General features: G+C 53.9%; 4 protein-coding genes and 1 long non-coding RNA gene across 13 annotated transcripts in view; 3 read left to right on the top strand and 2 right to left on the bottom strand.

Annotated features, from left to right (window-relative positions):
• The window catches only part of SAE1 (SUMO1 activating enzyme subunit 1), a 67,629-nt gene extending 56,068 nt beyond the window's left edge, over nucleotides 1-11,561 (top strand). For 2 of the 3 annotated variants that reach the window (XM_087421464.1, XM_004440190.3), the window contains 2 exons: nucleotides 6,873-6,942; nucleotides 10,507-11,561. In XM_087421464.1, coding sequence (XP_087277590.1) covers nucleotides 6,873-6,942; nucleotides 10,507-10,599 — 163 coding nt within the window. In that variant the 3' untranslated portion in view covers nucleotides 10,600-11,561. Of the gene's footprint in view, nucleotides 1-6,872; nucleotides 7,044-10,506 lie in introns of all 3 variants that reach the window. The other variant, XM_087421463.1, reaches the window with a different exon arrangement.
• Nucleotides 11,562-18,397: 6,836 nt separating this feature from the next.
• BBC3 (BCL2 binding component 3) lies at nucleotides 18,398-26,893 on the bottom strand. 7 transcript variants are annotated; one of them, XR_015549466.1, is made up of 5 exons: nucleotides 26,465-26,617; nucleotides 22,376-22,664; nucleotides 20,824-21,011; nucleotides 19,687-19,842; nucleotides 19,387-19,495 (listed from the first exon to the last, which is right to left on the bottom strand). XR_015549466.1 is itself a non-coding variant. In XM_087421468.1 (4 exons), exons 2-4 carry the CDS (start codon nucleotides 22,647-22,649, stop codon nucleotides 19,379-19,381), a joined length of 579 nt encoding a protein of 192 aa, XP_087277594.1. In that variant the 5' UTR covers nucleotides 22,650-22,664; nucleotides 26,853-26,893; the 3' UTR covers nucleotides 18,398-19,378. The 7 variants fall into 7 exon arrangements, 6 of the variants coding, with proteins under 6 accessions (XP_087277594.1, XP_087277595.1, XP_087277596.1 ...); XM_087421468.1 differs by lacking the exons at nucleotides 19,687-19,842; nucleotides 26,465-26,617 and adding an exon at nucleotides 26,853-26,893 and having other exon boundaries at nucleotides 18,398-19,495; XM_087421469.1 differs by lacking the exons at nucleotides 19,687-19,842; nucleotides 26,465-26,617 and adding an exon at nucleotides 26,809-26,831 and having other exon boundaries at nucleotides 18,398-19,495.
• Nucleotides 26,894-35,208: 8,315 nt separating this feature from the next.
• On the bottom strand, nucleotides 35,209-42,644 carry LOC147912837 (uncharacterized). The gene is made up of 2 exons (XR_015549465.1): nucleotides 41,874-42,644; nucleotides 35,209-36,378 (listed from the first exon to the last, which is right to left on the bottom strand). It is a non-coding gene; the product is annotated as an uncharacterized LOC147912837 (long non-coding RNA).
• A 1,134-nt stretch (nucleotides 42,645-43,778) lies between these two features.
• On the top strand, nucleotides 43,779-64,957 carry CCDC9 (coiled-coil domain containing 9). Its single transcript, XM_014795268.2, has 15 exons — nucleotides 43,779-43,797; nucleotides 44,473-44,546; nucleotides 44,699-44,803; nucleotides 46,439-46,540; nucleotides 46,717-46,965; nucleotides 48,430-48,513; nucleotides 48,597-48,770; nucleotides 49,043-49,224; nucleotides 51,693-51,739; nucleotides 51,839-51,971; nucleotides 52,408-52,498; nucleotides 52,584-52,968; nucleotides 53,325-53,417; nucleotides 54,415-54,464; nucleotides 64,461-64,957. The coding sequence occupies exons 2-15, from the start codon at nucleotides 44,544-44,546 to the stop codon at nucleotides 64,563-64,565; spliced, it is 1,803 nt and encodes a 600-aa protein (XP_014650754.2). The 5' UTR covers nucleotides 43,779-43,797; nucleotides 44,473-44,543; the 3' UTR covers nucleotides 64,566-64,957.
• Nucleotides 54,518-58,515, top strand: INAFM1 (InaF motif containing 1). Its single transcript, XM_087421462.1, has one exon. The coding sequence runs from the start codon at nucleotides 56,101-56,103 to the stop codon at nucleotides 56,518-56,520; it is 420 nt and encodes a 139-aa protein (XP_087277588.1). The 5' UTR covers nucleotides 54,518-56,100; the 3' UTR covers nucleotides 56,521-58,515.
• Nucleotides 64,958-68,494: the final 3,537 nt, after the last annotated feature.

Below are 68,494 nucleotides of genomic sequence, written 5' to 3'. Positions count from 1 at the left end.
CCCTTCCCTCCCTAGTCCCTTCTTTCTTCACTTGTGGCTGGGAACCTCATTTAGGTACTAACAACCCTCCACCACCCAATTCAGGACCAGCAGTGAGCTTTGAACCACCTGCTGAGCCCTCAGCCAAAACTTGAGGCAGCAGTTGACAAGGTGCTTTTGTAAGTTGACACCGTGAAGTCAGGGGCTCATGACACGGCAGGCTGGGATAGGGTCCCTGTCCCAGGCTAACAGCAGGCACACATCTCTCGGTAGAGAAGGACAGCGTGTGGGAAGCCAGTGAGTCCTGCCCTGTGCTTCACGGCAGGAGGAGGGGCTGGCTCACGCAGGGCTACAGTTTCAGCAGACACAGCCAGGCAGGCTGGGCCGCCAAGCATACCTAGTGCCGGGCCGTGAGTATGCAGCCAAGTGACTAATTTGGGCATTTAGAGTGATGAACGGCCTGCCTCTGCATCTCCAGCCAGTGGCGGAGGCTCCGCTTCCCAGGAGGAGAAAGCCACAGCCTAACTGGCTGCTGTCTGGTTTCTTTCCACAGTGTTTTCCCTCCCCGCCCACTCTCTGTGCAGAAACCGCTTTCCTGTGTCTAGGGCCTCAGGGGCTCAGGTGCTCCCACTCTGTCGCCGTTTAAGTGAGAGGGGTTTGGTGGCCTCTTGAAGTCCGTCTGTGGATAGGTGGAGATGAGGCCTGAGATGGGCTAGGGATGCCAGCAAGGAAATGAGCTGCCGTCTGGCAGCTGAGCTGCCCTCGCAAATTGTCCACCACCAGCGCCGAGCAGGGTCTGCTCACTTGAGTAGAGAGAGCCATGCACAAGCCTCCCTTGCCCTCATCTGTCGGATCCGCTTGCACTGTCCTGTATGTTACGTCATTTATTCTCTTTTCAGAGAGCTTCATTGCTTTTCTGATTATGAAAATAACAGATGCCCGTTGCCAGAAATTGTAGGAGGGAAGAAGAGGATCCCCCGTAGTCTCACGTTGAGAAGTGACCACTGCCAACATTTCGGGGTTCAGCCTCACAGGCTTCCCTATGTGTATCTACTCAGTTTTCCTCTTTTTAAATATCAGGATGAGATCATACTTCCCATGAGAACCTTTTTTCAGCATATCAGGGACCTGTTTGTGCCAAAAATACAGATCCATATCCTCACTTGTACTTCATAATGTTTCACTGTCTGATGTATGGTTATTTGTTTAACCATTTCCTTATTGGTGGGTATTTAAGTTGTTTATAGTTTTTCATTATTATAAACATTTATGATGAACATTCATAATTTCTATATGTAATATAACTTTTACTGTTAAAAATTTTTTTAATATGGTAAAATATACACAACATTAAATATACCATTTTAACTATTCTTAAGTGTACAGTTTAGCGGCATTAAGTACATTCAGATTGTTGTGCAGCCGTCACTACTATCCATCTTCAGAACTTTTTCATCATCCCAAACTGAAAATCTGTACCCATTAGACACTAACTTCCATTCTGCCTTTGCCCAGCCTCTGGTGACCTCTGTTCTACTTTCTCTCTCTATGAATTTGATTATTCTAGGTATCTCATATAAGTGGACTCATACAGTGTTTGTCCTTTTGTGAACTTACTGGTTTTTGAATTACAGAAAGATACACGTGTTATGGAAAAGTCAGACAGTACAGAATAAATTCAAAGATGAAAATGAAAATCACTCAAATTCATTACCCAGAGAAAACCACTGACCATTTAGTATTATATCTTCTTGTACATTTTCTACTATAGTATATGTAAAATCAGCAACATCCTTTGTAAGTTTTTAAACAATACTCATAATATTCATTGTTAGCAAGGGTGATGGAAAAAGAAGCAACCTTTATAAGAGAGAAATTGAAAAGGCATTAAAGAGTTAATGATATAGGACAACACAGCGTTATGCACAGATTAAAAATGTTTATTATGAAACATGTCAAACATACAGAAAAATGGAAAAGCATAGTACAGTAGTGAACACCTGAATACAGCTCAGCTAGGTGCCATTGTAAATCTTTTTGCTTTTTGTTTTGCGGGGAGGGGCATACTGATGACATGATGCTTAAGAATGTATCAGAGTTCATCTGTTGCATTTGGTTCTGTGTCTGTTAATCTTGGAGTTGGCAAACTATGGCTTGCCACCTGTTTTTGTAAATAAAGTTTTATTCCACACCTACTCATTCATACATTATCTGTGACAGCTTTTGTAGCATTTTTACTGCTCTACAACAGCAGACTTGAAGAGCTGAAACAGAGACCACATGGCCTATAAAGCCAAAAAAATTTACTGTCTGCTTCGTTACAGAGAAAGTTTTCCAGCTCCTGATCTAGAACAGTTTGCCACTTTTTTTCTTTTTTCCACTTATATTGTAGACTATCCCATGTTTGGGTTTTTCTGATTGTTTCCTGAGGTGATGCTTGTTTTGTCTTGCTTAATTTTTATTATTTAGACTTAATATACAGTGAAGTTCGTTCTGCTTTCCTCATAGTGTATTTTTAAAAATTTACGTACAGTAAAATGTATTCTTTTTTGTTACACAGCTCTATGAATTGCGTGTGTGTGTTGTTCTAAAGTTCTGTGCATTTTTACAAAGGCATAGGGTTGTGTAACCATGACCACAATCAAGATAGAGAAAAGTTTCGTCATCCCCAAATCCCCTCGTGATGCCTTGTTGTAGTCAGTCCCTTCCCCACCTGCTAGTGCTGATCTATTCTCTGTCCCTGTGGTTCTGCCTTTCCTAATAATGTAGTATAAATGGAATCATAGAGTGTGTGTAGTCTTTTGAGTCTGGTTTCTTTCACTTAGCTTAATGCATTTGAGATTTATCCATGTAGTATGAATCAGGAGCTCATTTCTTTTTTTTTTTTTTTTTTTTTTAATTTTTAAAAATTTTTATTTATTTATTCCCCCAAAGCCCCAGTAGATAGTTGTATGTCATAGCTGCACATCCTTCTAGTTGCTGTATGTGGGACGCGGCCTCAGCATGGCCGGAGAAATGGTGCATCGGTGCACGCCCGGGATCCGAACCCTGGCTACCAGCAGCGGAGCGCGCACACTTAACTGCTAAGCCATGGGGCTGGCCCAGTAGCTCATTTCTTATTGCTGAGTAGTATTCCATTATATGGATATACCACAGTTTGTTTACCAGTAGAAGGACATTTGAGTTCTCAGTTTTTGGCAATTATGACTGAAGCCACTATAAATGTTCACATGTTTTTGTGTGAACGTAATTTCTCATTTCTCTTGAATGTGTATACCTAAGAGTGGAATTGATGGCTCATGTGGTAACTTTATGTTTAACATTTTGAGGAACTGCGAAACCGTCTTCCACAGCGGACACACCACTTTACCATCCCCGCAGCACTTTATGTGGGTTCCACTTTCTCCACATCCTTGCCAACAAGTGTTATTGTCTGTCTGTTTTAGGCCTTAGTGGGTAATGAGTTGTATCTCATTGCGGTTTTTATTTTTATTTCCCAAATGACTAATGATGGTAGAGCATCTTTTCATGTGCTTACTGACCATTTGTATATGTTCTTTAGAGAAATGTCTATTCAGATCATTTGCCTATTTTTTAATTGGGTTATTTTTTTATTGTTAAATCAAGAATTCCCTATATATTCTGGACACAAGTCCTTTATCACATACATGATTTGCAAAACTTTTCTCCCATTCTGTGGGTTGTCTTTTCACTTTCTTGATGGTATCCTTTGAAGTACAAGTTTTTAATTTTTTTGAAATATAATTTGTCTATTTTTTCTTTTTTCATAGGTTTTTGTTGTCACATCTAAGAAACCATTGCCTAATCTAAGGTCATGAAGAATTATTTCTCTGTGTTTTCTTCTAAGAGTGTTATAGTTTTAGCTTTTACATTTAGGTCTCTGATCCATTTTTGAGTTAACTTGTACATGGTGTGAGGTAGGGGTCCAACTTATTTCTTTTGCATGTGGAAACCCAATTGTCCTGGTACCATTTGTTAAAAAGACTTTTTCTTTTCCCATTGAATAGCCTTGGCACCTTTGTCAAAAATCAGTTGACCATATACGTATTATTCTATTTCATTGATCTATATGTCTGTTCTTATGCCAGTACTACACTATCTTGATTACTGTTGCTTTGTAGTAGTAAGTTTTGAAATTGAGTCATGTGAGTTCTCCAACTTTGTTCTTTTTCAAGATTGTTTTGGCTGTTTTGGGTCCTTGCATTCCCATGTGAATTTTAGGATGTTTTTTTCCATTTCTACAAAAAAGGCATCTGGAATTTTGATAGGGACTGTGTCAAATATATAGATTAATTTGGGGGGTATTGCTATCTTAACAATATTAAGTCTTCTGTTCCATGAACATGGGATAGTTTTCCATTTTTTTAGGTCTTTTATTTCTTTCAGCAATGTTTTATAGTTTTCAGAGTGTTAGTTTTACACATTCCTAAATATTTTATTCTTTTGGATGCTATTGTAAATGGAATTCTTAATTTCATTCTCAGAATGTTCACTGTTAATGTATAGAAACACAATTTATTTTTGTACATTAATCTTGTATCCTGAGCCTTGCTGAGTTAACTTAATAGTTCAAATTCAAATAATTTTTTTGTGGATTCCTTAATATTTTCTATATACTAGATCATGTCATCTGTGAATCTGTATTACTACTTCTTTTCTAATCTGATGTCTCTTATTTCTTTTTCCTTCCTTAATTGCCCCAGCTAGAACCTCCAGTACAGTGTTGAATAGAAGTGGTGGGAGCAGACAGCTTTGTCTTGTTCCTGATGTTAGGAGGAAAGCTTTCAGTTTTCCACCACTAAGTATGATGTTAGCTGTGGATTTTTCTTAGATGCCCTCTGTCAGGATGAAGAAATTTCCGTCTCTTCCCAGTTTGTTGAATTTTTTTGTATGTGTGTGAGGAAGATTACCCCTGAGCTAACATCCTATACCAATCCTCCTCTTTTTGCCGGGGAAGATTGGCCCTGGGCTAGCATCCATGCCCATCTTCCTCTACTTTATATGGGACGCCACCACAGCATGGCTTGACAAGCGGTGCGTTGGTGCGCTCCCGGGATCGAATCTGTGAACCCCGGGTCACCACAGTGGAGCCTGTGCACTTAACTGCTGCACCACTGGGCTGGCCCCCTGTTGAATGTTTTTATCATGCAAAGGTGCTGGGTTTTGTCACATGCTTTTTCTGTGTCTATTGAGATGATCGTCTGTTTATTGTCCTTTATTCAATTAATATGGCATACTACGTGGATTGATTTTTCAGATGTTAAACCAACCTTTCATTCCTGCCATAAATCCTACTGAGTTGTGGTGTATAATTTTTTCTATATGTTGCTGATTTGATTTGCTAGCATTTTGTTGAGATAATATGCTTTTAAGAGAAAAAAAGCAGAATATTAAATTGTATAGTATGATCACACAGAATGTAGGTGTATTTTTTTAAAAAAGGAAAAATATTCCCGCTTTTGATTATCTTCCAGTAGTGGAATTGTGGGTGACTAGTTTTTCCTTGGCATAGTTCTCTGTGTGTTCTATAGTTCTATAATGGACCTTGATAAGCAGGAGGAAAAGTTACCTCTGAGGTTGAACAGATGGGAATGCTGGTCCTGGCCAGGGCGTGAGGAGACGGGTACCGTCAAACACAGTTGGTGGGAGTTGAAATGGATATGGCCTTTCTGGAGGGCCTTTTGGCAAAATATATCAGGACCTAGCAATTCTATATTTAGGAATTTGCCATAAGGAATTACATGGACACCTATGTATGCCAAGATGTATGATCACGATGTTGAACAGCTTAAATAGCATCATTAGGTAACAGGGGAGTGAATAATAGTTGCTATTACTTGGGTTTTAAATTATATATGTTTAGATTTGTGCACTTTTTAAAATGTCTAGAAGGATGTGCACCAAACTAGGACGCTTGGAGGTGGTCTCCTGGTGATAGGGTTCCTTAGGGAAGCTTTTCCTTCTAGTTGTCTGTGTTCTGGTTTGCTTATTTAAAAAACACCTTTGTTGGGGCTGGCCCGGTGGCGTAGTGATTAAGTTCGCGCACTCCACTTTGGTGGCCCGGGGTTCGTGGGTTTGGATCCTAGGTGCAGACCTACACTGCTCATCAAACCATGCTGTGGCAGTGTCCTGAGTACAAAATAGAGGAAGGTTGGCACCGATGTTAGCTCAGGGACAGTGTTCCTCAAGCAAAAAGAGAAAGATTGGCAACAGATGTTAGCTCAGGGCCAATCTTCCTCACCAAAAAAAACCTTTGTGTTCAGTGATGGGAACTGGCAGGCCACACTTTCTCTGGGGAAGTGGTGGAAGAAAGTGTTTTGCCACCCAGGATAGGTGATTTGGAGGGGTAGGTGACAGTATTAGCTAAAATTTCTCCTCTGGGTGCCCTATCCTGGCCCAGAAGGGCTGGTATCCGTCTGCCCCCGTGCTTTAATTTCAGGCCCCAAATTTCCTGTGCCTCCTACATGTTAACACAGGCCTTCTCCCTGACATTTGTCTGGGAATAGCACATAGAACCCACTGCCCGCTGTGGGTAAGGAGAGAATTGCGAGAATGTGACCGGGGCACTGAAACATCTGATATTTGTGGGACCTTATTTTTAGGAAGCACAGATATAGTCTTTCCTTTAACTTAAAAAAAAAGTTGTGAAACAATTCCTGCCTGCCAAGGTTCAAAGGTCTTTCCCAACCACCTACTAACCCCTGAATGAGATTTGATTTTCACACCTAGATGCCAGCATTAGCATTGCTGTCTGAATTGACTCCACCCAGTAGGAGATGTTTGCATTCAGGCCAGCCCACTACTGACCTTTCCAGATGTCCTAGCAGCCTTCTTGTTCCGCAGGGCTCTGTTTCACTTATCTTCTCTTTCAGGTTCTGCTTCTCCGAGATGGCCCCCGTGTGTGCCGTGGTTGGAGGGATCTTGGCCCAGGAAATTGTGAAGGTAAAATGTCATCGCGGAGCAGAAGATAGTTGGCCCTCCTCACCAAGCCCTTATAGATGCGCCGACGCAGAGAACCCAGGACTGTTGTAGAGAGCTACCAGGTTTCTCTGGCCCTGCCCACCCTTGTTTCATGCCCTACCCTTTTCCTGCCTTCTTCTCCTTTCCCACGCCATCCCATTCTCCAGCCTACCCAGGTGGGCGTTCAGCAAATGACCTTTGAGTGCCTGCTCTGCACTAAGCCCAGAGCTGGACACAGTGCCCTTAAGGTGCGATCTGCCATCCCGTACCGTACGGAGTAGTGATCTGGTGCTTATGGTATTTGCCAGGTATTCTCCTCCTCATGGCTCTCCGAAATGGGTACTCTCATGATCCCCATTGAAGGGGAGGACACTGAGGCCCAGAGAAGGGCCTCCAAAACCTGGGCGCTTAACCTCCACTTCATACGGCTTCTCTCCATCCTTGACTGTGGCGTCAGAGCTGCCTCTTGTTAACACACACACCACAGGTATCCATAGAAAAGGAGGGAAATCGGTACCAGTGGAGCATGGGTACTATGCCAGGAGCCCCACAGGGCCCTATACAGAGTGACCGTGACTGCCTCTCAGAAGGGAAGTATTCCACCTGGGGTCACGTAACCAGTCACTAGCACAGTTTGAGTCTCTTCTGGAACATTTGGGTTGACAAAACTATAGCATCCTGCCAAACATGTTTACTTTCTTTGGGGACTTTGGTGTTTGCCCAAAGATGTTAAGTTTGCCTTGTGGCTGCTTTCATGGCCTGGCAGGGATGGTTTGTCCTCTTCTCTCACGGAGCAGAGCTGTGCCTGCTTAAATGATTTTCCAAGTCCATTTACAGGTCGGGTTCGACCTGAGGAGGACGATTTGGACACCCAGCTTCCCTACTCTGTCTTGGGGTCTGTACATTTGCCCTGGAGACATTTGGCTCAATTTGATAGTCCCACCATCTTCTCAAGGCTCTTTTGTCTCTCCTCTTTCCTGATCCTTCTCTCTGGAACGAATTCTTTCCCTAAATCTAACCTTCTAGGCCATAGGCAGTAGAGTGAGCACTGAGGATCTGGAGGGAGAAGAAGAGAAGCATGTGACGGCCGTGCCTGTTTCCGTGCTTATGCCTTTTGCTTAGCCCAGACTGACAGGAACAGTTCAGCTTCTGTGCCCAATCTGAGAAGCTGGTAGAGGTTTCCCAGAGGACCGTGTTGAGACGGATTCTGATGCTGCCTGTAGACAGACTCAGCAGGAAAGAGTACAGTGATGGAAAAATCATGAGGGAAGAATGGGAGCATACATGTTTTTGTAGCCTATAATGACGACAACAGTAATCTATAACATTTACTGAAAGCCCACCGTGTACCACAAGCAGACCATGTTCTTCACATGGATAAACTCATTTATCCTCCCAGCAGCCCTGCGAGGCAGGAACTGTTGTGATCCCTGGTGTCTGGAGGAGGAGCTGAGGTGCAGGAAGAGGTGGAGCCAGGATTTGAGCCCAGGCGGCCTGGTTTCTGGGCCCGTGCTCTTCACCACGTGGCCATCGTGCCTCAGGTGCCATCCCGGAATGGCACCCCTGTCCTTGCGCCCTCGGCCTCGCTTCTCTACATCCCACTGAGAAGCTGCTCCCTGGCTTTCTCGTGTAGGGTGGAGACTAGGGGTCAGGGCACGTGGCCTGGACCCCATTGTTCGCACTGGCTTCTCTGCGTCCCAGTGCTAACCTCTGATGCAGCCCCTCCTTCCTGCCTGCTGGGGACAGCTGTTGCCCAGCATCTTGTTTCTGTTTATCCCAGATAGCCAGAGCACTCGGCATTCTTGGTTGCTGGGTGTGTTTGGAATCTTCCTACCCCCATCTTGCTTGGGAAGCACTTTACCTTTTACCCCGTGTTCACCCCCTGCCCTGCTGTCTTGTCCCTACCTCTCCCCCTTACTTAACACGGTTCCAGTCCTCAGCCAGCTGGCAGTACGGTCCTGCAGTCTGAGGGCCACAGACCTCCCCCTTCCCTCCTGACGGACCATCTGACCGCCCATGAGAAATAAATATTAGGAGATGGAGGGCAAATGTGCAAGTCTGCTCCCTTGGAATCATCTTTTTTTGCTTCCTTCCTTGTGTCATTCCAGACACCACATGTTCTATCCATGTCCCCTGCCATGTCGTGCTTCTTGAGGTTTTAGTCACCCTTCCTTACTCTCCCTGCTGTCCACAGTAGGTCTGCCTGCCTCAGTACTAGAGGTGACAGTGACAGCAGCAGCCATACCAGGCTCATCTCCTGTAACTGGGTTCTGGGTCTAGGAGTTCCGGCTGTGGCCTCTTGGAACCTTCCTTCCACCTGGCTGAGTGCTTGGGCTCCCCAGATGCTGGTGAAGGACCCCTGGCCCCCGTTAGTGACAGCAGCACTCACTTTCTGAGAATTTACTGTGTGCCAGGCACATTACAGGCTTGGTCACATTTCCTTCTCACCAAAAACTCTAGTGGGCGGGTGCTGTTTATTTCCCGTTTCATATGTGAGCCCAGAGAGGCAAGCGTCTGTCTCCCCCAAGCCTCAGAAGCTTGAATACCTAGCACGAGACCTGGCAGAGTGGATGCTCAGTATATTTTCCTTGGACAAATGGCTGAGTAACCACTTGAAGCGGGTATAACTGTCCCCATTTTACAGATGAGGAAATGGATTGGACTGGTGCTCCATTCAAGGAGAAGTTCCGGGGGTTAGGGCCCGTTCCTAGCCCTGTGAAGGAGGTCCCGCCTGTGAATGACGAGCACAGTACTCCTGGGGACCTGTAGGCCCTGCCCTGCGGCCTGCTTAGTTGATGGCTCCTCTTGAAATGGTGACTCTTTTTGGGTTAAGAACCTCTTAGAAAGCTCACTGGACACCTTTGGACCCTTTCCCCAGTGTACACACGTACACATGTGGTTCAGCATGTAGTTTCAGGAAGTCCCACCCCATGTTTAAAAGTGCCATGTCCTTCTGTTGACCCCACAAGATAATCACCGTTTCCATGGCTGAAGAGCACCTCCCAGGCCCTCTGGATCCCAGCCCTGGCCCGTCCTGTGGAAGGCAGGCAGCACTGGCTCCTCGTGGATGAGCCGCCTCTGCATCAGTGTGTGTCCCCTCAGGTGACGAATGCTGCCGCCTGAGACGTGTCGGAATGAAGCACTGCGTTTCTCAGTGGAATAGTCGTAAATAATTATTACTGTGGTTTCCAAGCAGTGCTTCTCAGTGTTAGGCATTACTTTAGGTAGTGGGGGTACATCATCTCTTTTACTGCCAAGATGTAATACATTTATTATTTTCATTTCACATGGGGAAAGTAGGGCTCAGAGAGGCTCAATGGTCTGTCAGAGACACACAGCTGGGAAGGGACAGAGCAAAGAGACGTGACAGTCATAATCAGTAATGTCTCCAGGCATAGCCAAATAGCCCCAGGGAGCAGATCGACCTCTCCTGAGAACCACTGCCCAGACTGCTTGTAGAGCTGGTGTTGGAGGTTTTTTCCTCTTTTCTCCATTTCGTCCCTTTTGAAGCATTTGAGCTGAACCCTCTCTTGTTTCTCTCCCCAGGCCCTGTCTCAAAGGGACCCTCCTCACAACAACTTCTTCTTTTTTGATGGCATGAAGGGGAATGGGATTGTGGAGTGCCTTGGCCCCAAGTGAACCCACGACTTGGCAACCCCAGAGATGCCAACCCGCAGCATGCCCACGTGTGTCCCCTGTCCCCTTCCCCCACGAAGGCATCTCCGGGGAGGGAGAGGGGGAGTCATTGGACCAGTACAGACCGTGTCCTGCGACCACTGAGGTGGACGGATGTGCCACTTCCCAGTACCAGCAGCTGCTGAGCAGGGGGCGCGGGGTCTGGCTCTCTCCACCCCGGCACTGTCGGGACTGTACCAGCCCCCGAGTGGCCATCACCTGAAAGCCCCTCTGATGCCTCTCTGTCCTGGTGCCACCACGGCATCACCAGCCCTCTGGGGCACCGTGGGAGATGCCTGCCAGGAACCAGCGCGCCTTGTTGCCTAGGAGCCCGTACCGCCGTCTTGGACTTATTCCCCGCCTGATGTCATACAGAGAGAGCACGACTTCGGGTGGGGACCGAGGCCCAGGTCCGAGGAAACACTAGTGGAACCACGGTTCCCAGTGCCCACAGGGGCCCTTAGAGAGGAAAAAACACAGCAGGCGGAATGTATTTCCTCCAAAGTTTGAGGGCCTGAAAAACAACAGGTGGCATCTGCTGTGCTGTTCTTGAGTTTTAGTTTAGGATTAGTTGAGTTCCAGCCTGGATTTTGGAAGAGAGGAAAAGTTACCAAGTCCTCTTGGGTATTAAGGCGAGACCTTGTAAATTGAGTATTAGTGGGAAAAGTTTGTTTGAAAAGGCAGTTTCCAGGGCCCCACCCCCTGGGGATTCTGATTTATTGGGGCCGAGCTCAGACAGAGGAGCCTGCCATTTTAAAAGAACCCCCACCAGTGATGCAGCACAGACCACTCCGGAGGCTGTTGCGAATAAGGGCTGTGTCGGTCCTTTACCCCTTGAATCACAGCTGTTTGTGTTTTTTTATATTTTCTATATTTTCTTGGCTCTTTAAAAAGAAATGATAGAAATAAAGTTATTTGCTTTAGAATTTGTTTGTTTTCTTCCACATGAGAAACTTCTTCCTCTGACAGGTAGTGATCCTCCCAGTTGCCTTTTTAAACCTGAAGAAATATCACTGGGTGCTTTAACATGACTCAAAGATTGCTCCCCTCCGCCACCATTCCTGCCACTGTTTTTCTGGGGGATGCAGCAAAGGTTAGATTGCTCAAATTCCAGAGTGCGTAGAAGCTTCTGGTTCCAATTGTCTGTTGAATAATTCAGTTAAATAGTGACTGGTCTCAGTGACAAGAATTATAATAATAATGGGAAAGGAGTAAAACAGCTGGTCCTGATGCTGCCATCCTCTGTGTACTAGGCATTGTGGAGAGTGCCGGTGGGCGATGGCCTCATTTAAGGTTAAGTCATGTGGCCCAAGTCCCACAGCTAGTACAGGTCAGACCTTTCGTTGGAACACCAAGTTTGTCTGCACTCGGCAGCCTGAGTGTGTTCCAGGTTTCTTCCCCCTCACCTGGGTTTCTCCTTGAAGTAAAATTGTGTGAGGTTTGGGTCTGGCCAGTTTGAATGAAGAAATCCACTCCTTTCCTATTTCAGTCCTGCTGCAGTCAGGGAAAAAAACTAGTCTCCACTGGGAGGAGGAACTCAACTCCCCAGCCCTCACCGTCACCTCTGTTCCAGCCGAGGTGAGGCTAGGGCTGTGCTTCTGGAGGGACCCCTTTCTGGGCTCCATCAGTGTCGAGTTGGGGCCACCAAGGTCAGTGGTTTTATCCATGCAAGAATCTCACCAGATGGTTGCAAGTTGGTGCTCCTTACACCCTTTCCTCTGCAATGTGGGGCTGTGGTCACAAGGGGGAGCAGGCGGATCTGGAGGATAAAATCCATCCAGATGGATAAAAATTGTCATTGCAGAATCTTCTCTGGAGCTTTTCAAACTTTTTCACCCCTCTACCTCGAATGGCAGGGAGTGAGTCATCCAGAGAGGACCTCTTGGGAATCTGGGAGTGGTGCTGGAGGCTGCCAGCCCCAGGCAAGAAATGTCTTTATTCTCGTTTCCTCAAATTTCATACTCTCTCCTATCACATGCTGGTGTTATCTTAAAAATGGATTTCCCTAAGTCTCCAGGAAGTGCACAGTGATTATCCTGTGGATTCTGGTACCTCCAAGAGATACGGAGCCCACTTGAGAAGGAGGATCTGATCTGTGAAGGTAACAAATACCTCTGGGATGCGGGAGTTACAGGGCTGCCAGCGTTCTCCACTTCATACTCCACCTCTGTTGTCTCTGGTATGTGTAGTAGCCAAACTCTGTTAAGTGCTTAGTGTGTTGAAACCTCAGACAGAACATTCTAGTGAAACAGGTGCTACTCAGGAAAAAAAAAGTAACACATGTAAAGGTAAAAAATCACCACACAGTAAGAAGCTTTTGCTGCCATCACAGCCCCACATTCCATGATTTCCCTTTGCACTGCAGACCCTTTTGTCAGTTTCTTGCATTTTTTTGGTAAATATAAATATGTGTGTATCTACTGAGGTGTGCCCCATTTGCCCCTTGGCAGGCAGGGAAGTGGAGCCTTGGGTTGTAGTTGGCAAGTCAGAAGAGTTAATAATAATAATTGCAAACATATGCCCACACTGCCTGCGTGGCACCTTTTAGAATAACAGTGTACGAACCCTCACAGCAGCCCTGGGGGGGATGCTGTTGTGCCCACATAGCAGAGGAGGAAAGGGCCTCACCCAGCAAGTAAGGGACGGAACGGGGGCTGATGGGGAGGCTGCCACGCGGGACACTCAGTAAACAGTCATTTGGTGTCACTGCTGCTTGTGAGGACAAGGAGACTCGGGCTTTGTCTTCACAAGGTCCTGAGCCCTAGGAGTCACCACTGAGAACCATCAGTCAGGCCAGGTTCTGAGGGAGGGCTTTCAGCTGGGTCCAGAAGGGCAAGGAGATTTTGTTTTTAAGCTTGGAATAAAACATTCAAGAAATACGCAAGTATGAGAGTAAAAAGATCCTTCCCCAGTGCGTCATACGGCCTGTCAGCTCAGTGTTGGCCACAGAGCAGGAGCAGCTGACTTCACGGCTAAACTCAAAGATTTTGGAGAGAAACTCGAGATGCTTTTTGTATATATTAGCTGTATCCACTTTCGTATCTGCCTCCTAGAGTCACCCCTGGCAGCCATTGAGAGTGAAGCCTTCCAGACTGGCAGGTTCAAACCCAGACTCTGCCACTTAATTATGTGACGTTGGGCAAGTGACCTTTTTGTCCTGTTACCCCATCGGTAAAATGGGGTAATAGTAGTACATTCCTCTGATATGTGGGGATTAAATGAAGTAATACATTTCTTTGAGTAGAAATTGTTCAGCTGCTATTATGCATATTCATTAATAACTTTTTCTGTAACTTGCTTTTTCTCACTACGTCTTGGAGATCCTTGTCACTGCATCGGATTCCAAAACCACAGATGAACCATAAGCTATTTAATCAGTCTGCTGTTGAGTGACGTTGAGCTCGTTTCCTTTGTACACACTTGGGAAAGACTCCCCAGTGCCAGACACCAGAGTTACGGAGTCTATCAGTGCATTGGAGATGTGGCTTCCTTCCAGAAGGCTGTGGGGTGGTTGCATTGTACATTTCATTTGTTGTTTGGATAGATAATACCTGCGTGTGGTACAGAATTGAATGGTTTATAAAGATACACAAATTTTTTGTGTGTGTGTGTGAGGAAGATCAGCCTTGAGCTAACATCCATGCCAATCCTCTTTTTGCAGAGGAAGACTGGCCCTGAGCTAACATCCGTGCCCATCTTCCTCCACTTTATGTGGGACACCGCCACAGCATGGCCTGACAAGCGGTGCGTTGGTGCGCGCCCAGGATCCGAACCCGGGCCGCGAGCAGCGGAGCGCGCACACTTAACCACTACGCCATGGGGCCGGCCTGTCACAGTCAACTTTTTTAAGGAAGGAAAAAACTATATCAACAGTGAAAAGTAAATCTTCCCTTTCCAGAAGCAACCATTGCAGGATGGGATTATTTGAAGCCAGCGGGAGGCTTGCGGGTTCAAGTTTGGGATTAGCTGGCTGGAGAGTCTGAGATTAGCTGGCTAGAGGTCGCACAGTTTACAAGTGGCAGTGGTTTGGCTGAGGGCCTCATTGCCAGGTCCTCTCAGCCTTGGCTCTGCCAAGTTGCAAGACTGCTTGGCACCTTGGTTCCAAGAGAGAAGGCCGCAGAGGTGACTTGAGGTGTTTACTTTCCCTCTGGAACAACTGATCCCTCTCTTGTTTTCCTAGGAGCGCTTTGGACTGTGCTAACAAAATGTGGCCTTCTCTGGCCTTCACTGACCCTGGGTCTGTGCCTCTTTTCGTCTAACCTGGGTAGTGGAGTGGGGTTCCCCACTTTTCAGTCCTAAAAAATGATAGGTTTGGTTCCATTTAAAAAAAAAAGATACAGGGGCCTGTCCCGTGGCGTAGCGGTTAAGTGCGTGCGCTCTGCTGCTGGTGACCTGGGTTCGGATCCCGGGCGCGCACTGACGCACCCCCTGTCAGGCCATGCTGTGGTGGCGTCCCATATAAAGTGGAGGAAGATGGGCACAGATGTTAGCACAGGGCCAGTCTTCCTCACACACGAAAAAATAAAGTAAAATAAAAGATACAGAAGTAAGTTTCTAACAGAGAAACCCCCATGCAAATGACTGTAACTTCTAGACAAAAATAAATAAATACACCCCAAAACCCCCCAAACTAGTGGAAGGCTCTGAAGCCTGTGGATGGTGGAGGGGAGGTGAAAGTTGCAAGAAGAGCCCCCAAAAGGTGAGTCTCTTTGTGTGTGTGTGTTTGTTTTTCCCGCAGCTTTAGCCTGAGGGCAGGCTTCACCGATAGTACTGCACCAGGACGGTAGTACTGCGCCAGGACTGTAGTACTGCGCCAGGACGGTCGAGCTCAGGTGGAAAACCCGGCTGTCTTTACTGGCCTGAAGAACCATCGGACAGAGCCCAGAGTAACCACAGCTACTGGAAAGGAGAGCTCCAGGGACGGGAGCCCAAGCTATGTGTCTACAGTCAGCCCGAGTCTCTTGCTGACTGTTGGACTGAGAATGCATGGACCAGCTCAAAGCAGGACTGAGGTGAACTGGATTTGACTGTCACCCACGGCAGCGGTTTGAGTCTTAACAACTACAAATATCCCCTGACACAAAAACTTTCTCATCCTGTGGAGGAATATAACAGAATCCAGAAAGTCTACAACACAACGTTCATAATATCCAGGATATAATCCAAAGTTGCCTGATAAACAGAGAATCAGGGAAATGGGACCCATTCTCAAGGGAAAAGACAAGACGGCCAAGAGAACCGAAGTGTTGGGATTAGCAGACAAGGACTTTAAAGCACTCATTACAACTATGCCCATTGAGGTAAAGGAAAATGTATGTGAAGTCTCAGCAGAGAAACAGAAAGTGTTAAAGAACCAAATGGATGTTCTAGGACTGAAAAGTACAGTATCTGCAGTCTTAAAAATTCACTGGTAGACCTGATAGCAGAATGGAGATGATAGAGGATTCCATGAACTGGAAATAGATTAATAGAAATTATCCAATCTAAAAAAGAGGAAAAACTTTTGAAATAACAAGAGCTTCAGGGACTTGTGGGACAGTATCAAAAGGTCACATATACATGTAATTGGAGTCCCACAAGGAGAGAAGAGAGAGATTGGGGAAGAAAAAATATTTGAGTAAATAATGGCCCCAAACTTCTAAAATTTGGTGAAAGATAGAAATTGATGGACTTGAAAAGCTCAGCGAATCCCAAACAGGAGAAATACAAAGAAAACTGTGCCTGGACATATCATAGTCAATAAGAAAACCAAAAATGAGGAAAAATCTTGAAAGCAGCCTGACAAAAACAACACATTACAAAGAGGGAACTGTGATTCACATGGTCCCAGATTTGTCATCAGAAACAATAGAGGCCAGAAGACGGTGAAACAATTTCTCTAAAATGCTGAAAGAAAACCTTCAGCCCCGGAATTCTATAACCAGTGCACATAGGTATTTTCAGACAAAAGGAAACTAAGAGAATTGGTTGCCAGCAAAAATACACTATAAGAAATGCTAATGGGGGCTGGCCCGGTGGCGTAGTGGTGAAGTTAGCACACTCTGCTCCAGTGGCCCAGGGTTTGAGGGTTCGGATCCTGGGCAAGGACTTACACACTGTTCATTGAGCCATTCTATGGTGGCATCCCACATACAAAATAGAGGAAGATTGGCACAGATGTTAGCTCAGGGCCAATGTTCCTCAGCAAAAAAAAGAAAGAAAGAAGGAAATGCTAATGGGAGTTGTTCAGGCTTAAAGAAATTATCCCAGGAGACACTTGGAACTTCAGGACACGTTGAAGAGCACTGGATGGGGAAATTTTTTTTGAAAGACTTTTTTCCTCTTAATTTCTTTGAAATAGGTATGACTATTTAAAGCAGAAGTTACGACATGGTCTTGTGAAACGTATAGCGTGTGTGGATGTGATCCGTATGACAACTGTGGCAGAAAGGGAGGAGGAGCAGAGAGGGTCTGGGCCTGCGCAGTGGCCGAGTTCCTATGGTGTAAGTGAAGCGGTACACTTCTAACTACATAGAGGGTGAAGAGGTGAGGCTGTGTGTGTGATCCCTGGGGCAGTACTAAAAACATGCTGGGACACCAAAGATGAATCTAAAAGAAGTCTAAAATGCGTTCAAGTAATCCAGGAGAAGGCCGGAGAGAGGAAACAGGACAAACGGAAAACAATAAATCAATAAACCTCACCCAGCCATGTGACCGAGTCCATGAACTGGTACTGGAAAGGGGAGGCACTTGGTGGCAGGAGCAGGGCGCATCCTCTGCCAGGGCAGTGGCCGGACAGCAGTGAGGATGAGGCAGAGCTGTGCTGCCGGACAGCCAGTGTGAGCGCCCCCGTGGGCCCTGGGCCCCATGCACACGTGTTTAAGCCTGAAGGAAATACACAGAATGGTACAATAAACACCCAGGTGCCCACCATCATTTTGCCACTTGCTTTTTTCGCTCACCATTGTTTGTTTATTCGTTTTGATACAGTTCTAGTTCATTCCAGTTAGCTGCTGTCTGTTATTCTGTTGTATGACTAGAGCTGACTTGATTTACCGACTGCTATTGGTCACTTAGATGGCTGGTTTTGTGCATTGCCAACACACGGACACCTGCGCACATCCACTTCTCAGGGACACGCCCAGGAAAGCATTGCTGGCATAGGTATGCATGTCCTCAGCTTGTCAAGGTTTTGCCAAATTGCTCGCCAGGGTGATGTGCCCGCTTACCTTGCCCTGGCCCTTTAGGAGAAGGGCCGTTTCCCCTGAACTTTCCCTTTACCAGTGAGGACAGGCAGGAGGGGGAGAGCTGGGGCCTGAACCTGTGTCTGTGCCGGTCACGTGGGGGAGAGGGCACAAGGAGGGCAGCTGGCCCTCGGCCCTGTGTTCAGAAAGAGATCAGTAGGAGCTCCCTTAGATTAGATTAATTCCACACAGGGTTTCATGCCATGCGGTGTGCTAGGCCTTACTGACACGTTCCTCAGTGGTGCTTCTAAGTTCTAGGTCGTTCACATCGTTCAGTAAATGTCCAGCCCCCATGACATACTTTATCCAGTGGGGATAAAGCACTAAACCACCCTGTCCTCACGGGGCTCTGCTTTCAACGGGACAGGAGCAGGGAGGCATGAAGGCTGGGTGCATAGGTGGCGTCCTGCTCCTTAGCCTCCCTCTAGATAGAGCTACGGACACCCAGGTGTGCCCCAGGCACCGCCTCCCACCCGCTCCTGGACAGGGTCACAGAGGCTCTCAGAGACCATGCAGTGGGGAAGGAGAGAGAGAGCATCCACTGTTCCAATCTGATTTTATTGAAAAGGAAACATACAAAAATCATGTACAAAAAAAATTAACCAAACATGTACAGAAAATTCATTCCGGTATCTACAGCAGCGCATATACAGTATCTTACAGGCTGGGCCGTCCCTCCCCGCTCCCAGACTCCTCCCTCCTCTGAGACTCCCCCCTCCCTGACTCCCCGTCTTCCCCCCAGCGCTTCGCCCTGGGGACTAAGGCTGGGGCGGTTTCCGCCAAAATATCCCACCCCCCAAATGAATGCCAGTGGTCACACGTGCTCTCTCTAAACCTATGCAATGGGATTGATGGGGGCGGGGGGTGGTCACGGGCAGAGCACAGGATTCACAGTCTGGGCCCCTCCTGGCCACCCCCAGATGAAGGTGGGGTAGGCATGCCCACCACCCGCCGGCTGGCTCAGGGAAGATGGCTGGGCGCTGGGCTGGGGCAGCCCTCAGACGCACCCCATTCTCTGGCTCCAGGAGGCTAGTGGTCACGTTTGGCTCATTTGCTCTTCACGGGCCCCCTCCCCAGGAGGAGGGGGGGAAGCACCAGGGGCCTGAGGCCAGGCCCAAAGTGAAGGAGCACTGGGAGGGAGATTCCCCCAGTGTCACCCCTGCAGCTGGAACGGGCAGCCAGCACCAGCAGCCTTTCCTGAGATGGTGGTGGGCGGCAGAGGCGGGCGGCTCAGTCCCCACCACCTCGGTCACCGCCGCCTTCAGACGCTGAGTCCGTCAGCCCTCTCTCCCCTGGCTTCTCAGCCAGGGACCCAGGAGTCCACATCTCCGTCAGTGCACCCAGGCTAGGCCGGGGCTGGGTCTGGAGTGGCTGCCCTGGCCCGCCCGTGGGACAGGCAGGGCTGGTAGTCCAATATGCTACATGGTGCAGAAAAAGTCCCCCGCACTGGCCAGGGCGTCAGGAGGCGGGAGGGTCCTGCCCCCCAAGTCCCCGACGTCCCCCCGGGCGGGTGCAGGCACCTAATTGGGCTCCATCTCTGGGGCTCCAGGACCCCTGGGTAAGGGCAGGAGTCCCATGATGAGATTGTACAGGACCCTCCAGGGCGAGGGGCGGTGTCGCTGCTGCTCTTCTTCTCTCTGGGGAAAGAGAGAGAGGAGGAGGTCAGAGTGGGCTTGGGACAGGGCGGGTGAGCGTGGGCGCTCAGGTTGAAGGGCAGTGAGGAGCGAGCTAAGGTCCTAAGAGTGAGCTGCAGCCTCAGAGGCAGGTACTCTTACTGTTAATCGGGTCCAAATCCCAGTTCCTCGGCCCCCCTGAGCCAATGTCTCACCTCGAGAGTGACACCCTGCAGCAGTGTGGCCTTAGCAAGCTTTTTAACTAATGCCAACCTAACCCAAGCTAGCAATCATCTAGTAAGGCCGAGGACAGGCAGACCATCGGGTATCTCCTCTGGAGACACACAAGTGACCCGGAGAGGGGCACTGTTCTGGAAGCAAAAGAAAAAAGAAAAAAAAACCAATAATTAAAATTTGAAACTTTTAAAAACTCCTAAATATCCATCAGCGAGAAAATGAGCCAGGATACTACATGTAGATCCAGTAGGCTGCTACACAGCAGTAAAAACGAATGAACTAAGGCTCCTGTGCTCATAGGAATGAATCCTAAGCATAATATTGGGGGGGCAAGTTTGGAGAGGAACACACTATATCATGTATATTAAACCCAAACGCCCCCCAATCCTAAGCATTGTGTGTGTCCTGATAAATACGTAGTAAAAGGATCAGCACCAGCAGAGGATGGGCCAAGCCGACGTGAGAGGTTTGCTTTGCAAGGAGGGGAAGGGGGTCGGGGAGGGGAGCAAGGGGCTTCACGACATCCGGGTTTTGTTTTCCTCTGAATAAGCAAGCAATGCGGGTGTCACGTTCAGACCGGACAGAGCTGGGGGCGCGCGCCCTGATGCCGGTTAGCCTCTGTTGTCGGCTGTAGGCTTCCCACATTTTGTTCTAACGAGAGGCCGGGCTGCGGGGGCGGGGCCTCCGCGGGGAGGGGCGGGGCTCCCGGGCCCGCCCCCGCCCCGCCCCGCCGGCCGGGGGAGCTGGGCTGCGCGCTGCGGGCCGCGCGGGCGGGTGGGCGGGGCGGGCGCGGCCGCGCCGCCGCTGCTGACTCACCGGCTATAAATAGCCCGGGATATATGAGCCGCTGCGCTGAGCGCCGCCCTCAGTGCCCGCGGCCGCAGGCCCGGCGCCGCGGCGCTCCAGGCCGCCCCGATCCCGGCCCTCGCCCGGGCCGCGCCAGCGCGCGGCGGGCCCTTCGGCGGCTCCGCGGGCGCGCCGCCCAGCCCGTCCTCCTGTCCCCGGCGCGACCCCGCCGCGCAGGGCAGCAGCTGCCGCACATCTGGCGGGGCCGCCCGCAGCCCCCTCCCCGGCGGGAAGTCCCACCTGCCGTCTACCCCTCCCCCAGCACTCACCCGCCGCTCGTACAGCGCGTTCAGGTCGTCCGCCATCCGCCGCAGCTGGGCCCCGATCTCTCGGGCCCACTGCTCCTCCTCCCCCCGGACTCCCGGGGCTGCTTGGGTGGGGCCGCCCTCCAGGGCCCCCGGGGCGCTGGGCACCGGCGACTCCAGGTGCTGCTCCGCAGGCAACAGTGAGGGAGGACCTGGGAAAAGCCGAGGGGCGTGGTCAGCACCCGCCACCCCTCTAGGCCCGGAGGTGTCCTCGAGGGACCAGTCATTCAGGGCCTGCTTTTCCCTTTTCCTGCAGCCCAATTTCCTTTCTGCTCCCCGCCTCATTTCTAGCGATTCTGTTTTCCCCTCTTAAAGCCAGATTTCTCAGCTCCTACTCCTCAGGCGCCAGAAAGCAAGAAGAGGTCCTGGGGAGGCCTTTCTGGGGTCACCTGTCTAGCCAGCTACCACCCCACTACCCGCATTAGCCTGGAGGTCCTTTCTGTTATCCGACCTAAGTACCTCTATTCCAAAACGGGGCCAAGTTTTGCCTGCTCCATTTAACAGATGGGGAAACTGAGGTCCACCGTAAGAAGTGGCCCAAGGTCACACAGGGATACAGTGACTGACTACACCCAGAGTCACAAGCCTCAGGTCTCCTGCCCTCTCGTGTCCAACCACAGTGAAGCCACACCCCCGGATGTGGCAGGGGCCTGGAGACCAGAAGGCCAGACGGTGGCTGCCTCTGAGCACGGGCCTGGGGGGCTGGGATGCGGGAGATGCCTTCCTGCCCCACCCCCTTCTGAGCTCCTCTGACGTCTTTTCCTCCCTCCTGTCACCCCAGGTCCTGGCAGGAGGCATCCCTAAGGCCCCAAATCAGGGCCTCAGTTTCCACACCTGTGACTCTGGTCTTGCAGTCGGGTCCCTTTTCAACCCCGCCGCCAGGGAACTGAGCCAGGGAAGTTTCTCTCTCCTTACCTCCTCGGGCTCCAGGGGCGGAGTGGGGGCGGGGGTGGAGAGGGAAACCGGCTGGGATGGGGCCAGCCGGGCACCACAGGGTTAACAGCCCATCAGGCAGGGGACCTTTAACCCTTCCCTCCCCAGACTCACCCCTCCCCACTTTCCCAGCAGAACGGCCCCTCCCCCTCTCCTTCCTCCTCCCGGACTGCGGAGAGGACGGCCGCGGCCAAAGAGATGCAGATAGAGGCAAGGCCACCCTCGACCCCTCCTCGAAGTCCTAAGGTGACAGTCCCCCCCGCTCTGCCCACACTCTCTCCAACTACAATCCTCAGGGGACCCAGACTAGGGGAGGGGGGCTGGGAAACAGCTGTTGCCCCAGGCCCGGAAAAGGCCGTGGGCTGCAGCTCGGGGACTGCAGTCAGATTCCAGGAGGGACTTCCCACTCGGCCTCCCCCCGCCCCCAGCCTCTCACTCCGTCTTCCTGCTTCTTGCAACACAAAGACCACACTGGCCACACCCTCCCCGGGGCCCGGCCGGCTCGCCGCCGCCCCCCACTTCTCCAGATCCTCGGTGGCTCTGCGCTGGCTCCCATCACCGCGGGTGCGGGCCGGGCACTTACCGTCGGGGCGCGGGCCTCGGGGCCGGCTGCGGGGCCCCCCAGGCCAGCGGGGGCCCCCCAGGGCGGCGGTGACGGCGGGCGGGGCGGTGGGGGCGCAGAGGTAGGCGGCGGGCAGGAGGGCGGGGGCGGCGGGGGCGGCGGGCAGGCCGGGCTCGCAGAGGCCGCAGGACACGGCCGAGGGCACCAGGCGGCCGAGGGGGAAGGGGCGCGGGCCGTCGCGGGCCAGGCCCTCTACCGGCTCCGGGGAGCTGCCCTCCTGGCGTGCGCGGGCCATGGCGCTCCCTGGGGCCTGCAGGACAGGGGAGAGGGGCGTCAGCGGCAAGTGCAGGGCACCGGCGCCCCAGAGCGCACGCACCCTACCCGGGGTCAGGGCGTCCCACTCCTGCACACGGTGATGAGCACACGGTGAGGGGGGGGACAGGGAAGCCCAAGGATGGCGCCCGCGACACACACAGGGCCCAGATGGCGGGGCCGTAGGTGTGTGTGATGGCCCCACAAGACACACACCCACCTAGGGGCTGACCCAGGGCAGGCTGGCAGGGACAGCCTCCCCTGCACATGGCGATAGGCACACATGAGGGACAAGGAGGCACAGGACGGCTGTCACAGCAAGTACAAGGGCTCACATGGGACCCAGATGGAGGGGTCTGTCAAGTGTGTGTGTGTACGAGGGTTGACAGCCCCACAACACAAACTCACCCACCCTGGGACTCACACAGGGCAGGAGTGGTGGGGTTTAACTTCCAGAACACAGTGATGGGCACACACAGGGCAGCCAGGCGCTGTGATGCTTCCACAACACACACAGGGACTCACACAGGACCCAAACGGAGAAGACTGTTGGGGTGTGTGTGAGGGTACACAACACACACAGGAACCCACGCAGGACTGGCCAGCCTGACTTCCCACCTCATCTCCCATTTGCACAGAAACACCAAGATGGTCCCTGTCTCAGACATAGCTACTACAGTACACAGGACGGACACACACACAAACACTGACCAAAACATGGACACACACACACACACTCAGACCATCAGAAGAGCTATACCCACAATGCATACTGGCTGACACAACCCATCTCTCCACCCCCATACACACACATATACAATCTGTCAGAATCTCACACACCAACCTACTGTTGATATGCCCAGGGACACACACACACACCATGCAGCCACCACCAGCACAGACAGAAACACACTAACTAGGCACTTCTCAAACACACATGCCCCTCCCACGCACATACACACCCGAAAGATAAGACCTACACACCTCGGGACACACAGATCAACACAAAACAGGCATCCACGGACATCCACAGACCAACACAATCAACACACACCCACTTGTCACCAACTCTCAGACCCCAGGACACAGCTAAATCAGGCAGACACAGACACATGTCACCAGACCCAGATACATCACCACACACGCCGGCAACCACACATGGACGCAAAGGCAGAGCAGCAGGCGTCAACCTCCCCCCCTCCCCCAACCTCAAAACACCACCAACTGTCAGCCCCGGACGGACACACACACACACACACACACACACACACACGGCACAGCCAACTCTAATCCCACACAGCCCTGGCAGCACGCACACCTAAGGCACCCACCAAAAACACTGGTCTCACGTGACTGACATAAACACTACACACACGCAGCCACATGACACAGGAGCCAGCCCTTCACAGAGACAAGACCCTCAGACCTGAGACACACACACACACACAGGGGCTCAGACACAGCCCCATCAAGAGGCTGCCAGCAACACCCACCGACCGTACTGCACAGACCCTGCAGAGCCACGGTCCTCAATCCTCAGACGCGATGCCAGACACACAAGCCCAACACAGACGGAGACAACCCTCCCGCGCACACACACACACCCCACACAGAACTCACACAGACACCTGAAGAGAAAACAGGCATCGGCATTCAGCAGGCACACCGTCACCAACGCTTAGCAGAGACACATGCCCCGGGGATATACACAGACAGTACACACAGGCAAGACACACGAGCACACAAACACAGCACATCGGGCAAGACACACACACACAGAAACACCAAAACAGCTCCACTCAAGCAACACACCAGCACATGCAGGCAACACAGACCCACAGAATCACCCCCAAGCAGCACACACAGACAACTCTCAGAGAACACACACACACACAGGTACACACACGTAAACAGAGCACCCACCCCGCGGGCACGGCATACACAGCCATAATGCCACACAAACACACACGGGGACTCACGCACACACCCCGACGGGCCACAGCCCCCACACTCCCCCGCACGGACACCACCACTCCCCGCAGACCCCAGCGCAAACTCGGAGCCAGACGCACGCACACACCCAGGCGAGACACCTGCAGATCCACAACCCCGCACACGCGCGCTCCCACGGCGGGCCCAGACGCCCCCCGCCGCTGTCACAGCCCCCCCAGCCCGCCGCCGCCGCCACGTGCGCCCGCCCCGCCCGCCAGGCGAGCGCGGGGCCAATAACCGGCTGTTGCTGGGGCGCAGCCCCCGCCCGCAGGAGCCGCAGACTCCACGGCCCGCGAGCCGCCCCGTCACCGCCCCCAGCGGGCGCGCGCCCCGGGTGTGGCCGCCCCTCCACGCCGTCCCCCCGCCCGCCCCTCCCGGACTGCGGGGGCCGGGGCAGTCGGGGTCGCCTCACTTCCCCGGGGCCGCACTGGCCGCCAGGGGGCGCTGCCGAGCCCGCACCCCATTGTTTGTAAACAAACCCGCCAGACCGCTGAGGCACCTGCGCGCCCGGACCCTCGGTGCCTCCCCCCCTGCGACCCCAGCCCGGGGTCCCTCGTAGGGGTGGAGGGCGCGGGGAGACGGAGGCACGGTGCGGGGATGCAGCACGCCAGCACTGCTCTCCGAGTGCACTCCCGCCGCCTCCTCCAGGGAGCCCACCCGGCCTGGCCACTCGCGGCCGGCGGGGCGTCGGAGTGCGCGCACTCACCCCGGGGGCATGAACACGCCGGAGGGGGCGGTGATGGGGGGCGGGCGGCTTCCTTCGGGAGGGCGCGCCCGCCGAGAGCCGCTCTCTGTGGCGGCGGCTGCTGCTGCTGCTGCTGCTCTAACTGCAGTGGCTACTGCTGTCGCTGTCGCTGTCGCTGCCGCCCGGGCCGCAGGCGCGTCCGCGTCGTGGCCGCTGCCGCTGGTTTCGCCGCCGCCGCCGCCAGGCGCCCGCTCGCATGTGGCTCGCGCGGCGTCTCAGGCCGCCCGGCGGAGCCCGGGCCCGCTCGGCGGCCGCCCCGCCCCGCCCCGCCCCCGCCCGGCGGCTCCCACGCCCCGCCCCCGCGTGACGCCACGGCCCCGCCCGCCGCGGACAAGTCGGGACTTGCAGGCGCGCGCCGCGCCCCCTACCTCCGCGCGGGGGTTTCCCTGCAGCCGCGGGCGGGGCGGGCCCGGAGGGGGCGCGCAGACGGCGGGACAGCCGGACCGCGCGCTGACACGCTGACACACTGACTGGGCCCCGCAGACACGCACGCCCGGAGCCGTGTGCCCACACTGTCCCGCGGCGCTCCAGGGTACACAAAGTCACGTGCCGATGGGGCCACGGGGACAGGACGAACAGACACACGGCCGCCGCCGCGCGACTGCGCGCCCTGGACGGGGGCGTGGAAGCACAGGCTCACACAGGCACAGATCCACAGAGGACTCGCTGACAGGGTCACTGACACGATGACAGGGACGCACGCGGAGGCTCGAGCACCCACACTGACAAGCACACCCGGACCCACAAACTGATCGTGTTCACAAACATTGCCACCGAGCGGGCACTCACGACACACACAAGTGATGGACCCACACAGACACAGGCTGACAGTATCTCAGAAAATACAAACTTTCTGTTAGGCACAGCCAGACACACACACACACACACCCCTGTCACAGGGACACCTGGACACACAACTTGATCTAGATGACACTCCCACGGGGACACACAAACACACCCACGCCAGCTCACAGCTGGCACAGTAAAGCTGAGCCTCACAAACACAGACCAAGTTAGACATAGAAGAAACTGACCCTCAATACACAGTCACAAAGTCACACCTGTGACAGGTTCCTGCTAACTGGCCCACTGATGAGACACACTCTGGAGCGTGCACACCTGGCCACACTCGCCACGAGTCTGGCGGGGGTACCCAGGGTGAGAAGGAAGCCCCGGGCGCCTGGCACGGACATGCCCGGGCAGCCCCTGGGCTGACTTGCACCCCCTAGCTGGCTTTCGGTTCCCTTTCCTTTCTCGGTTTCCCATTGTCACTCCCTCCCCCACTCTGACACGGTGACCCAGTGTCGTTCCCTCCCCCAGGGCCCTGGGGCTCTGTCTCCCCAGCACTTTCCATTTTCTTTGTGTCACACCTCAAATCAAACCATGTCACCAGAGGGTGAGTCACCTCTGAGTGCCCAGCGCTGGGCTGGCAGAGAAGGGCTGCCCAACCTGAGCAAAGGTCCAGGTTCTCTCTCCTTGGGGGCTGGATCCTTCCGTTTCCCAAGAGAAGCAGGAAATGCAGATCTCACGTGCAATCTCTCTACTCTAAACACTGGAAACTAATTCAGCCTCCCTCCCTCCTTCCCGTCCCTCCTTCCTTCCTTCCTGCCTTCATTCATTCATTCCCCTTTCCCTCCTTTCTTCCTTCCAGTGTTTTTCAGACTGTGGGTCATGATCAAAGCAGGCATTGTGAAATGGCTTTCCTGGGTCTTATTGTTTTTTATTCAAGTTTATTGAGATATATTTATACACAATAAAATGCACTCTTTGTAGGTGGATAGTTTGGCGAGCTGTGACAAAGGTACCTTATGGCACACCAGCACAATCGAGATTCAGAACATTTCTGTCACCCTTAATACCTCCTCTGTGTCCCTTTACAGTCAGTCCCTTCTATGTGCAACTTCAGTGGCTCCTGGCCAGACTTTTAAAAAAAATACAAAATAGACTATCATTTAAAAAAATCATGAAGTCAAAGGAAAGTATCGTTTTGTGAAAATTGTGTTTATATATAGTGAGGACATATCAGGTCACAGAGAAAGTGTATTTCTGACTGTATGGAGTTTAAAGGCATTCGAGAAATGCCAGTTTAGACATTGATTAAATGAGATCATGCATGGAAGTCCTTGAGTGCCATGTCTGACAGGTTATAAGTGCCTAATAAATGTTAGTTATTGTCGCTAGTATAACTAATTATTGTTGGTGTCTGCTCTGTGCCGGGCAGTCATGAAGTTGGGAGAGAGGCAGGCCCAGCCCTGGTCTGGCTCATGGTCCAGCCTGGACCCCTTACTCACTGATCAGTGCCTTCAAGCTGCCCAATCTAGGACTGGACCCCACGAGGCCAGATGTGCTGAAATGTTCTGAGAAGAAAATGAGTGTGATGGATGGTAGGAATCTGGCTTGGTGGGTAGGGGTGGGAGAAAGGCGGAGAGTACCAAGTCTACCAGGCCGTAAGCATTGTCACCAGGCAAGATCCTTCCCACGATCTAGTTCAGATCCTGTTCCAAATTCTGGCATTCTATTGCCCCAGACCAGGGGTCTCAAACTGAAGAGCCATCATTAGATAAATGAGAGAAAGGAGTCCAGTGTAATACAGCAGAGAGTGGTGGGGACTGTGGCTAACTGGAGAAAGTGTGTTCCTTCTAGAGGCATACACATCAAAATAAAAAACTGTGTGGGCAAAGAAAAAGAAAGTTTGTGGCTGGCTCTAGGGCTGCCTTTTTGAGGCCCCCTACCCAGGGGCACACGGAGGGAGAAGGCCCAACCTCCATCTTCCAGACTCCATTCCCCTCCACCCCCACCCCAGCAGGTCTCCCCAGGGAACCAAGGGACTCCCTCCTCTAAGATCCTGGAGGAGCATCCTGGGCCTCCCTCCAGCCCTGCCTCTGGTCCCTGCTCCCCTGGAGAGGGGACAGGGGCTCTGAAGCTTTGAGGGGTCACGGACATCTCTGAGAGAGGGTGAGAAACAGAGCTAAACGAGATACAGACAGAGAGAGACAGGAAGACTCAGATCAGAGGAGTGGAGGGAGTCAGAAAGAGACGAGGGAGAGACCAGATGGGGAGAGACTGGTGTAGACCAGGGGTTCCAGCCTCCTCTCTGTTGACATTTGGGTCAGATAATTCCTTATTGTGGGGACTGTCCTGTGCCTTGTAGGATGCTTAACAGTATCCCTGACCTCTATCCACTAGATGCCCCTCCCTTTGTGACAATCAAAAATGTCTCCAAACATTGCCAGTATCCTCTGGGGGAGGCAAAATCACCTCTAGCTCAGAAGCACTGGCTAACAGACATCAGTCAGGGTCCCCACAGCTGTGGCCCTTGTCTCCAACGCCTGCATGGTCCCCTCTGTGTGCCTCAGTTTCCCCATCTGTTCAACGGGGCACCATTGGAGCTCACCAAAGAGCATGGACTCTGGTCTGGATGACCCGAGTTAGAATCCCCAGCTCTGCCACTTACTGGCTGTGTGACCCTGGGCAAGTTATCATGTCTCCGTGCCTCAGTTTCCTCATCTGTGAGTTGGGACAGCAGAGGTCCCTATCTCATAAGTCAATAAAAACAAAGCACTGTGGCCTAGTGGGTGCTTCATACATGTTACCCATCATTCCTGCTACCAGCTTGGGCCTTCATTGACTCTCCGAGAGTCCAAACAAGGACTTCAAGCTAAGACTCTCAAGTTGGGGCAGGGGTCTCAAACTGGTGGCCTGTGGGCCAGCTACTGATGCGCTTTGCTTCTCAATTTGAATATTAATTCCTCTCAAAGGGACATTCAGCACAGGGAAACGATAAAGCTCCCAGACTCTGGAGCCAGCCTACCTGGGGTCCAAGGATGACCTTGAGCAAGTAGCTGCCCCTCTGTGTGCCTCAGTTTCCCCATCTGTTCAACGGGGCACCATAGGACCCAAACTGTTGTGAATTAAGTGAGTTCGTATTTGTCACGGACTTAGTGGCCGGTGGTAGTAGCATCCTTGTGAAGCGCTGGTTAGAGGAAATGAACGTCCCAGCTGGTTGACTGCAGACCCACAAGCTTCGCCAATATCTTGTCTGCCATTCTGCAGAAGTAGATTTCTCGGACGGGGAGAGGGAGTTAACTTTTCACTGCAGGGCCTGAGTCCTGGCTTTCCGCGGTGGGGAGGGGCCTCCTGGGTCCCCTCGGTGCGGCCGGCCCTCCAGGCCCGGAGGCTGGACCCGAGCCGGGTGGGGGCTGGGCGGGGGCGGGGGCGCGGGCGTCCGCAGGGTCCGAGCGGCCGGCGCGTGTGAAGGTTACCGCTCCCCGGCGGGGCGGGGGCCGCGCGCTGTTGCTGGGGTCTGCGGGGCCTGCCTGCGCCCGCGCCCCCCCTCCTTCCCGGCCAGCCAGTGAGCGGTACCCGCCGCCGTTGCCAGGGGAAACTCGCCGCCCCGTTACCCAGCAACAAGCCTGGCCCAACCAGGCGCGAGGACCCCCAGGCCCCGCCCGCCACTGCCCACCGCGTGCCCAATGCCAGGCGGGCAGAGCCGGCCCGGCTCCCGGAGACGGCGAGCGCGCTCATTGGCCGCCGCCGCGCCCGCCCGCCCGGATCTGGGGGAGCCCTCGGCGCGGGGGGCGGGGAGCCGGGCCCCGGGGAGCTGCCGGGCGCACGGCCTGCAAGCCTGCGGCCGGCTGGGGTGAGGTCCGGGGCTGGCCGCCGTGCCCCTCTCCGCTCCGCCCCGCAGTCTCGGGCGAGGATGGGCACTTGGGATGGGCTGGAAACCGGGGCTGCGCATCCCGTCCCTCCCCCCGGGAAGGCACGCTGGAGTTGGCCTGGTGAAAACAGGGACCCAGAAGGAGACCTGGGCGTCCGGACCCCAAGAAGACAAGGGCTGGTTGTCACCCCCAAACAGGATTCAGGCATCGTGGCTCTTGAAAACAGGGGCTGAGGATCCCCCCCAGGAAAGGACCCAGGCATCCTGATCCCATAAAAATAGGGGTGCCCCAGCCCCTCCCCAAAGGACCCAGGCATGCCCTGTCCAGTGACAACAAGGATATGAGCCCCCTTCCCCCAGGTGATGCTAGTTTCCCAGCCCCAGGAAACAAGGGCTGAGGGTGCTCCCAGAAGGGGACGCAGGCAAGTCAGACCCTGTGAAAGTTAATACAGAGCATCCCACCCCCACAGGAAATGGGGACTCAGGCCTTTGGGTCCCCAGGCCCTGAGATGCTCCAAAGCACCATATGATTCTGGAACGCCCCCCCAACAGTCACCAGACCCTCAGGTGTCCAATTCATCCACATGACCCAGGTTGCCCACCTGCCAGCTCCCCTCCCCTCTGAGTCTTTTTCCCCAGGGTCCGGCTTGTTGATCTCCCAGGACCCAGGCGTTTGACCCCAAAGCCACTCCCCCTACTCCCCAGCACCCAACCCCCTGCCCCCCACCAGGGTCCCAGGCCTCACAGTGCCAAGGATCCCGGAGTCTATGCCCCAAGTTTCTCAGACCCCCTTCCAGACACCTGGCAAAGTGGCCAGTGGTACAGTGGCCCCTTCCCTGTCCCGGGGCCCTGGACCCCAGATCTGGAAGACTCAGCCTCCCAGCACCTTTAGTTGGCCACCAGGGATCCAGGACTGGGAGCCCCCGGGGACCCTGCTGTGAGCCCCAGGCCACTCCAGAGAGGCGCAGATCCCTCAGTCCCCACCCCAGGGAGACCCAGGCAGCCGAGCCCCCAGCTCCAGACCCTGGTGCGCCCAGGTGCGGCCCGCCCCTACCCCGGTACCTGGGGGGGCGGGGCGGGGCGGAGTCGAGGATTACTCAGCCTCCGGAATGAGAGGATGACATCATCCTGGGGGGGGTTGACTAATGGCCGCGCTGGGGGGGGCGGGGAAGTTTACCCGGTAACAGCGACGGCTTCGCGGCCCCGCCCCCGGGGAAGGGCCAGGAGGGGGAGGCATAAGCATACACACACACACACACACAAGCTCACTCAGCATCCCCCCACCCCCAGCATCCCACATCGCATACATCTTATTGGGGCAAGGGCAGGGATGGGGTGTGTGATTTTGTGTGTGTGTGTGTGACTGTGTGTGTGTGGTGGAGAGTGCTCTGTTGGTCTGCAGGGTCAGTGTGCCATGTGTGTGGGGGGGTGGCATATGAGGGTGGTGGTGTGGTGTGTGTGAGTGTGACGGTGTATGCATGTGTTGTTTGTGTTGGTGTGCTGTTTTGTGCAATGTGCTTGTGTGCATGGGTGAGATGGTGTGTGTCCATGTGATTGTGTTTGTGTGACATGAGGATTGTATATGTGTTGGAATGATGTGTGTTAGCAGAAAGGTTTGCGAACGTGCTGTGTCACTGTACTGTTGTGTTAGTGTGGTTGTATATATCAGGGTAATGCTGTGTGTGACACACATCACCCTGACAAACAACCACAGTGATACAAATTTACAATTACACACATAAGCACAATGACACACAGCATTGCACAGATACACATACTCTCAGTAACACATAGTCTCACAGACACACATTTCAGATACAATGACAGTGTTACACACACAATCCCATTATACACAGCATTGTCCAGACACACACAATAACAGCGACACGCATGCACACTATGGCACTGTCTATATGTTAATAGGATTGTGTGTCTGTGCAATGTTGTGTGTCACTGTGATCGAGTGTGTCATTGTGATTGTGTGTCACTGTGATAGTGTGTATGTCAGGACCAACTGGCTGTGCGATTATGAGGGTGTCACTGTGATCGCGTGTGTCACTGATATTGTGTGTTCCGGGGACTAAGTCGTGGAGATCGCACGCGCCCGTGCGCTGCTGGGTGTCCGTGTGGTTGTGTGTCAGGGTAATGCCGTGTGTCGTTGCGGCTGTGGGTCGGGGCAGTGCCGTGCGTCCTGGGATGTGGTGTGTCTGTGTGATGCCGCGTCCCCGCGTGTCCCGGGGCGGCGTGTGCGGGTCACGGACGGGGTGCGCGCGCGGGGCGAGGCCGCGCCCCGGGCGGTGCGCGCGTGGGGCCCGCGGCCGCGTGTCTGCGCGCGGGGCCGGGTGTCGGGGGAAGCGCGTCTCCAGGCCTCCTGCCCGAGAACAGCGGCGCTGCGCGCTGATTGGCTGCGGCCGCGCCAGTGAGAAGCGCCCGAAGCCTGCGGTAACTTGGTAACTCGGGGCTCGGCCGCCGCCGGGGGCTGGGGGCTGGGGGCTGGGGGCTGGGGGCTGCGGGCTGGGGGGCGCCCGCCTCGCCCCGCGGCGCCCCTCCTCGCCCCCCTGCCGCCCCGGCCCCCTCCGCTCTGCTTCCCCATCCCTGCCACTCGCTAGGTGTCTCTCCGTCTCTCTCCCACTGTGTCTCTCTATCTCTGTCTCCCCCATCTCCCTCTTCCTGTCTCCCTCTCTTTCCCTCCATCTGACTTTTCCGGGCTGTCTCTCCTTCTCCGTCTCCCCTCCTCTGCCTCAGTCTCCCCATCTTTGTCTCTCCCACCTCCCGTCTCTGTCTCTCCCTCCCTCCCTCCCCACCCCCTCTCTCCCCCACGGCCCCGCTCAGAATTCACTGTCCCTTCTGCAAAGACAGCCCGGGGACCATTCGCTACTGCATCCTCGCCCCTCCCCGCAGGCCTGGGCTTCAGGCAGCAGGCCGCGCGCAGGGCAGACTTCAGGAAGGACTTCCCGCCCTGGTTCGGCACCGGAGCTGTAGCGCTCGGGCCGGGCGGAGGCCGGGCGGCCCCGCGGCTTCCGGAGGCGCCCGGGCGGGATGAGCTCACTGCGAGTTGGCTTGGATTTCATCAGCTTCCTTTGCCGGAGCTGCCCCCGAGCCTCATCCCGCGCGGGCTGCGCGCGCGAATCCGCCGGGCGTCTGCTGCCCCCGAGCGGCGGAAGGCGGGAGCGCAGGCGCCGCGCGAAAAGCCCACGTTTGCTGCTCGCGATGTCACCAGCTCCCGAGGGCTGCGAATAGGAGCCCGTTTAGTCCTCGCAACCACCCCGGAGACGGAGACTATTTTAAACCCCGTTTACAGCGGGGAAACTGAGGGCAGAGGTTGAGGTCGCCGCCTGAGGTCACATAGCTGGAGAGGAGCTTACATGGGGAGAGAAGCGGATGCTTGGACCCCCCCGAGATGTCTGTGGTCATTTATTCATTCATTCATTCACTCATTCATTCATTCAGCCAAGATGTACCGAGGCCTCCTCTGGGCCAGGCGCTGTTGCAGGCACTGGGGATACAGCTCTGAACCAAACAGCCCCAAACCTCTGCCCTCATGGGCCTGATACCCCTGTCTGGGGGAGACAGACAATGGAGAACGTGAGCCACAATAGGAAGTGGGTCTCCAAGTAGAAAAAGGAAGCAAGGAAGGGGGCTGGAGAGTATTGGCGGTGGTCTTATTCACTAGGGTGACCAGGGAAGGTCTTCCTGAGAAAGTGATAGTTGGGTAAATGCCCAAAGGAGGTGAGGGAGCAGAGAAAGCCTCAGACAGAGGGAAGGGCAGGTGCAAAGGTCCTGAGGCCAGAGTGGGCGTGTCCCAGAGAGTGGGGAGCTACTGTGCGGCTGGAAGGGCTAGAAGGGAGGGAGGCGGGGGAGAGGGGGTGGGAGGTGAGGTCCCAGAGGGGGTTAGATCGCGGTGAGGACTTGAGCTTTCACTGAGTGAGATGGGAGCCCCGAGAGGGTTCTGAACAGACTTAGTTCTAAGGAGCGCCCTCTTGTGGCCAAGTGGGAAACAGGCTGTGGGCAGAGAGCAGGGAGCCCAATGAGGAGGCGACGGTGGTAACTCAGGCTGGGGAGGTGGCCACCGGACCAGAGAGGAGGCTGCGGGGCCAGATTGAAGGTGGAGCTGATGGGATTGGGTGAGGATGTGAGGGAAAGAGAGGGCTTTAGGGAGCTCCAGATTTTGGCCTGAGCAGCTGGAAGGATGAGGAAGTGGAGAGACTAATAATAATAATAATAAATAATAATAATAGCGCTCTCATTCTGTGTACCTACTGTGTGCCTGACCTCGTTAAACCCTTCTGACCATCCTGAGAGGCAGGAGATGGAGGTGGGAGACGTATAGGATTCTGGATTTATTTAGATTTATTTCTTTGAAAGCAGAGTCTGTATGACTATTGGCTATTTGTGGATTCGATGGCAAACAGCAATAATAGCAAACACATGTAGTGTGTCTGGCGCTGTTCTCAGCACCTTAATTATATTATCTTAATCCTAACGACATGCTGTCATTGCCCCCAATTTACACATGGAGAAACTGAGACACAGAATGGTTACGTTTCTTGCCTCTGCATGATACTACTGATAATTATAACAGTTTATTATAGACGTGGTATAGTGGGCTCCGGGAGTCAGAACGATCCCCCTGGGTTCAAATCCCGGCTGGACATGAGACCTTGGGCAGCTCACACGTCTTTGGGCTTTGGAGTCGTGCTTCGTAAAATGGAGGTGATGAGAGTACGTTTGGCATGCTCACCCTGCCTTATTTGGCTCCAGAGCACTCCTATTACATATTCATTTGTTTGGCTATTTATTGTCTGTCTCCTCTTGGAGAAAGTGACCTCCCTGGCGGCAGGAACAAGCCTCCAGCACAGCTGTACATTCTCATCCCCATGTCACAGATCGGAAAACTAGAACCAGGCCGGGCACGAAGTAGGTTTTCACGGTTCAAGGACTATTTGTTGAATGAATGCTTGTCGGGCATCTAGAGCGGCAGGGAGTGCGCCACAGCGCCCCCTGGTGGCGAGTGGGGAACTCGCACCGCGAAAGTCAGCCCGCATGGCCACCGAGATTTCCCACCAGATCTTCACGCAGCCTGATCCCGATGGACTAACGCTAGAACTGAACTCCACTCCACATATCAATGCAAAGTCTTTCTTACGATTATTTTTTGAACTTTCAAATTTTATTTTCAAAATTCTCTAAAACGTTGTTGAAACTGAGCGTAACTTACATATTTTTGTAAACCCTACGAATCCCAAGTGTAAAACTCCCTGTAATCAGCCCCCTGGAGGGAAGAAAGAGAATATTACACGCCTCCCCAGGGCCTTCCCTCATGCCCCCTTCTAGTCATATCCCCCTGGATAATCATTATCCCGGACCACCAAGAAAATAAGGCAGGACGAGGGGACAGACATAGTCCTGATCATCATTATCCTGAATGCTAACGGCAGATATGAGTTTTGCCTGTTCTAGAACTTCGTATAAATGGAACCACAGTCTGTGCTCCTTGGTGTCCATCTGGCTCGTCACCCAGCATCACGTTTGTGAGATTCATCCTTGGTTCTGTGCATAGGGAGAGATTGTTCATTTTCAGTTTTGTGCAGCATTCCTTGTACGGAATTTCTACAGTGCCCCACCTCCATTCCACTGCTGATGGGCATTCGAGTTGTTTCCAGCTTGGGGTTGTATTCGTTTGCTTGGGGCTGCCATAAGAAAGTAGCACAGACTGGGTGGCTTAAACAACAGAGATTCATTTTCCCACAGTTCTGGAGGCTGGAAGTCGGAGATAAGGTGTCGGCAGGGTTGGTTTCTCCTGAGGCCTCTCTCCTTGGCTTGCAGACGGCCGTCTTCTCCGTGTCCTCAGAGGGTCTTCCCTCTGTGCGTGTCTGTGTCCTGATTTCCTCTTATAAGCACACCAGTCACACCAGATCAGGGCCCACCCTCATGACCTCGTTTTACCTTAATTACCTCTGTCAAGGGCCTATGTCTAAATGAGGTCACATTCTGAGGTCCTGGGGGTTAGGACTTCAACACACGAGTTTTGGAGCAGACACAAATCAGCCCATAAGAGGGGCTATGATGTAGAAGCTGCTACGAACATTCTCCGACGTGACACGTCTTTGGGGGAACACGTGCGTGCAGTTCTGTTGGGTAAATCCCTGCGCGTGGATTTGCTGGCTCACAGGGTGCATGTGTAGAACTTGCTGAATGGTCCTCCACAGCGGCTGAAGCATCTCACACGCCCCCCAGCAGTGCAGGAGAGCTCCGGCCGCTCCACATCCTCGTCAGCACTTGATACTGTCAGGCCCTTGAATTTGAGCCATTCTGTGGCTGGGAAACACAGAGCATTATTTGCATGGTTTGAACGTAGCTGGAATCTTCCAGGGACGAGACTACCTCTTTCAAGGGAAATTGTACTATATTTTGTTCAGAAATCAACCAAGGGTTAGGCACCATTTCTAATAATCATGCCACCACCGCAGCCCCACTTCTGGTATCAAAGTCACATCATCGAAGTGTCTCCTCACAGCGTCCTGTGTCAGTCGGCTGTGCCAGCTGCTGCACTCAAGCCGAGCGTATCTATGTATCTGTCTGTCTATCCATCTAACCATCATCTATCAATCCATCTATCTATCCATTTGTCCACCTGTCTATCCATCCACTTATCTATCCATCCACCCATCTATCTATCCACCCATCCATCTATCTATCCATCCACCCATCTATTTATCCATCCATCCATCATCTATCAATCCATCTATGCATCCATAATCTATCTACCTACACACACATGCGCGCACACACACACACACACACACATACTCTTAACCCTTTCTCAAAATCTCAAAATCTAACAAAAGGATGTTGACAATATTCCACTGGCGAGTGTTCAGATTCTCTTATACTCAGACACATTAGTTATAAGTAGGTGAAGGCATTTGACTCTTTCTTTATGTTTTCCAGTGTAATTGTAATTAATGCATTTTGACACGTGTTGCTTTCATATAAATTACTTTCCTTTAATTTCCCCTTTCCGTAACAGTTAGGTTATTATACTGATTTTTACTTTTTATTTTTTTTAATTTTTATTATTATTATTTTTTAAGTGTGTCCATTTTTTAAAAAAAATTTTATTTATTTATTTTTTTCCCCCAAAGCCCCAGTAGATAGTTGTATGTCATAGCTGCACATCCTTCTAGTTGCTGCATGTGGGACGCGGCCTCAGCATGGCCGGAGAAGCGGTGTGTCGGTGCACGCCCGGGATCTGAACCCAGGCCACCAGCAGCGGAGTGAGCGCACTTAACCGCCAAGCCACCGGGCCAGCCCTTATTTTTTATTTTTATTTTTGTTTTTTTTGTGTGTGTGAGGAAGATCAGCCCTGAGCTAACATCTGCCAATCCTCCTCTTTTTTTTTTGCTAAGGAAGACTGGCCCTGGGCTAACATCCATGCCCATCTTCCTCCACTTTATATGGGACGCCACCACAGCATGGCCTGACAAGTGGTGCATCAGTGCGCGCCCGGGATCTGAACCGGCGAACCCCAGGCCGCTGCAGCGGAGCGCGCGCACTTAACCGCTTGCGCCACCGGGCCGGCCCCCTATACTGATTTTTGAAAACAACGGATGTAGGTAGGACGTATGATCTATGCATCTCATTTCGGGATAGGAAAAGGGGTGTTATGAAAATAATTTCTGTCATAAAGCGCCTTTGGGATGCAATGCGTTGAGATCTGCTGGTCCCACAGGTTGGGGAGACTGAAGGCTCCAGGAGGACTGGGTTGCTTTAGTTGTTCAATATGTGTTGAGACCTATGTGTGCCTGGCCCTGTGGTGGACAGTGCTGGGGACACAGCAGTGACAGACAACCCCAGCCCTGCCCCCACAGGGCTCAGAGTTCAGTGGGGGACAAAGACCCATTCCCAGACAGTGAGGTCCCTGAATGGGCAGGGCTGGGATGTGGAAATCCAAGGGAATTGGACGACGTTGAGGGGACACCTGATCTAGCCTGGGGTCAAGGAGGGCTTCCTGGAGGTGACATCTCAGCTGAGGCCCTGGAGGATGAGGAGGACGTAACTAGAGGAAGAGGCTGGAAGGGTGTTCCCTTGGCAGGAGGAACAGCCTCTGCCAAGGCCCAGACATGAGGGAGAGTGCGTTGTTTTCAAGGAACCGAGAATATTGTTCCGTGTGGCTGGAGCAGGGTTTCCCGACCTCAGCTCTATTGACATTCAGGGCTGGATAAGTCTTTGTTGTGAGAGCTGTTCTGTGCATTGTAGGATGTTCAGCAGATCCCTGGCCTCGACCCACTAGATGCCAGTAGGACTCTCTCCCCAGTTATGACAATCAAAACGTCTCCAGGGGCCGGCCTGGTGGCGTAGTGGTTAAGTTCACGCACTCTGCTTCAGCAGCCTGGGGTTCGCAGGTTCGGATCCCGGGTGTGGACGGATGCACTGCTCATCAAGCCATGCTGTGGCGGCGTCCCATATACAAAATAGAGGAAGACTGGCATAGATGTTAGCTCAGGACCAATCTTCCTCACACACACACACAAAAATGTCTACAGACATTGCAAATGTGCCCTGGGGGACAAAATTGCCCTGGTTGAGAACCACTGGGTGAGAACAGAGTGTGAGGATCCGAGAGAGGGAAAGACATGGCCGGAAGGGTCAGCAGAGGGCTGGGCATCACACACGGCCTGGTGCCATCACGTCCGGCCTGCACAGGGCACCCTGGGTGGCCTCCTTCTGTCTGAAGGACCCTATGGAGAACTGGGCCACACAAGGCTGGCAAGCCCTGAGGACTGGGTTCAAATCCTGGCCCTGCCACTGTAGTGGTCTGAATTGTGGCCCCCAAGACACGTCCACCCGGAACCTCGGATGTGACCTGATTTGGATAAGGGCCTTTGCACATGTGGTTAAAGTAAGGATCTCAAATGAGATCATCCTGGATTAGGGTGGGCCCAAACCCAACGACAGGTGTCCCTGTACGAGACAGAAAAGCAGCAGACACAGAGACGAAGGCCCTATGAGGACAGAGGAGACTTGAGGGACTTGGAGACTGGAGGGGGGGCGTCTCCAAGTCAAGGATTGCCAAGAGTGGCCGGCAGCCGCCAGGAGCGAGGAGAGAGGCCTGGAACAGATTCTCCCTCAGAGCTTCCGGAAGGAACCAACCCTGCCCACACCTTGATTTCAGACTTCTGGGCTCCAGAACCACGAGAGAATAAATTTCGGCTGTATTAAGTCACACAGCTCATGGTAATTTGTTACGGCAGCCCCTTAGCAGGTGGGACCCCCCCGCCCCGAGCCCGTTTTCCCTCTCTGTAAAATGGGTATAAACAGGCACTTGCCTTGTAGGACGTGATGCAAATTACAAGAGAGCATCCTTTTAACCAAGAAGTTAGCAACCCTTTGTGGCGTGTTGCCGCAGGCAGCCAACGAGCTGGTGTTATCTGGCCGGGGGTGTTTCCAGGTAATGATAATAGTAATAGTAACAATTAATGCACCTACTGTGTGCCAGGCCTGTTCAAACAACACACATTTCTTCTCTTACACTTCTGGGGGTTAGAGGTGCAAAATCAATGTCACTGGGCCCGAATCAGGTGTCGGCCCTCTGATTGCTTTGGCCCCCCTGGAGAGTCCAGGATCACCTCCCCATCTCAAGATTCTTAATCACATCTGCAAAGTCCCTTTTGCCACATAAATTGTCATTCACAGGTTCCAGGGATCAGGGCACGGACATCTTCGGGAGCCATTATTCAGCCTCCCCTCCCCTCCACCAACAGCCCAATGGAGTGGGCACTATTATTATCATCATTTTGTGGATGAAGACACTAAGGCTCAGAGAAGTTAAGTAACTTCCCCAGGGTCCCACGGCTCAGGAGGCAGAGCTGGGATTTGAACACAGGCAGCCTGGCCTCAGAGTCCACGATCTCACCTGCTCTCCCCGCCCTCTCTCTGGGGTCAGGCGGCTCCGGGTTCAAATTCCACATTGGGCAACTAGAAGGATGTGCAACTATGACATCCAACTCTCTAGTGGGGCTTTGGGGAGAAAAAAAAGGAGGAGGATTGGCAATAGATGTTAGCTCAGAGCCGGTCTTCCTCAGCAAAAAGAGGAGGATTAGCACGGATGTTAGCTCAGGGCTGATCTTCCTCACAAGAAAAATAAATAAATAAATTTAAAAACCCCAAAAAACTCAAAACAAAACAAAACAAAAAACAAATTTCACATTGGCTGCTGCGTAGCTGGGTGACGTAAGGCCGGTGCCACCAGCTCTCTTAGTTGTTCAGAAAGTTCTAGTGGAAACGCTGAGTGCCCCAAGGAGGGATTCTCAGGGTCGGGCTCACTCTTCATGTTATCTTCTCGTCCCCAATAGACACACAGAGAAGCACTCAGTTTCACTTTTTAATCAGGGAGACGCAACTCGAACTCCATTGAGACACCATCCTTTGGCCGTCAGACTGGCAAAAATTAAAAAGTGATAAAACGCAGTGCGGGCGAGGCCGTGGGGAAGCACGCGCTCCCATCCCGCTTGGCGGAGTGGAAGCTGGCACAAACTCTTTGCTGAGCTGCCGCTCCAAAGAGGGTTTCCCGCTTTGTACACACTTCAGGCCCACCACAGCCTGAGCCCGCCTCTGTTCATTTTTGCTGGAAAGTAAAAATATGAATTAACCTTGGATCCAGCAATTTGTGTCTTTAGAAGCCATCATAATGGTCTCCATTTATTGAGAACTCACAATATATCAGGCCTTGTGTCAAGCACCTTATGCGTATTAATTCATGAATCCATCGAATTCTGCACAACACACCTAATAGGGAGGCGTTACGGGATGTATTTTACAGACGAAGAGCTGAAGTCCAGAGAAGTTTCATCTACTGCCCAAGGTCACACAGTTGGTAAGTGACAGAGCCAGGATTCAAGCCTAGGGCTTCTGGCTTCAGAGTCCACAGTCTTTTTTTTTTTTTTTTTTTTTTTTTTATTAAGATTTTTTATTTATTTTTTGCCCCCAAAGCCCCAGTAGATAGTTGTATGTCACAGCTGCACACCCTTCTAGTTGCTGTATGTGGGACTCGGCCTCAGGATGGACAGAGAAGTGGTGCCTCGATGCGCACCCGGGATCCGAACCCGGGCCGCCAGCATCGCAGCGCGCGCACTTAACCACCAAGCCACAGGGCCGGCCCCAGAGTCCACAGTCTTAATGACGACGTTGTGAGTCCTTTTTCAGCAAGGTTACAGATCATGGACTCACAAAGATGTGTGCCTACCGAAGCTCAATGCATCATTGCCGGCAACTCCCCCAATCAGAAACAACTCAAGCAGCCATGAGACCGGGGTGGGGGTGGGGCAAATTACGGCCCATCTCTAGGATGGAATATTACACAGCAGTTTAAAAGGTTGTCAACCATCTATCGCTAAGTTCAAGATACAGAATTTCAGTGCAGTATATACACTTTTTGTTTTATAAAAGGGAAAGAAAATAGTAGTAATAAAGACTCACTCATTCATTAAACAAATATCTTTCGAGACCCTGCTAGGTACGAGGCAGTGTTGGAGGCACTGGGACACAGCCAGGCAGAAAACAGACAATAGAGTGGAGGAGACAGACAGTGGACACGATAAGCAGGTAAAATATATGCCAGTTTAGAGAGTGAACAAGAAAATGGAGAAATAAAGTTGGAAGAGGAAAACGGATGGGAGGTTTTGCAATTTTCAAATGAGTGGTTACAAGGAAGGCCCCTAAAAGGAAGTGACATTAGAATACAGAGCTGAAGCACATATGCGGTGAACTTGGCAGGTATTTGGGGAATTACATATAAGAGAATTAAGTTGTACCTGTAGAGAGGGCCTCTGAAAGGCGAAGGGAATCTGGTCTGCCCACTTATAATTGTCATCGCCTCCTGTAAGTATTCCATAGCACTTATCATCAGCTGTAATAATAGGTTTAGTATGTCTAAGTTTTGGTTGATGCATGTAACCCCTGGACTCTGTAGCCAAATCCAGCTGAACCGTCTCCAGAGCTTCTTCCAGTTCCCAGAATGCATCAAGCTCACTCACCACAGGGCCTTTGCACAGGCTGTGTGTCCTCTGCCTGGGCAGCCACCCCCTCTCACCCTCCTACCTCTCTTTCAAGGCGTCTCGCACATTTCTGTTTTCTGTTATTTCACCTTTACTTGCGCCTTCCCTCATGAGGGCAGGGATGGGGTCTGCCTCGTTCATCACCGTGACACCCCCTGCAGTACAGAGCCTGACAGGTGAGGCTTCCAAGAGTCACGGTGCAGCTATTTACTGCAACCAGGAAAAGAGAGGAAGCAGGTACAGGCCAGAGAGAGGACGGCGTCTCCTTTTCCTGGAAGGAGAGAATCCAGGCAGAAGGAAGCTGAAGAAGCTTATGGAACACGCTCGCGGCCCAGCTCGGCCCACTCCCGCCTCCAACCGCGGGGGCGCGGCGCCTTTAAGGCTCCCGGAAACGGGCGGCAGGAACGGAAGTGACCCTCTTTATTTCCCCTCTTCACGTGGTGCGGCCGGGAAGTGACGCGCGCGGCCCGGGAGCTGCGGACGCGGAGACCGACGGCGCCCGAGTCGCGGACGCCGCGGGGTCTCCGGGACAGGTGACCGGGGAGGGGGCCGGGAGCGCGCCCGGAGGGGCGGGGCCTGGCGCCCACGTGGGGGGAGCGGGTGCGGGCGGGGCGGCGAGCAGCCCGCGGAGGCGGGGCCGGAGTGCTCTGCGGGGGGCGGGGACTGGACGCCCACATGGGAAGGTGGAGGGGCGCTGGCGGGGCGGGACGTCGGCGGGGGGCAGGGGCCGGGCGGGCAGGAGCTTGGGTGGGCCGCTGGGGGCGTGGCCGAAAAGTTGTGCCCGCGCTGGGGGGGCGGGGCCAAAGTGTTGCCGGGAGAGCTAGGGGGCGGGGCCGGGACGCTGGCGGAAAACGCGGGGGCGGGGCCGAAAAGTTGTGCCCGGGCTGGGGGGCGGGGCCAAAGTGTTGCCGGGCGAGCTAGGGGCGGGGCCTAGAAGTTGTGCCCGGGCTAGGGGGCGGGGTCAAGATGGTGCCGTGAGAGCCAGGGGGCGGGGCCGGGACGCCGGCGGAAAACGCTGGGGGCGGGGCCAGAAAGTTTTGCCTGAGCTGGAAGTGGGTCCAGATCTCTGGCTGGGAAATCAGGGGCGGGGCCGGAGGGTGACGCGAAGGTGAGGGCGAGGCCAAGAATTTGTGGGGGAGCCAGGGGACGGGCCAGGGTGTTGGCGGGGAATGCTCGGGATGGGGTCAGAAAATTTTGCCGAAGCCAAGGGTACGGCCAGAGCGTTGGCGGGGAAGCCGGCCGCCGAGCCAGACCCTTGGCTGGGGGCGCCGGGGGCGGGGCGAGGTATGGACGCCTTGGGGCTGGAGCCAGGGGGCGTGGCCAGAGGTTGCTGGGCAAATCGGGGGCGGGGCCAGAGCGTGGGCTGTCGAGCCGGGGGCGGGGCCAGTGTAATAACGCGAGAAGGAGGGGGCGGGCTCCGACTGTTGCCTGGCACCCAGGGCGCGGGGCCAGGGGGTTGGCTGGGAAAGGCGGAATCGGTGCCAGATTAATGACGCTAGCGTGTGGGCGGGGCCGGGGGGAATCTGGCGGGAAAGGCGGGGCCGGAAAGTTTGTCCCGGCCGGGGGCGGGGCCGTGGCGTTCCCGACCTGGTGGAGGACGGAGCTTTTTCCTTTTTCTGAGGGCAGGCCGGGAAGTTTTGTCCACGCCGGGCGGGTTGAGTATTCACTGGAGAATCGACCGGTGCGTACCGGGCCTGTTTTCGGAATCTTTGCAGGGGTGCGGGGCGGCAGCGACACTTTTCTCGGGATGCTGGGGCGGGGGCTCGGAAACCCCCGAGGGAGGCCTGGGCTTAGCATGTTCTCTGGGCGTGGGGCAGCCAACAGGACTGGGGTTGGAACTTTTTTCGAGTGTGGGGTTGTAGGACGTTTCTGAAACTTTCCTGGGAAAGAGTCGGGTCTAGACTGTGCACGGGATGTGAGTGACACCAGAATGGGCACAGGGAGGTGGGCCTAGAATTTTCTGGGACAGGTTGAGGGAGCGGCTGTATCTAAAGCTCTCTTGAGAGAGAGGCCCCGGGTGAAAACTCTCAGCACAGTGTGGAGGCGGGACTAGAAGGGAGCACTGTTGGACTTTTCCCTAAGCGGGGTGGAGGGGGGCAGGACCAGAACTTTCCCAAGGTGGGTGTGACTCTAGTGTTTACTTGGGGAAGTGGGTGGGTCCAAAACGTTCCCGAGGGGGCGGAGTCTAAATTTTTCCAGGTAAGGGGCGGGACTAGCACTTCAGAAAGAGGCGGGGGCGGGGGCGGGCTAGGATTCTCTTGGAGTGCAACTGTGTGTGTGTGGCCGCCAGTGTGGGAGATGAGGAAGCAGATTAGGGAGGCATTGGCCTTAGTCCTTCTCTTTCCTCTGCCCTCAGGAGCCCCCAGTGCTGTGTCCAGATTCTGCAGGGGAGGTTTGTGGGGTCCCTGGCCCCACCCAGCCAGCAGAATGGTGAGATGGAAGGTGGAGTCTCTGGCATCTGAGCTGTGGGGCAGGGGGCTTGGGAGGAGGCGACCCCGGGGCCAGACTCAGACTCTGGAGTGAATGGCACTGGGGCGGCTGTAGGGTTTTCCTACCCTCTTTCCACTGCCTGCCCCTCTCAGTCAGCCACGCTGGATCTGAAGTCAAAGGAGGAGAAGGATGCCGAGCTGGACAAGAGGATCGAGGCTCTTCGGCGGAAGAATGAGGCCCTCATCCGGCGCTACCAGGTGCCCTAGCCCCGCCCTGGGAGACCCCATCCCCTCTCCTCCCCGCAGTGAGTTTCCCTCACCTCTCCCTTCCTTCAAACCTTTTCATGGCTCCCCATCACTCTCAGGATAAAAGCTGAAGGCCTTAGCGTTGCCTGCCTTCCTTCATTCCATCGTTCATTCATTCATTCATTCACAAATCTTCATCAGGGTCTTCGCTGTAGCAGGCCCTGTGCTGAGTGGTGCTGGGGAAGCAGCTGTGACCGAGCCGGCCCTGGGCCTGCCCTCCTGGGGTTCACAGTCCAGTGGGGGCACAGATCTGTCTTCAGTCAGTGATGACCTAGAGAGGGCAAGGCTGGGGTGGGGGAGTTCAGGGCTCTGTGGGAGCCCAGAGGGGGCTCTTCACCCAGCTTGGGGGATGTTAGGGAGGGCTTCCTGGAGGAGGGGATCCATTCTGAGACCTGAAGGGTGAGTAGACATTAGCCAGTTGAAAAAGAGAGCGGAACGTGTTTCAAGCAGAGGGAACAGTTTGTGCGAAGACTTGGAGCTTAAAACAGGAGGGTCGTTGGGGGATGCTGACCTGGAGAGGGCAGCAGGGGCCGGGCTAAGAGTTTGGACTTTTTCTTGAGGGCACTGGGGAGCCATGGAGAGCTTGAAGCAGGAGTGGGCCCAAGTCAAAACAGCGTTTTAGGAGGACTCCTCTGGCTGCTGTGTGGTGGTGGATGGCAGGAGGCGATCCTGGAGACCAGAGACGGAGGAGGAAGCTAGGGCAGGGACCTTGGGGGGAGAGGAGGTGCCAGGCCTGGGACAGGGCTGTTGGGAGGGGCTCAGTGACTGATGTGCAGGGGTGGAGAGGAGGAGGGAGATCCAGGACAAGGCCCAGGTCCCTGTCACAGGTCACAGAGTAGGTGGCGGGGCGGTCCCTGAGAGGGGATGAGGAGTGGGTTTCATTTATTCATTCTTCATGCATTCATTCATTAAAAAAAAAAAAGCATATCGAGTTTGTGTTGTGTGCCAGGCAGCGTTCTGGGCTCAGGGTATACCTCAGTGAACAGAGCAGACAGCCGTCCACATCCTTGGGCAGATTCTGTTGCAGGGGTTGGCAGACGATAAGCAAAATACACATAACGGCGTTTAGGGAGCAGGGGGAGGGACAAGAGAATGGCAAGGGAGCTGGTTTCTATAAGCTCGTCAGGGAGGGTCTCCCTGAGAAGGGGATATGTTCAAGGACACCCCTGAGGGAGGTGAGGGACTGAAGGATCCCTGGGGAAGAGTGTTCCCGGCAGAGGGAACAGCAGGTGCAAAGGCCCTGAGGCAGGTCTGAGCCTGGTGTGTTCTAGGAACAGTGAGGAGGCCAGAGTGAGCGAGGAGGAGAGGGTGGGAGATGAGATCAGGGTGGTAATGACGCCAGACCCTGTAGGGCCCCACAGGCTGTGGGGAAGCCTTTGGCCCTCACTCAGAGATGGGTACCACAGGACGGTGCTGAGCCGGGGGCCAGCATTTTGGGGGAAGATGCTGAGGTGGCCAGCTTTCTTGTCAAGAGCTCATCGGGGGGGCCTGGGCTGGGGGCAGACTTGGGAGAATTCAGGGGGCTGTGGGACTCCAGCCGGCACAAGGGACCCCTGACACTCGCCTGTCTCTGTTGTTTGCTCCTAGGAGATTGAGGAGGACCGTAAGAAGGCTGAACTCGAGGGCGTAGCGGTGACAGCGCCCCGGAAGGGCCGCTCGGTGGAGAAGGAGAATGTGGCGGTTGAGGTGGTGAGCTCCACACGGGGTGGGGGACCGGGTGGCGGGAGAGTTGAGACCTGAGGCCTCAGAGCCCTGCCAGCCGCCCCAGATCTATAGGTGGCCTCCATCCCGGCAGCTGCCCGCTGGGCTGGGGCGTCCCAGTCTCCCTGCCCCAGTGACTACATCTCCTCCCTCCCCCCTTCCAGGAGAAGAACCTGGGTCCCTCCCGGAGGTCTCCTGGGACCCCTCGGCCCTCAGGGCCCAGCAAGGGAGGCCGGACCCCCCACCAGCAGGGAGGCCGGGCAGGCGTGGGCCGGGCATCCCGCAGCTGGGAGGACAGTGCGGGGGAGCAGCCTCGAGGAGGAGCTGGGGGCCGCGGCTGGAGGGGCCGGGGCAGGGGCTCCCCTCATCTCTCCGGAGCTGGAGATGCCTCAGTTGCCGACCGAAAATCCAAGGTAGGAGCCGGGGGGTGGGGGGCTAGCGTCCTCTGGCTGTGGCTCTCCGTTGTCCTGTTTCTCCGTTCCTACTCTCAAATGGACCGTTTCCTGTTCGCCCATCTTTCTGTGTCTCTGTCTCCTTTCCGGCCCTTCCAGCTGGCTCTTCCTCTCTCTCCTCCCTCCTCCTCCTGACCAGTGCTGTGTTCTCTCCAGGTCTCTTTCTCCGTCTCCCCTTTGCTCGCTCTCTGTCTGCTGCGTGCTTGCCCCCTCCCTTCCTCGTCCATCTCTTTCTCCTCTCTTTCTGGCGCTGTCTCTCTATCTCTGACGGGTTCTGTCCAGTGCGTATGCTCGCTCGCTCTCTGTCAGTCTCACTTCCTGGATATATTTTTGGGGAGCAGTGCTGTTCCTGGTGTAACGGCTCCCACCGGCCCGCCATGCAGGCCAGCAGGGTGGGAGGCCGTCCAGCATAGTGGTTAGAGCCCACCATGGCCTTGGGGTCAACCTAGTTCTATTTGTTCCCTGCCCTTGGGCAGCTCACTGTCCCTCTGGGAGCTTCGGGGTTCTCACTCTTAAACCGGACTAATAATCAGATTTAAAGGGTATTATGAGCATTCTGTGACATCAGGCGTTGAAGTTCTCAGAGTCGGCACTCAGTGTTACTTTCAGATGTTTGTTGTATTATTTGCATTCATTAAGGTGCTGTGACAAAAAAGACCCCAAAATACCATGTTTTAAGTCAAGTGGAAATTTATTTCTGTCTTGTGTGCTGAGCCCTGGGAATGGAAACGTCGTCTCCAGCGACTTGGCTGTGAGCTCGTCTGAAATTCTGTTACCGTGGAAGGAGGGAGAACGGATTGTGGCGGGGGTCACCTAGCCATCTGCCAAGTTATTACCGTCATTATTACTGTGGCAACCATGGTGTGCTGGGGCCCCCAGCTCCTCGCCCCAGTTCATGTTTTACTAGAAAGAATCACGGGTAAGATTTGTTACAGTGAAAGAATGCAACGCAAATTTAGCAAAGGGACTTGGTGCCTGGGCTGAAGTCTGGAGGAACTTCTTCGCCCAGTGGAGTTGCACAGGCTGCACTGAGTTCCTCCGGCAGTGAATCTTGCTAACATGTGAAGGGTTGTCTACGAGGGACTCATTAGATACCCAGTGCTCAGGGTTTTTACTGGGGGCTGGTCATTTAGGTCCCCTCTGCCTAGTACATACGCACTTCTAGACCCCAGAGGGAAGGCGGGCGATCAGCATACACCGTATTGGTTGCATGAACATCGGGGTGTGGTGAGCCCCCCGTATCCTTTAACTGTTGCCTGGGAACACGCGGAGAGCCAGATCCCCAGATGCCGGCCAAGGGCAGCCTTGAGAGCAGGCCTGTCTCAGGAGAGAGTCTCAGGCCGGCCGTGCTGCCTCTTCTGCACAGATGGTGACAGACCCTCGGTTGAGTGGTTCTTCCTGATGCCCGTGTCTCTGTCCCCCCAGGAGTGGGAGGAGCGACGCAGGCAGAACATTGAGAAGATGAACGAAGAGATGGAGAAGATCGCGGAGTATGAACGCAACCAGCGGGTCAGTGCCTCTGGTGTCCCCACCGCGGGGCAGAGCCGCCTGGGCCCTGGGGAGCCCGCCAACGCCCCCTCCTTGCCCCGCAGGAAGGCGTGCTGGAGCCCAACCCCGTGCGCAACTTCCTGGACGACCCCCGGCGGCGCAGCGGGCCCCTGGAGGAGCCGGAGCGGGACCGGCGGGAAGGCAGCCGCCGGCACGGGCGCAACTGGGGGGGCCCCGACTTCGAGCGGGTGCGCTGCGGCCTCGAGCAGGAGCGGCAGGTGGGTGCGCCCTGGGCCCCGTCCCGTCCTGCAGCCAGCCTCTCCCATCAGCAGCATCCGTTCAGTGGGTGCTGCTTATGAGAGACAAATCCGGGATGGCTTCTCGGAGGAGGTGCCCTTTGAGCAGACCCAGTCTCATCTCTGCCCTGTCACCCCTCCTTGTGTGACCTTGAGCAGGTCGCTCTTCCTCTGAGCTGAGAGGGCATGGGGGACGGGCTGGGGAGGGGTGGGTTGTGGAACTGGGCCTGACTGCCTGTCCGCTGGGGGGACAGGGCCGCCGGGCCGGCCTGGGCAGCGCTGGGGACATGACGCTCTCCATGACGGGCCGAGAGCGCTCGGAGTACCTGCGCTGGAAGCAGGAGAGGGAGAAGATCGACCAGGAGCGGCTGCAGCGACACCGCAAGCCCACCGGCCAGTGGAGGCGGGAGTGGGATGCCGAGAAGACGGACGGGATGTGAGTCTCCTCCAGCCTTGGCCCCGGCTTTTAGCTGCTTCGACTCTCTGGTTTCTCACCCTGTGTAGCCGTCAGCAGTCGCTATGGTAATGCTGCGTAACCACCTCCGGACCTCGGTGGTGCGTAAAAGCGTTTCTTTCTCATGTGTTCCCGGGTCAGCTGGGTTCAGCTCATCCAGGCTGGACTTGAAGCTGTGGGTCCAGCTGGGCGTGGCTGCTCGATGCAGGTTGAACTCAGTTCTGTGCCACGTGGGCTCATTCCGGGGTGCAGGCCAAGGGGAGCAGCTCCCTGGGGAATCACTGGTCGTGGCCTCGGGAGATGTGCCAGAGGGAGAGAGCACACACTTTCCCGTTCTGTTAGCCCACAGACCCAGCCTCACTGGGTGGGAACTGAAGCTCTGTCTACTCTAGCGGATGGTACTGTGTAGTGCTGCATGGCAAAGGGCGCGGATGTAAATTGTGGTGCAGGGAGGGCATGAAGAATTGCTAACAGCGATCAGACCTCTGCATCCTCACTTGGTCCCTCTAGCCTGTCCCCTGCCAACCCAAATACCTTATCCTGGTGGCATTGTTCCTCTCAACTCTGACTCTGTCCCCTTTCGGGTCTCAGGAAACAGCCAGTGAGTCAAACATAAAAGCGAAGGCATCATTGCGTCATTGACAGGAGGGCCAATTTCCATACCAGAGATGCTGACAAACCGCAGTCTTAAGATGGGCAACTGTGGGTTTTTTCACCATCTTCCCTCCTTTGCTGTGTTGGAATTTTTCACACCTATACCTTTTATCGTTGTTGCTGGCTAAAGAAAGAGGATCTTGTCTGTGTGTCTGGTGGTCGAGTGTTTATTTTCGGATTGTGAGCTGAGTTTGGGCAAGCGTGAGAAAATCTTGCACAGATATTATAGCTGATCTTTCTAAGGTGTAGACAGCTGGGCTTTTGGGGAGATGTTCTCAGGGTTGAGAATGAGAAAGTAATCGTTTTTCTCTTGTGTCCCCAAAGCGGCCTGCAGTAAGTCTCATTAATGCATGTGTGTGCTGATTTTGTCAGCAAATATTTATTGAGTCCCTCCTATGTGTCATGGAAGGTTCTAGGCGATGGGGAACAATCAGCAGTGAACAAAATGCTTCTGCCTTTATGGAACTTCGAGTCTAGTGGGAAAGAGGGACAATGAAGAGATGTAATGTCGGATTGTGAAGAATAATGAAGCAGAGTATGGAGAGGGATGAGGCTGTTGTTTTAGACTTAAATAACACAGTAATAATATATGATTATTTTAGATGGGGTTTAGGAAGGCCTCTGAGCTGAGGCCTGAAGGAGGTGAGGGAGCAGGCCACTAAAACATCTGGGGAAGAATATTCCAGGAACAGCAGGTGCAAAGGCCCTGAGGCAGGAGCTCAGTGTATTAGGAGACTACCGCTTAGCTGGGAAGGTGAGAAAGAGAGACAGGAAATGAGACCAGACAGGAAGCTGGTGTTGACACAAATCATCAATAACCAATCTATAGATAAAAAAGATACAGTGATATTTATTGAGCCTAATTTGAGGACTAGCCCAGAAGCGCTCTCTTGCACAGGGAAGAAAGCACTCTGGAGAAGTGTAGTTTACAGCATGATTATATACCGTTTCGGATCAAAGAACGTGCATCAAGCCTGACAGGAATACAATTTTTTCCCGCCAAAGTCACAGGGAGATGTTTTTCCTTGGTTTAGCACATACACAGCAGGTCAACTTGACTTTGGTTCTGTGGGAAGAAAAACTTGTCTTCAAAGAAGTGCTGATATTGGTGTCAGAGATCGGGAGACATTCATCCCTGTCTTTAAAGAGTGCATCCTTTGCTCTGGCAAAATGTTTGAAGCACATGTAGAATGCATGCTCCGTGGCTCATAAGTCAGGCTGTTCTGGAAAAACAAGTTTTAGGCCAAATCAGATTTAAACTGGAATGGCTTCCCCACATACCTCCATATGTGGACACGTCTTATTGCTATTTTCATCCCTGGGGATCGTGTACTTCCCAGATGTTTGTTGTGGAGGGTCCAGTCCTGAATCTTGTCTTTCTGTATTGGTTGCTACCATGTCCCATTTGCCTCTTGGCCATCACTTAATCCCGCCCCCTTCTAAACAGGGACCCCCCTCTGGTTGCCCATCTCTCCTTCTGTGATCTTCTTTCTTTTTTAATTTTTATTTATTTATTTATTTTTCCCCCAAAGCCCCAGTAGATAGTTGTATGTCATAGTTGCACATCCTTCTAGTTGCTGTATGTGGGACGCGGCCTCAGCATGGCCGGACAAGCGGTGCGTCAGTGCGCGCCCGGGATCCGAACCTGGGCCGCCAGCAGCGGAGTGCGCGCACTTAACCGCTAAGCCATGGGGCGGCCCCTGTGGTCTTATTTCTCACCTGGCCCATGTCTCTCCCCTGATCTCTTCCCACCCTGTTGCTCCCAGCTGCCTCCTCACCCCTTTCTCTTTCCCCAGGTTCAAGGATGGCCCAGCTGCTGCCCTGGACCCCTCCCACCGCTACGGTGAGTGGGCGTCCTTGGGTGGGCGAGGCGGCTGGCTGGGTCAGGGGTGGGGGGTGGTGTGGCCGTGCCCCCCCCAACTCCTCCTGGGTATTGTTGCAGATGACCAGGCCTGGGCCCGGCCCCCCAAGCCCCCCACTTTCCGGGAGTTCCTCTCCCAGCACAAAGCTGAGGTGAGCCGCAGGAGGAAGAGGAGCAGCCGACCCCCAGCCAAGGCAGCCCCCCGTGCCTACAGGTGGGGGCGCCCCTTCCCCTGGCATGTGCGCTCCCAGCGGGGCGTGTGGCTCTATCCCTGGTCATTCCCTGCTGGTGAATGCATGGGTCCGTCTGTCTGTCCCGTGCGTCTCTCAGGCACTTCTCTCTGTGGGTCAGGCTCTTGGTTTTGGGGGATGGGGCCTGGCTCTCTGCTTTACCCTCATCTGTCCCCTCCTCGCCTCCCACCCGTCTCCTCTTCTGCCACCTGGCCCCCATCCATCTCTCTGTCCCTGACACCTGGGGACACAGCCACTATGTCCTCCTAGTGCCCCAGCATGCGGGATCCTCATCTGGAAACCCCGTAGCCCTTGTCTCCCGAAGTTGAATTTTGCAGCTCTCCTCGGGGGAGAGCTGGAGGTGGGAGGCCCCTTCCTCCTGTCCACCTGGGCCTCACCTCCTTCCTCTGTCCCCTCCAGTGACCACGATGACCGCTGGGAGACGAAAGAGGCAGTGTCCCCAGCCCCCGAGGCCCCACAGCCCACGCCCCCCGAGGAGACGCCCATGCAGGTAAGGCGGGCCGTCATCTCCCAGCATGGGGCGTCGGGGTGCTCGGTGCACACCCTCTCCCCGACCTGCCTTGTGTTCCCCATAGCCGCCAGAGACCCCAGCCCCTGCCCACCGGCCTCCTGAGGACGAGGGGGAGGAGAATGAGGGGGAGGAGGACGAGGGGGAGGACGAGGAGTGGGAAGACGTGAGTGATGACGAGGAGGAGATTGAGGAGGAAGAAGAGGCTGATGAGCAAGAACCAGCCGGAGACCACCAACCCCAAGAGGCTGAGCCCACCAGGAGCCCCACCAGTGAGCAGGCCGACACAGAGCCCTCCATACCGGAGCAGCCCCTGCCGCTTCCCCCGGCCCCTGCCACGCCTTCTAGCCCCTTCTCGCCCCCTGGAGGCCACCAGCCTGTGTCTGACTGGGGTGAAGAGATGGAGCTGAATTCTCCCCGGACCGCCCACCCGGCTGATGCCCTCTCTCCGGGTGAGGCCTGGCCTTTTGGAAATGCATGAAGCTGGCTGCTTTTGGGTGTGCTCGAGGGGTGCACGGGCAGGGGGACTCTTGGGGGCTGGGCCCCGGGACCCCGTGTGCCCCACCGCCCTGGTGGCTAGGGAGGACAGTCCTGCCCTCTGTGTACTGTCCATGCCCGTCTCAGGAACGCCCACCCCCAGATCCTGCTCCTGCTCTCGGCCACTCAGAGCCCCCTCCCCAATAAAGAGTTCGCATCCTCAAATGACATCCCCCAAGTGTGTCCTTGACCACCCCCCCCCCAGGGCTTGCTGTCTTGGGGTGGGGGCTGTTTCAGGGGGAGGGGCTTGACTGGGCCTCCCCTTCCCCAGGAGGTGACCAGCCAGCCGCCGCCTCCCTGGAGAGTGGGCCCAGCCTCCCAGGAAGCCAGAAAGCGGAAGAGGAGGGGTCTGAGGCAGCTCCAGGTGGGGGAGTGGACAGGCTGCTGGAGGTGGCCTGCTTCCTTCCTCTTCCTCTTCCTCTGGGGCTGAGGGGCGGACGGCATGGGGGGAGTGGGATGGAGTGGAGCTGGGGCTCCACCGTGGGCATGCGGGGTAGAGTGGAGCTGGGGTGAGGTTAGAACGCTGGGGGAGCGCGGGAATGGAGCCAAGGTCAAGGGCGTGGGGCTAGGGTGAGGACTTGGCCGGGCAAGTGATTAGGAATTGAGTATGTGCCCCGGCTGGGGGTGAGGAGGCGGAGCCAGGACTGGATTTAGAGGCGGGCTTCAGGGGTCGTGGAAAGGAATCTAAAAGTAAGGGGGTGGGGCTAGGCTCAGGGGAGGGGCTAAGGGCTGGATGAAAAATTTAAAAGTTCAGAGTCGGGGGGCAGAGTAATGGACTTAGCTAGGGGCGGGATTAGAGTTTTGGGGTGTAACGGAATGGGTAAATAAGAATAGAAATGCGGCCCTGATTAGCATGTTGGGCCCGACGGACTAACCCCGACAATCCGCCTCCACTGGTGGGAGCCAGGCTGTGAACGAGGGACCTCGCCCCAGGACTGTGGGGTTAGGATTTGGGGGCAGAGCCAGGGAAGGTGTGGTTAGAACTGCGGTGGGCAAGGGAGGGCATGATGGAGGTTTGCTTTAGGACCCGTGAGGTGGGGGTGGGGCTGGGGAGGACAGTGTGCGGTGGTGGGTGAGGCCGGGGTGCCCTGGCCCTTTGTCTTTGGGCCACGTGCTGGCTAAGTGACCGTGACCTCGCTATCCCAGATTACGTCCTCGACTGTAAACAGGGCTGTTGGGGTGCATGCTGCTCCGTGGGTCCACGGCGGGGAGGAAAGCAGTCTGAGGCCCCCAAACCACTCAGCGCGGGGTGGGCTGCAGCCAGGCTGGATAGGGATGAGGGGCGGGGCCAGACAGGGGTGTCCCGGGGCCGGGTGGGAGCGGGGCTGTTCCCCGCGGCTGACCGCCCCTTCTCTCCCCAGAGGCGGGCCCCGAGGGCCAGGAGACGGCGGAGATCACCGACTTCCAGAGGGTGCGTTTCTGCAAGGTGGTGGCGGCCGCCCCGCCACCGGGGGCCGCCCGCTGACCGCGCCCGCCGCCCGCGGCCTCCGCGCTCTGCACTAACCTCCCGCCGCCTCACTCCTCTGTCCTCTGCTTCTGCCACGCTCCAGCCAGGAGAGGGTTAAACGTAAGGGGGGCGGAGCCGGGGACAGCGACCCGGGTGGGGCCAGAGCAATAGTCCAGTCTCGCTAATGGGGGGCGCCGTGGCACCGGGATGGCTTAGACGCCCCCGAGTTACCCACCTCTGCAGGCCACGGGGGGGCTCGGGGCCAGTCCCTGGGCCGGTTTCCCGCCTCCAGGAGCCTACACCTGGGGCAGGCAGCCGGTGGCTTCCGAAGGACTTGCGTTACTTGGCCATCGGCCCGCGTCTGTTAAACGCAGTGCTTCCGCTACCCGTCGTCTGTGCTTCTGCGGGGGCAGGCCGGGCTGCTGTGTTGGCGGGCTTTCCCGCGGCGGAAGAGGCGGGGGGAAGGGGTCTTCCTTCCTCCACCCGCCCGAGACGTCTTCCCTCCCCCCTCCCGCAGGCCTCTCCGAATTCCTGAAGACGCTGCCGGGAGGGGACTGAAGCTTCCCCGCCTTGGTGGGGAGGGGGCTCGTCTGGCTCTCCAGGCTGTGCTCTCCTCCCCGGAGCCCACTCTGGACCCCCATGGCTCTAGGGAGAGGGAGAAATTGCGGGTGATGGGGGAGGAGCTGGGGAAGGGGCGTGAGTGGGGTGTGCGGCGGCGCTGGAACTTCGGGGCGTGAGTTTGGACCTCAGGACGCAAGTGAGGAGGAGGCAGGTCCCGTGAGGGGCGTGGTCATGCCGCCGGGGCGGAGCCAGAAGTCTGATGGGCGGGGTTAGAACTGGGGGGTTAGGATGGGGGAGAGGCCACCAGAGCCGGTTTAGATGCGAGTTCCTAACGCAGATGTGGGGCGCAGCCGCGGGCGGAGGGCGTGGCTAGAATGCGGTGCTGGAACCTGTGGGGTGAGGAGGGGAAAAGGGGTGGAGCTTTGACTAGAGAGAGGTGAGGCCGGGGGCAGAGGATAGCGGGGGATCGCACGCTGGCGTAGAGTCTGATTCGAAGAAAGGCAAGTTAGAAATGGGGCGGGACTTGCGAGGCCTGAGCCTAGCAAGGGGGCGGGGCCAGATGCCTGGGAGAAATGTGAGTCCTGAAAGGGACGGGGTTAGGGCGCAGGGAGAAGACCAGAAAAAGAGGAGCGCGGAGCTCAGCGCTGGGGCGGGCTCGCATTTCAGGGGCGTGGGTATAACACCGAAGCCTGGCGGGACTCGGTTGGGGCGAGACCTGCGTTTGAGAAAAAGCCAAATATTGCAACCCTGGGGCGGGGCCGGAGCCAGATGGGGGCGGGGCCAGACGCTGTTGTTAAGCTGTAGCTTGATTATGGTTGGCCGGAGGCTGAGGCGGAGGCGGACCTAGAGCGCGGAGGAGACCCGCCCTGGGGGCGTGGCCGTGCACATGGGGCGAGGCTATGCCGGCGGGGGCGGGGCTTGACGAGGCGGATCTAGAACGCGGAGGCGGTGCTCCGAGGGGGCGGGGCCTCGGGAGGGGCGTGCCCAGCGCGGGGGCGGGCCTTGCGGGCGGCGGCGCGGGGCCGAGCGGGCTGCGGGGATGCGGGGCACGAGCTGCGTGGGCGGCGGCGGCGAGAGCCCGGGTGGCGCCGGGCTGAGCGAGGGCCCTCGGGGCCGCTGGCTGCGCCTGGCCCCGGTCTGCGCCTACTTCCTCTGCGTCTCGCTGGCCGCCGTGCTGCTCGCCGTCTACTACGGCCTCATCTGGGTCCCCACGCGGCCCCCCGCCGCCCCCGCCGGCCCGCCGCCCAGCGCGCCCTTCCCTCCGTGCGCCGCCCGCCCGGGCGCGCCGCCCGCCCCGGCGCCCGCCGCCGCGTCGGCCTCCTGCCTCCTGGGCGCCCCCGGCGGCCCGCGACCCCAGCTCGAGCTGCCGCGCAGCCGCCGCCGCCGCCGCAGCGACCCCGGCCGCCGCCCGACGCCCGGAGAGACGCCGGAGGCCGCGGCGGGGCGAGGGCCCGGGTAGCCCTGCCTTCCACCCCGAGCTGCACCGCCGGCCCTCTGCGTGACCCCGCCTGGCGTCTCCGGGGCCGTCAGCCTGAAGAATGGGGGCGACGGGGAGCCGGCGGGGCCTCGCCCTTCGCAGCTGCTCCGCCGGCAGGCCGGGTCCTCAGCCATCTGGCAGACCTCGTCCCCGCTCGGCCTCCTGACCGCCTCTCCTAGGATTGTGAGCGCAGAGCCACAGCCCGCCCTCCTCCTCCCCGAGTCTCTGCATCCATCTGTGCACCTGCAATAAACTCCAGCCCCAGCTGCCTCGTGCTGCGTCTGTCGTGTTGTCTGCACAGGGGCCCCACCATCTCAAGTGTGTGAGGGGAAGTCCGGGCGTCGGATTTTTGTCTTTCTTGCCCTGGGTGGGCTGTGTGGGTTCTTCGGTTCCCTAGGGGGGCCCTTTCCTTCTTCCATCGCCATCCTGTGGTTTTGGGAGAAGAGACTTATGTGCAACAGGGCAGTTGAAGGTCAGACAGCATGAAAAACTTCACGGTTTTGTGCATGCTTGGGGCAGAGCCTCTGGAGCGAAGCAGGGTTCATCCTCCTGTTACCGCGCAGGAGACAAGAGGAGAGATGGGATGATTTGGGGCAAGAAGTGGGCTTCTGGGAATGGTGATTTGTATAATTACCGTTTCGGGGACAGAGGCTGTCACCCTGCGATGTCAGGTGGGCAGAGCTGGTGGTGGGGCTTGTCTGCCTCGCTGGACATCACAGCGGAAGTTATCAAGTCTCTGTGCTGCCTTTGAAGATTAATCCAACCTCTCTGGTCTGCAGTGCTGCTGGTAAAGAAAGGCGGAGGAACTCAGGTCCTGCTGAAAGAGTTAGAGACAGTTGAGTCCGTTTTCCCGCCCGGGAGACTGAGGCCTGGCTCTACACGGGCCACCGGACCCTACATGCAGGAAGCGGTTTTCCTGTTCGGCCTCCTCCCTTGAACGGGAGACTTTCCCAGGAGAGAGACGCTGAGCCCTCTCCCTCAGACTGGGACATGTGTGGGTATGGACTGGGCTGGGAATGTCAGTCACTCTGCTCATCTCCCCTCTTCCTCTCTACCCCTCCAGCACCACTTCGCAGAGGGTGACCCCAGACTGGAGGGGACCTCAGGAAGCCAGCGCCCCTTCACGGATAGCACAGGTGGTGGTTAGGGGCGCTGACTTAGGGGCCAGGATGCCCAGATTCAAATCCCAGCCCTCTCTCTCACTAGCTGTGTGACTTCGGGCTGGTTACTCAACCTCTCTGGTCCTATAAAATGAAGATAATAGTACTCATCTCGGAATTTCTCTGAGGAGTCAATAAGCTAGTGACCTAAAGCCCTTAGAACAGCATCACATATTCTTTCTCTTCACCTCCCTCTGTCCTTCAGGGCTTGAAAAACCACAGCTTGGATACCAAGGGATAGATGTCAGGTCAGCCCGGAGACCTGGACACCAGTGCGTCGTGAGATGGAGGGAGGGATCCCATCTCTGTCCCCACTGGCGCCCATCTCTCCTCTCCCAGCCCCGGTTGTCCTGACCTCTCGATTTCTCTTCTGGTCTCTGTGTCTCCCTCCACCCCCTCATCTCCCCCTCTTTTCTTTCTGTCTGTGCTTGTCTCTCAGTCTTTGAGTGTCTTTGCGTCTCTCCCTGTTGTCTCTGTTCCTCAGTCTGCTCTGAGTCACTCTCAGCTCTGTTCTCTGCCCCAGCTCACTCTCTTTCATCTCCCCTCCCCACTTCTCTCCCCTCATCTTGCCCTGACACCCCCACTTGCTCTCCTGTCCCCCCACCTTCCCCACTTCTCCCCTAGGTCAGCCTCCCCTACTCCCCTATCTCCTTTCCCTTCTTTGTCTCTCTTCCTTTTTCTCTCAGTCTCTCTCTTGGTCACTATCTTTTAATCTTTCATTAACAAATATTTTTTGGTCATTTGCTATGTGTCAGGCCTTATTTTAAGCACTGGGGACACAGCAGTGAATAAAAGAGGCAAAAATTCCTGCTCTCAATGGAGCTGACGTAATACTGGGGAGACAGATAAGAAATAGGATGAATAACTCAGATATATGTTATGTCAGGTGATGATAAGCACAATGGAGAAAAATAATGAGGGTAAAAGTGGTATGGAGTGATGAAGTTGCTGGTTACCCAGTAGAAACAGAGAGAAGTGAGGGGAGGGCGTGCAGATCTGGGGGAAGAGTACTCCAGGAAGCAGGAACAGCAAGTGCAAAGGCCCTGAGGCAGGAGGTGCTTGGCTCATCCAAGGAACAGCAAAGAGGCACATGTGGCTGGAGCAGAGTGAGTGAGGGGGAGAGCAAGAGGAGGTGAGGTGAGAGAGAATGGGGGCAGGTTGTGCAGAGCCTCATGGGCCACAGTGAGGATTTTGGCTTTTACTTGGAGTGACGTGGAGCCATGCGAGGCTTCTGAGCTGAGGAGGGACGTGAGCCGACCTAGGTGTGAACAGGACTCTGCCGCATGGGGAATGAACTGTAGGGGGCGAGGCTGGAAGCTGGGAGCCCAGTGAGGGGGCCGCTGCCATGGTTCAGGTGAGGGATGATGGTGGCTAGACCAGGGCTGGTGAGGAAGGGATAAATGGGTGGTCAAAATCTGTGTGTGTGTAAAATACACATAGCATGAAAGTTACCATTTTAACCATTTTAGAGTGTACAATTCAGAGCATTAAGTACATTCACAATGTCATGCAACCATCAACACGGTCCATCGGTCTGAGAGCTGTGACAGGAGACGGGGAAGGAGGGACTGGGTCAGAGGAGACTCGGGCTGTGCCACAGTTCTGGAAAGTCGGGGGTGGGGGGTATTTATGGGGGTCCTTGAGCAAAGGTGGCCAATCAGAGGAGCCCTGGGTCGGGGGGCAGTGGGCTGGCACTAATGCCCACTGTGTTCTGTCGTTGGGAGCAGCCCCTGGGAGGTATGGCCATGACACCAACCTGATGGGGCTGTCAGCCAGCTATGCTCTCAGCCTCAGGGTTTCTTGAAGGGGGATCTGAGCAGCACCCTTCCATGGCCACCACGGGGACCTAAACTATCTCTAGTTCTTTCTGTGCACAGGGCTGGCCTCATCCCCAAGGGGCTTGGCCAGGTGCCCACAGAGGCTCATTCGCATCCCTGCAAGATGGGGGGTCGGGCCCCTACTGGTGAGCCAGAGCTGTTCTGCAATCTGATTGGATCAACCTAGGTCACATGACAACCCGGGAACCAATGCCTGTGCCCGGGGGTGTCAGGCGCTGGCTGGTTAAGGCTTGAACCACTCACTGGCAAGTGAAGGCGGGATTCCTCTGAAGTTTTAGACCAATCAGGACCCATCGCTGGATCTGGCCAAAGCCAGTCGACGTCCCAACTCCGCAGCCGATCTGCAAGGGCTGGGACTGCCAGGAGGGGGCGCTGAAGAGTCGCCGTCCTCCTGGATCCTGCCGGCCTCCCGCAGGCCCACCCCGGAATCGAAGATTTACCATCAGAGCAGGGATATATGTAGATGCACACGTGAGGGGCCTGCTGGTAGAATCCCGTATCCTTTAGCTGCAATTCCGAATTCCAGAAAGCTCTGACGACCAAAAAGTATTTCTTATGCGGGATAATTTTGGCCCAGTCTCACATGCTGGCAAATCAACTAATACGAGTTATTTACACTCTTTATTTATTTCCTTTGGTGTGAATTTTCACACATTTTACTGCAAATATATTAACCTGTCTGATGGGGAGGGGACTGCTCCAGGCCCCCGGGAGTGTTACATAATATATGGCATTCGCTCAGATTTATCTCTCTAAAATTGGAACAGTTCTGAGTTCTGAAACGCGGCTGTCCCCAAGGGCTTCAGCTAAGGGATTGTGGACCTCTAGTTGGGCACGCTGCCAAACCTAGATCCATCTTAATTATTTGTCCAACATTTATTTAATGGCTTTGGGAAGAAGGTCATTTTCCATTCCAATTCTTTTTTAAAAATAGAGAATGACGTTCATTTACTAAGTTTTCTTTGTTGGTAATATATTTTTAGTGTTGTGTGTGTCTGTGTCTGTGAAAGTGTGACTGTGTGTATATGACTGGATGAGTGTGTGTCCATGTGTGAGGCTGTGTCTCTTTGTGGGGTGTGACAGTATTTCTGTGTGTGTTCGTATGTGGGTCTGTGTGAGAGAGTGTGTGTAAGTGTGAGCGTGTCTTTGATCATGTCTGTACTTCATTTCAAGCGACCATCTCTGCCTCGGTTTTAGAATTTCAGCGGACCCTACAAAATTACTCAGCAGAGAAATTTTGCGCTGCCAGGCAATACCCTAGACTTCCACTAGAGGTCGCCTCTCTACTTTGGCCAGAAGAAACTTAAACTCTACTTTTTTGCCGTTTAATTGTCGGGAATTTGCAGATCTTTGCAGAGAGGCACCAGCAGCAGCTAGCTCAGGCTCACCGCGACTGTGCATAGAGCAGCGGTTCTCAAACTTGTTGATCTCAGGATTTTTTTCACACTCTTAAAAATTGTTGAGGACCCCAAATAGTTTTTCTGTATGTGGGTTGTATCTATTGATATTTAAGTATTAAATTAAGACTGAGTTAAAAAAAAAAACTATTAATTCATTTAAAAATAACCATTATAAATCCATTGCATTTTTTGAAATTATTTTATTGTGGTAAAATACACATTACATGAAATTTACCATTTTAACCATTTTTAAACATACAATTCAGTGGCATTAAGTAAATTCGCATTGTTGTGCAACCATCACTACCATTCCTCTCCAGACCTTTTCATCTTTCCAAACTGAAACTCTGTCCTCATTAAACACTAATTCCCCGTTCCCTTGCCCTCCCAACCTCAGGTAACCTCTATTCTATTTTCTGTCTCTATGAATTTGCCTAGTCTACGTACCTTGTGTCAGTGGAATCATACAATATTTGTCGTTTTGCATCTGTCTCATTTCACTTAGCATAATGTTTTCAATGTTCATCCATGTGTTACTGAACCCAAACACAGGTTCTTTTACCTGCCACATAGTAGGACCAATAAAGAAAAAACTGAAACACCAGGCTTCTGGCAAGGGAAGAGGTTTACTATTATTGAAAGGCAGCCACACGAGGAGATAGGAGTTAGTTAGAACTCGGATCCACCTCCTTGAAGGGAAAAAGGAAGCGGTTTTTATCTGGGGTTTTAGATGGGGGAGGGGGAGCATTGATGGGGGTTTAGGTAGGGGAGGGGGGCGTGTGCTGGGGTTTAGGTAGTGGAGGGAGAGCGTGTGCTGGGGTTTAGGTAGGGGAGGGGGAGCATTGCTGGGGTTTAAAGTAGGGAGGGGAGCGTGTGCTGGGGTTTAGGTAGGGGAGGAGGAAGATGTGCTGGGGTTTAGGTAGGGAGGAGCGTGTGCTGGGGTTTAGGTAGGGAGGAGGAAGATGTGCTGGGGTTTAGGTAGGGAGGAGCGTGTGCTGGGGTTTAGGTAGGGGAGGAGCGTGTGCTGGGGTTTAGGTAGGGGGAAGCATTGCTGGGGTTTTAGGTAGGGAGGGGGCGTGTGCTGGGGTTTAGGTAGGGAGGGAGCATTGCTGGGGTTTAAAGTAGGGGAGGGGGAGCATGTGCTGGGGTTTAGGTAGGGGAGGGAAGCATTGCTGGGGTTTTAGGTAGGGGAGGGGAGCATGTGCTGGGGTTTTAGATGGGGGAGGGGAGCGTGTGCTGGGGTTTTAGATGGGGGGGAGCATGTGCTGGGGGTTTAGGTAGGGGAGGGGGAGCATGTGGCCGTGCTGGTTGGCTCCTTCCCATCAGCCTGCCTTTCACCTTGAAGACTGAATTTCTTTTCCCTTGACTGTCTGGACTTTTCCGGTTAGTTTTTATTTTCAGCCTGGCTTTGGCCTTGTGAGGCTGAATCTTGACGTCTAGACCTTGCTTTCCCAGGAAAGACAGCTCACTCATGTACTAAGGAGGGACAGAAAGACCTGGTTAGTTTTACACAACAATCGATTATGCTGAGTATGCACAGCTGCAGTTAGCAAAGCTTATCTCCGAGTTTTTGTTCTTTTTCTAGCCCAGGGAAGATTTTTTAACCTGTTTGTGCTCGGTTTCATATGTTGTAGCAAGTGGCAGAATTTCCTTCCTTTTCAAGGCTGAATAATATTCCATTCTATACAGATATCACATTTTGTTTATCCATTCATCTGTTAATGGACATTCAGAAACTCATTGAATTTTAACATAAATAACATTTTAAATGAGAAATGCTATAGTTTCCAAAATAGAAAATTTAGTGAGAAGAGTGGCATTATTTTACATTTTTGAGGATATTTAATGTTTGGCTCTATAGAAGACAACTGGATTCTCATAGCTACTTCTGCATTTGATCTGTCGCAATATCTCAAGTCGTCTAGGCTCTGGAAAAATCTGGGTGAAGTCCACCCAAGTCATGAGCACAAGCTTTTCAGGCCTGTTAACCCGCTAACCACATCGCCCTGAAACTTATGTAGTTGCAAAACCGTCTTTAGCCTTCCAGGTCACCTGCATTTAATATCTATTTCTGGGTACAATTTCTTGCTATTTTTCTAGCACCATCTTGCTCTGTGGTCCATGGATCATAAATAAAATAAAAATAATCTGGCGGTCACATAGTCATATTGCAACTGTGTAATGATGATGAGTCTGTGGATATACTGCCGGTAATGTATCAGTTAACCATCCTTGGGTAACAAACAACCAAAATCTGTGTGTGATGCACACATATGGACATTTATTTAGCATATGCATCTGGGGCCGAGGCTCAGCTGGCTGCAGCTGGATGACCCTGCTGATCTTTTTTTTTTGTGAGGGAGATCAGCCCTGTGCTAACATCCATGCCAATCCCTCCTCTTTTTTTGCTGAGGAAGACTGGCCCTGGGCTAACATCCATGCCCATCTTCCTCCACTTTATATGGGACGCCACCACAGCATGGCTTGACAAGCGGTGCATCAGCGCGTGCCTGGGATCCAAACCCAGGCCACCAGCAGCAGAGTGCGAGCACTTGACCGCTCTGCCACGGGGCCGGCCCCCGTCCCTGCTGATCTTGGCTGGGTTCTCCCATATGTCTGAGGTCATCGGGGCTTGATTGATTGGAGCTGGGTGTGGCTGGGTGGCTTGCTGATCGGAATTGGGCTCCCTCAGGTGTTTGTGGGTGGGCTGATCTTGGCTGGCCTCGGCAGGTGCCACCAATGCTTGGGACCAGTGGGCTATCTCAGGAACATTCTTTTTTTTTTTTTTTTCATAATTTTTATTTATTTATTTTTTTCCCCCAAAGTCCCAGTAGATAGTTGTATGTCATAGTTGCATATCCTTCTAGTTGCTGTATGTAGGACGCGGCCTCAGCATGGCCAGAGAAGCGGTGCATCGGTGCGCGCCTGGGATCTGAACCCGGGCCACCAGCAGCAGAGCGCACGCACTTAACCGCTAAGCCATGGGGCCGGCCCAGGAACATTCTTCTAATGGTGACGGTGAGGTGTGAGCTCAGCGGCACGGGTACATTTCAAGGGTTCTGTGTGCCGTCCTCCTATTGGCCAAGCAAGTCGCATGGCCACGCCCAGTATAAAGGGGCAGGAAGTACAGTCCTTCCAAGGAGATGAGGTGGATGGAGTGAAGACTTCTGAAGTGTCATCTAATCTGCCACAGGTGGTCATGTCCCAGCTTTGGCCACCACAGGGGGTGGAGATGGGAGGACCTGGACATTGTCCTCAAACCTGAAACAGAGAATCCTTGTGTGAGCATCCAAGCAGGGGTGATACAAAAGGCATTAATATTAATATTGGGCCTCGGAGAGGTTAAATAGTCACTTGCAGAGCAATGAGTGTGTGTGTTGGGGGCTGAGTGGGTGGGGAGATGAGAACCCAGGCGATCTGACTCTCGACTGTACCCGTTTCATTGCTCATTTTGTCTAAACCATGTGGAGAGCCCACGTGTAGGCGCTCTGGTTGACAATCCCGGCTGTGTTCCCACTTGACAGGCAGAATCAACCGCCAGCCCCGTGAGCCGGCCGCCCAGGACATCCAGCCCAGTCGAGCCTTCACGTGAGTGCAGCCCCAGCCAACATCTGACGGCAACCGAATGAGGGGCTCTGAGTGAGAACTGCCCAGCACTCCATCCACAGAACCGTGAGAGAGAATATAAATCTGTTTAAAGCTACTTTGTTGGAGACTTGCTCTGCAACAATCTATAAATAAGACCACGTCCCTGGGGCAGCCTTCAGCCCATGGAGGATGGGAGTGGGTAAACAAATGCCTCACCTTCTCCATCCCGTCAGGAGACAATTCTGAGGCATATTCCTCTTGGGTTCTCAGGTGGTCCCTGTGGGATTAAACCTATTTGTCCCCAACAGTAATCTACTCATGGACATACCCTTTATTAGATTTCTTCCCTTTCTGATTTCACACTCCTCATCACCTCCTCAATAAACTACCTGCACTTGAGATCTTGTCTCAGAGTCTGCTTTTGAAGAAATTCAAGTCGAGACAGCCATGATGATGATGATGATGAAGAAAATGATGAGGATGTTGATGATGGGGATAGTAATGATGATGATGTTGGTGATGAAAGTGATGGTGATAGTTACGGTGATGATGGTGATGGTCATGGTGATTGCTATAGACTGAATGTTTGTGACCCCCCCCAAAGATCATATATTGAAACCTAACCTCCAAGGTGATGGTACTAGGAGGGGGCGGGGCCTCTGGGAGGCGCTGAGGTCATGAGGGATGAGCCCTCATAAAGGGGATTCACCTCATAGGGAAACTCTGTACCCATTAAGCAATAACTACCCATTTCCCCCTCCCCTCAGACCCTGGTCATCTTTAATCTACTTTCTGTCCTCGAATTTGCCTCTTCTAGATATTTCTTTTTTTTTTTTTTTTTTTTTTTTAAAGATTTTATTTATTCAGTTTTTCCCCCCAAAGCCCCAGTAGATAGTTGTATGTCATAGGTTCACATCCTTCTAGTTGCTGTATGTGGGACTCGGCCTCACGTTGGACGGAGAAGTGGTGCCTCGGGGCGCGCCCGGGATCCGAACCCGGGCCGCCAGCATCAGAGCGCGCGCACTTAACCGCTAAGCCACGGAGCCGGCCCTAGATATTTCATATAAGTGGAATCATACAGTATTTTTTTTTGTTTTATTTATTTATTTATTTATTTATTTATTTATTTATTTATTTATTTATTTATTTATTTTTGAGGAAGATCAGCCCTGAGCTAACATCCATGCTAATCCTCCTCTTTTTGCTGAGGAAGACCAGCTCTGAGCTAACATCTATTGCCAATCCTCCTCCTTTTTTTCCCCAAAGCCCCAGTAGATAGATGTATGTCATAGCTGCACATCCTTCTAGGTGCTGTATGTGGGACGTGGCCTCAGCATGGCTCGAGAAGCGGTGCGTCGGTGTGCACCTGGGATCCGAACCCGGGTTCCAGCAGTGGAGCGTGCGCACTTAACCGCTAAGCCACGGGGCCGGCCCCAGAATCCTACAGTATTTGTCCTTTTGTGTCTGGCTCATTTCACGTAGCATAATGTCTTCAAGGTTCCTCTAGGTTGTAGCAAGTGTCAGAATTTCATTCCTTTTTTATGGCTGAGTAATATTCCATTGTATGTATATACCTTGTCTGGTTTATCCATTCATCTGCTGATGGACACTTGGGTTGCTCCTACCTTTTGGCTATTGTGAATAATGCTGCAGTGAACATTGGCAAGTATCTGTTTGAGTCCCTGCTTTCAGTTTTTGGGGGTATGTATTGAGGACTAGAATTGCTGGGTCGTATGGTAATTCTATGCTTAACTTTTTCAGGAACTGCCAATCATTTTCCATAGCAGCTGCACCCAGTGACTTTTTAAATCACTGAATTGCCTGTATTAGATCCCTTTATGCTTAAGATACCTGGACTGGCTCATCAGTCAGTATAAGCTAGGTTATGCCACAGTAACGCCCTCCCATTCTCAGCGGCTTGAAACAACAAGGGTTTGTTTCTCACTTATGGACCACGCCCAACATGGGTCAGCTGGGAGCTCGACTCCACGTTTTTCACGTCGTCTTCGCTCTGGGACCCAGGCCGATGAAGAAGTCACTATCTAGTCACTCTGGCCAAGGGAAAGTTCAAAATATGGTCAAGTGTGTACTAGTTCTTAAAATTTCCACACTGAAGAGGCACATAATCCTTCTCACGTTTTATTGGGCGAGGCGAGTCACATGGCCCCACCAATCTTCAAATAGGCAGGGCTGTGTAACCCTACCATGTGCCCAGAAGGATGTTTGAGAACATCGCTATGACCATCACAAATGGGTTGTTTCTTGCTCTGAAACACGAGTCACACATTCTGCAGATCTCCTGTGAAGGACATCCTTTTCGACCAGAAATTGGGATTGCTTTCTATTTATATTTATGTAAGGGAATTGGATCCCAGTTTTCCGTTAATGACACAAGTAAAGCAAAAGTGGCCACAAATCCCACCTATGCTAGGCAGAGTCAGTTTCCCAACCCCTTAAATTTGGGCTGGCCTTGACCAGTAGAATGTAGCAGAAGTGATGTATCAGTTCTGAGTCTAGGTCTCAAGAGTCTCTGCATCTTCTGTTTGCTTTCTTGGAATGTGCACTGCCATGGGACTAAGCCTGGGCTGACCTGCTGGAGGAGGAGAGACTGCGCCAAGTGGACTGAAGGCACCCAGCTGATATCCAGCCAACTCCCAGAAACAGAGCCACCTACCCAACCCACAGCTGACCTCAGATGTGTGGTGAGCTCATCCAAGGCCAAGAGAACCTTCCAGTTGACCTGTAGACTTATGAGCAACAACAAGCCGTTAATATTTGGAGATATTTGTTACACAGCTATCTGAGTCCATTCAGGCTGCCATAACAAATTACCATAGAGGCTTAAACAACAAATATTTATATCTCATATTTCTGGAGGCTGGGAAGTCCAAGATCAAGGTGTTGGCAGATTCCGTGTCTGGTGAGGATCTGCTTCTTGGTTTATAGATGGCTGTCTTCTTGCTGTGTCCTCACGTGGCGGAAAGAGTGAGAGAGCTCTCTGGAGTCTCTTTCATAAGAGCACTAATCCCGCTCATGAGGGCTCCACCCTCCTGACCTAATCACCTCCCAAAGACCCCACCTCCTAATATCATCACATTGGGGATTAGGTTTCAACACGTGAATTTTGGGGGGACGCAAACATTCAGTCTATAATAGCAATAGTTAACTGATACACTGTGGCTTCTTCATTTGTTCCTTTGTGTGAAAGTAAAGGTCTTGGAACATTTTCACCCTTTGTCATCCAGAACAAACATGCAGAGCATGAGAAATCTCTTTGTTGTCTGTTCCCACTGCCCGGGAAGCCTGTGATCACCCGGGGACTGCGGGTGATCGAAGAATCCACTTTCTGGCAGAGGACAGAAGCAATGTAGGTCAACACCCAGGAGGCGCTTGGCACTGAATTTGATAGGGAACCAGGGGAGAGTGTTTCTTGTTATCTACTCTCTGTTTTTTTGATGTTCTGAACTTCCCACTTCATTGTGATAAAAATAATCCAAGTGTGATTTTCATCAAGAGAGAAGAGGCAGCTGAAATTTTGGCAGCTCTTAAGGCAAACTGTCAGGCGGGGAGCACAGACGAGGACGCGGCGGTGGGGAGGGATGCAACAGAGAGGAGAGGGAGGTCAGAGAGAGGTGGAATCTGACTCCACACGGAGAGATCGAGGGGCTGCGGCACCTCAGGAAGTGGGGAGTCTCTGAGGCCAATGTGAAAGAGAAATGGAGGTTCAAAGAGATGTCAAGACCTGGAGAGACCAAGACAGGGACAGACATGCAGGGCCAGAGGTCCCGAGAGAGTTTAGAACGCTTGGGAGATTGAGAAGGAGGAAGATGAAAAGATGGAGCAGTTGAAAGATTAGATGTGGAGAAGAGAAGTGGCGGGGGGCCCAGGAGGAGAGAAATGGAGAGAACTAAAGATTAGAAGGAAGACGGGAGACTGAGAGAGAGAGGGGCTGAGGAAGGGAAAGAGACAG

The sequence above is a fragment of the Ceratotherium simum genome, chromosome 33 (genome assembly GCF_057802395.1).
Source record: "Ceratotherium simum simum isolate JZ-2026a chromosome 33, ASM5780239v1, whole genome shotgun sequence".
NCBI lineage: Eukaryota > Metazoa > Chordata > Mammalia > Perissodactyla > Rhinocerotidae > Ceratotherium > Ceratotherium simum.
Note: the sequence above shows the minus strand (reverse complement) of the source record. Positions and strands in the feature narration are given on the sequence as shown.

Coding starts and splice junctions, on each gene's coding strand:
- INAFM1 (XM_087421462.1), top strand. CDS start 56,101: ATGCGGGGCACGAGCTGCGTGGGCGGCGGCGGCGAGAGCCCGGGTGGC.
- CCDC9 (XM_014795268.2), top strand. Junction 51,740..51,838: donor GGACCCCTCCCACCGCTACG/GTGAGTGGGCGT, acceptor GTATTGTTGCAG/ATGACCAGGCCTGGGCCCGG. Junction 51,972..52,407: donor GCAGCCCCCCGTGCCTACAG/GTGGGGGCGCCC, acceptor TGTCCCCTCCAG/TGACCACGATGACCGCTGGG.
- BBC3 (XM_087421465.1), bottom strand. CDS start 26,596: ATGTCCGTGCCAGGCGCCCGGGGCTTCCTTCTCACCCTGGGTACCCCC. Junction 22,665..26,464: donor TTAGCAGGAACCTGTCACAG/GTGTGACTTTGT, acceptor CCTGTCCTGCAG/GCCCCAGGGAGCGCCATGGC. Junction 21,012..22,375: donor CCGAGGCCCGCGCCCCGACG/GTAAGTGCCCGG, acceptor GGCTTTTCCCAG/GTCCTCCCTCACTGTTGCCT.